We start from the raw sequence: 72089 nt of genomic DNA, 5'->3' as shown, positions 1-72089 counted from the left end.
TTTTTAACAATGGGTAGCATCTTTGCAATTTTTTTTTAATAAGAGAAAATCTCTAATGAAATACTGATGGTAAAAACTGTCACGGGCTAAACATTTGAAATTCTGATCCAAAACATCATTGAAAACTGATCTCTTTTTAAAGGGAATCTGTCACCCCTCCGGGCAATATCAGACCACTACTATGTCCATACAAGGTATAGAAAAGTCTCAGTGACTTCTTGCTTGCGCAATGCGAGGCTGCGTCAGCGTCACACAAGTGCGCAACCAAACAGGGCCGGAGGGAAATAAAGCGCGGCTACATGTGCGGGATGGGGGTCAGCGCAGGGAACGTCACAGGGCCTGTCACAGCGCCCTGTGATGTGACGGGGAGGGTGGGAATATGTTAATTTCCAAAAGAGTCGGCGAATTACGTGTATAATAAGCAGAGAGGAGGGGTTGGCTTGGTGTCCCCCGGACGCCAAGCCTCTGCAAAAAGGATTTTATTAAAGAAGATTTCTCAGCAATCAGACCTCTACTATGGGCCATACAGGTGAGTATAGATTTACTTTTCTAAACCCTGTATGCCCATAGTAGAGGTCTGATAACTCCAAAGTGGTGACAGAATCCCTTTAATACCTTGGACTGATGGGAGGAGTACTCAACCAAATATGCAGACAGTCACCACCTCCAATACATGGCATAAAGAAAGCAAAACAGGCCACGAATTGGCCAGTTTGTGTGCTAATTTTATAAGTATACTCTTTATAGGAGTGATGCAGTTCACATTTCTAATATTCATTGCTTGCATATTCTGTACCTCAGCATCTACAGAGGCTCTTGTATTCTTTGGTTTGTATATTATGCAGTCACAGTTTTATTTGTAATTTTTTGACTCAACAGTGTCAGGTTTAGAGCAGAATCCATGAGAAATCAGCTTCAAACTAATGAGTTGTCACTTGAGCTCTCATTAGAACAGCAAAGTGGAGGAACCATTGGAATGAACAGGAAAGTATTCAAGATGTTTTTCAAGAAACATTTTGAAACCTATATTAGCATTGAGGGGTATGTGCAGACGGTCCGGATTGGATGCGGTTTTGACACTGCATCTTTATGCAGCATCAAAACCACAGCAGCCAGATGTTACAGCGTAGTGGATCGGATTTCTAGAAATCCCATGCCCACTATGCGTTTTTGTGCACTTGCAGATCACCCGCGGAAACTGACATGACCGCAGCATGTCAATTTCTCTTGCGGAAACGCATGCGGATTTTCCCCATAGACTTGCATTAGATGAGGAAAATTAACATGCGTAAAAACCGCATGTGAGTTTCAATAGCGTTTCCGCAGCAGAAACGCACACAAAAAAACGCTAAATGATGATCAATAAAATTTGTTTAAAAAAAATCCCTGCAAATTTCAGCATGAAGACATGAAAAACGCATGCATAAAAAACGCATCAAAAAACGCATGCGGCAAAACCGCATGTAAAAAACGCACCAAAAAACGCAATTGACCTAATTTGCATATTAGGTGCAGAAATGGTGCAGAAAGTCGGCAGCGTCAAAACCGCAGCAAATCTGGACCGTGTGCATATACCCTGAAACACTTCAAAAAACTTTGTGTTAATCACACATTAATACATTCCTTTTGAATCTACTTCTGGCTTTGACTCAGAAAAATGCATCAGCTTCCACAAAAACTGAACCGTTTTTTGTCATTAGAAAATATTCGGCCCTTTTTGTTTGCAATTTTAAGTCTTTTTTTTCTTTTTTTGTCTTGAAGTATTCAACGTTTTCAGTCCAAATTCTTCAGGAAGGCATGTGTGGTTTGATAGATTGTAAGCAAAATTTTAAAAAATGTTCTTTGTTTTTTTCTTTGACATTTTTTTGCGACTTTTTAAAATGTCAAAAAATAAATTGTGCCGACTAGATTCAACCTGCTTCTCTCAATTTACTATGGAGAGAAGCCAAATGCATATAGCCGGCGTGTGACTAGTATGCAAATGGCATACATGTGGCCACGTGACTGCCTTCTCGCATGGGCAATTTTTCACACCATCCCAATACACCTGTGACGTAGAGTGCCTACAGACTTTTTGCCACACACGTGGATTGTGGACCCACTGTGCCACGGGCCAGGCTTACCTAGGAGGGGCATAGCTAAGCGTCTACCTGGATTTCACTAGAGCTCCTGATGGTTGAATTAGACTTGAGCTGCAGGTAGCTGACAGGTACCACTCCTAGGCGGTCCCCAATACTGCAGCTGCTGATCCCAGGGGTCATGATCACAGACACGGACTGGGCTCAGAGTCCCTGGCAAGACAAGATTCGGACACTGTACAGACAACTTGGGTTCTGGGCCACCACGCAGAACGGACACAGACTCGGAGTCACAGGCAAAACTGGATTCGGAACAATCTTGTTTGCCTTTTCCGGTATATAATAGACTAGTGCCATTAGAGACGCACATATTTTGACTACACGTTGGAAGCAGATTATGCATACCCCCTTGACTTGGTTGCCCTCCTTCACTCTCGATTTACCTCCCTTCCCTTGGCAGTTAAACAGTCAACAATCCTTAAGGACACTATTTCCGTATGGAAGGCAGTCAGAAAAAAATACAGCCTTTCTTTCAGGATTTCAAAGTACCTTCCTATGGAAAAAGCCAGAATTCCCCCAGGGTAATGAAAATAAACTATTTCTGAAATGGCGGCAGGCACGTGTAGACAACGCATCCCATCTTCTCCATTCAAGTGAGCAAAGATGGATGACATGTACCGAGTGTTTAGACAGATACAATCTACCTTCCCAACATTATTTCCAATATGAACAAATCAAACTATCCATTATGGCCAATTTAAAAGATGTGACCTTTGAGGTCTCCCAAAATGTCTTGGATGTCATTCCGTTGTACCCCTTCAATATCTGTCCTTTATTCTGTAATGAGATCCAATCTATTAGGAGTTCACCCAGATACTTTCTTCAAATATTGGAGACAACAGATGGAAGATGTGGAAATCTCTGATAAGATCAGGGCAGGCTGGAATTTACTAAGAAAACACATTTTAAATGAAACGTGGAGACAAACTCAATATAAAATCATGCATGGCGCCATTTATGCATTTAAGATACCTAAAAAAGATCTGCTTTCAAACAGGCTAACAGCTTGCCCTAAATGCCACCTTCCACTCTCCGACCTCATGCACGGCCTATGGTCATGCCCAGCTTCAGTTTCATATTGGGGACAAGTATCAGCTATGATCAACACCATATGGGGTCCGGGGTATACTCTTTCCCCTTATCTAGTCTTGTTACATTTTTGGAACAACACAGAGAACCCAGAGGGGAAGAGGGGAAACCCTCCGAAATTGCTCCACACCCTACTTATCCTGGCAAAAAAACAATTACTTAAATATTGGCTAGACCCCAACACACCCCCCCCCCCATTGAAGAGTTATCAGCTCAAATGAAACATTTTATGGGAATAGCGCAACAAGACGCCCTCAGCAATAAGGAAACGCAAGCTGGCAAATTTCTTCCGAAATGGAAACAGTTTATTGTAAATTGCTGCTCATTAAATGAAAAAAAGAAAATGGTGGACCCCTTCACTTCCACAGAGTGGTACATTCTGGAAGATCTTGGGGATAGTCTAGGTCCATTACGCCTAAATTAAGGGGGAGGAGGGGGAGAGAGTGGGATGGAGGGATCATTTGGTGAAGGTCTATAATACTAATATAGGTGGTCTAATCTAACAAGATGGCTTCAATAAATCAGAGTATCAACTGGATTGCATGTTAATTAAACTGATGTAAGTTGCATTGTTATTAAGTTCTTATATTGTTTTGCTTTACCAATCAAACATGTGAGAATTATCACTCTATACCCTGTCTGCAAACAGGTATTTGATTATCACCTTAATTATGTTCCTTTTTGAAAATATAAAAAAAAAAACAAAAAACTGGATTCGGATACTGGAACAGGCTCTGACAGTACGGACTCTGGAATGCTAACCAGGACAGACACTGGTGCTGGTTCTACTACCGCCGGAACGGTTATAGGTTCAGGTACCGCGGGAGCGGCTTCAGGTATCCCTGATGCGGCTTCAGGCTCAGGTACCAAAGGAGCGATGTTAGGCTCCGTACCACAGGTGCTGTGTCAGGGTTTAGGTACCGCCAGAGCGGTTTCAGGCTCAGGTACGGCAGGTTCGGCTTCAGGGTTCAGGTACTGTAGGTGTGGCTTCAGGGTTCAGGTCCCGCAGGTGCGGCTTCAGGGTTCAGGTTTACACAACACGGGATATAGGAAAAAGGTTCAGACTCGTACAATACAGGATACAGGAACCTAGCAACTCACTAGTTGCACAACACTACTAAATAGAGAACGTTGCTCATGCACCGCCCTACTGGAAAACTTACCTAATATACTTGATGCCACCCAGCTATTGACTGGGGGCATTTAGAAAATGTGCGCTCTGCCCTTTTATGAAACGGGAAGCGTGCGCACTATGCACCCTGCTGGGAGACCTGCGCGGCATGCGCAAGCCTAGGGGAACTACGGCAGGGAACGAGGACACTGCCACGTGGCGGGAGTGGTGACTATGTCGGCGTCCCTACCGGGAGGAGGGAGACGAAACATGCAGGGATTAGCGTTACCCTTGTTGTTACTAATAATTTTGTAGTCTAAATTTTAGCTTTGTTCTTAAGACTTTCAATGGAGTGTACTCATTTTTGCAACATGATCTTGAATGAATTTGGAAGGAAAATTACTTTTTTGAAAAATATCAAATCTTGTTTGCCATCAATGGCCCACATCTGGAAGTATTTTGCGATATGGTATCCCATAGAAAATGTTGTAGGTATACTTTAACTGTGAGAGACAGGATCTAAAAATAAAAACCAGAAAATCACATAGTATGATATTAAAATAATTAAATTACATTTTATTGCAAGAAAACCTACCAATCAGCAAGAATTCTGGCTCTCAGACCTGTTAGTTTTTCTTTAAGAAGCTCTCCCACGCTGCGCTCATTACCTGTATTAATTGCACCTGTTTGAACTCGTTACCTGTAAAAAAGACAACTGTCTAGACACTCAATCTGTCACACTCCAACCTCTCCACCATGGCCAAGACCAAAGAGCTGTCTAAGGACACCAGGGACAAAATTGTAGAAAAAATGTACAAGACAGACAGCACTCAAGGGTATGTAAAAACACTGTTCTTTATTGCTTCATATTCCGTGACCCGTAGAAGCGCAAGTAGGCGCGAAACGGCCGTTGTCCGACAGGTGTACCTCTCATTCCCTTGCTTGCCGTTTTTATATGAAGCAATAAAGAAGAGTGTTTTCACATACCGGTGAGTGCTGTCTGTCTTGTACATTTTTTCAATTGATGGAACTGTTTTCTTTAGACAAGCACCCGGTGTATGTGGAGAGGTGTGTGCTCTGCAGTCTGGGGAGTGTTGACAGCACAACTGTGCAGTGGTGCCGGCTTTTTTTCTGAATGAATTGACAGGACAAAATTATAGACCAGCACAAGGCTGGGATGGGTTACAGGACAATAGGCAAGCTGCTTGTTGAGAAGGCAACAACTGTTGGCGCAATTATTAGAAAATGGAAGAAACACAAGATGACTCTCAATCTTCTTCGGTCTGGGGTTCCATGCATGTTCTCGCCTCGTGGGGTAAGGATGATTCTGAGAAAGGTCAGCAATCAGCCCAGAACTACACAGAAGGACCTGGTCAATGACCCGAAGAGAGCTGGGACCACAATCTCAAACATTACCGTTAGTAACACACTACGTCGTCATGGATTAATATCCTGCAGGACACGCAAGGTCCCCCTGCTCTCGCCAGCACATGTCCAGGCCCGTTTGAAGTTCACCAATGACCATCTGGATAATCCAGCATGAGAGAAGGTCATGAGGTCAGATAAGACCAAAATAGAACTTTTTGGTATCAACTCCACTTGCCGTGTTTAGAGGAAGAAGAAGGATGAGTACAACCCCAAGAACACCTTCCCAAGCATGGTGGAGCAAACATCATACTTTGGGTTGGCTTTTCTGCAAAGGGGACAGGACGACTGACACCATATTGAAGGGAGGATGGATGGGGTCATGTATCGCAAGATTTTGGCCAACAACCTCCTTCCCTCAGTAAGAGCATTGAAGATGGGTCATGGCTGGGTCTTTCAGCATGACAATGACCCGAAACACACAGCCAGGGCAACTAAGGAGTGGCTCCGTAACAAGCATTTCAAGGTTCTTGAGTGGCCTAGCCAGTCTCCAAACCTGAACCCAATAGAAAATCTTTGGAGGGAGCTGAAACTCATTGTTTGCCAGCAACAGCCCCGAAACCTTAAAGATCTGGAGAAAATCTGTATGGAGGAGCGGGGAACAATCCCTGCTGCAGTGTGTGCAAACTTGGTCAAGAACTACAGGAAACCTCTGACCTCTGTAATTGCAAACAAAGATTTCTGTATCAAATATTAAATTCTTTTTTTTCTATTGTATTAAATACTTATTTCATGCAATAAAATGGAAATTAATTATGAAAAAATCATTCAATGTGATTTTCTGAATTTTTTTTAAAGATTCTGTCTCTCACAGTTGAAGTGTACCTACGATAAATATTACAGACCTCTCCATTCTTTGTAGGTGGTGTGACAAAGTCACTGGCAGAGTGTCGGAGGAGAGATATGTTTCACTGAGGCTGTTAGCTTCAGTGATGATGGTATGTACTGAGAAGGTTAATCAGACATATTTAAATGGGCCAGTTTTTTGTGAATGGCTATAGTGCGGGCGGGAGGCCATTCACGATATCTCCACCCCAGAGTGTGGTCTGGGGTTTAAATACTCAGCCTGCTGAGGCATTCAGTGTTCAGTGAGTCTGGAAAAAGTACCTCCAGACATGTTTGTGTTGAGCTGACCTGAACAATGTAGAGTTGCTAAACTCTGAGCAGGCGGATCCCTGTTACCACAAGGACTGTGCTTCGTGTTGCCATTTTGTCTTGGTTTTCCCTGTTTTGCCCAGCGGGCTGTGTTTTCTTTTAAGAACTTAATGTTGGTTTATGCTGCACTTTAATAAACCAACACGAAATATAAAGAGACAGCGTATCTGTGTCTACCTCTGTGTGCAGCTGAGTGAGCGCTCTACCACCGTGGGAACACTTGCAAAATCGGCAGCATATCAAATACTTATTTTCCGAACAGTATATATACATACACACACATATGTATATACTGTATATACAGTGCTCAGTATAAATGAGCACACCCCCTTTGAAATGTAAGATTTTAACCAGTATCTCACTGGACACAATTTTTAAAATTTTGACAACACTGAGTTTAATAAAAAAAAATGTAACTTATAACATGAAAGTAAGGTTAATAATATTTCTTTGTGAAGGTTTTCTTTGTTAAAGGGGCTGTCTGATCAAAACCGATAAGTCTGCAGTCACTCTGTGTGACTGCAGACTTATGAATCCCCCCAGCAAATGCTCTGTGTGCTGCGGGGATTCGCCGGTTTCAGACCTGGTAACGGAGGGTAAGTATGAGTTATACATATCCCCGGAAAGTGGGCACCACCTCACTCCCCATACACTTGTATAGAGCGAGGACGCGCCCCATCAAGTGACACAGACGGACAGTGGGTGTGGCAGACTAGAGGGTGTGGCCGGCTAGAGGGCACGGCCTCTCAATATAAGTAAGTAAGAAGAGCTGAGGCTCTAGTGGTAGGATCAAATCAAAGACCTGTTTAATTATGGTTTGTAAATTGGTCCAGAACAGAGTTATCAGGGAGCAGTCCCAGAATATGTGAAAAATAGATCCTCTCAACAAGGCATATCTGGAGAAATAGTTGGATCTAGTTTAGGTTGAAACTCCGGCGTGTGATACCAGAAATGGAGGATCTTATATTGGTTCTCTTTGAAAGTAAAACAGGATGCTGTAATAGCTGTTCTTGACCAATCAAGTCTCCAGTCAGCATCACTCAAAGTTTTACCCAAATAACTTTCCCACTTGACCATATATGGATGTCTAGTCAAAAAATTATCATAGTTGTTTTGCATAATATTACATACATCAGAGACTAGACCTTTCCTTGAAGGGCCGATTCTACAGAGTTTTTTAAAAGGTGTTGGAATAGAGACCTGTAGGCTATGAAATAGGAATGAGGCAAAATGCCTAATCTTAAAGCGGTTGTCCGGTCAAAACCGATAAGTCTGCAGTCACTCTGTGTGACTGCAGAATTATGAATCCCCCAGCGCACGCACTGCGCACTGTGGGGATTTGCCGGTTTGAGACCCGGGACCGGAGGGTAAGTATGTTTTATACATACCCTTGGCCAGTGGGCGTGGTCTCCCTCCATACACTAGTATTGAGCCGCGGCCGGCCAGTGGGCATGGCCGACTAAAGACTGCGCCTACTTATACATACCCTCCGCCACCGGGTCTGAAATTGGCGAATCCCTGCACCACACAATGCGTGCGCTCCTGGATCATACATCTGCAGCCACACAGAGTGACTGCAGACTTATCGGTTTTGACCAGACATCCCCTTTAATGTACTGGAATAGCAAGGGCACATGAACAGATAATTTAGATTTCATCTCATCATGTGGGAGCAAAGTCCTTGTTATATAGTTATATCTGCAAAATTAAACAGACCAGTGTTGGCCCATGTACCTGTTAATGAAGGAGTCAAGGTTCTGGGAAATTTGGGTGGAATGGGAAAAATGAAAGGAGGAGTTTGTAGATGATAGTTAGAATGAGTTGTGGATAATTTTTTAGAACAAGTCCTCTAAATGTCTCTAGGGAGATTCATTGGGCCTGGGAGTTCATTTGAAGAGGGATTATATGAACCGTTTCGTATCAGAGAGTTAGGTTGTGCAGGAGCAAGCCAAAGTTTTTCAATTGTCATCCATTTCGTATAGGCGTGTTTAGATGACCATGCTGGGATTTTGCGTAAATGAGTAGCGCAATAATAATGGATAAAATGAGGGGTACCCAAACCTCCCGTATTTTTGTTCAGCAGGATTGACTTAGAAATTCTGTGGCGTTTTCCTGACGATATGAACTTCAAAGTGGCTGCTTGGTGTGACCTTAAAGGGAATCTGGCACTTATCTGACCTCTAATTTGTACATACAGGTGATAGAAATGCAAATCTATACCTACCTGTATGCCTCATATTAGAGGACTTGTTGCTGTGAACTGTCTTTTTATTTTTACAAGTTTCTGATGCTTGCAGGCCCGGGGACTGGAAGAAATCCACGCCTCCTGTGTGAATTGCAATGTTTCCCCCCTCCCCTGCACGTCACAGTGCCTGGATTTGGCTGCTGCAACTGAACATCACAGGACACTGTGACATGTAGGGGAGGGGGGAAACATTGTAATTCACACAGTAGGCGGGATTTCTTCCAGTCCCCGGGCCTGCAAGCATTAGAAACTTGTAGGAATAAAAAGACATTTCACAGCAAGAAGACCTCTAATATGAGGTAAGTATAGATTTACATTTCTATCACCTGTATTCCCATAGTAGAGGTCAGATAAGTGCCAGGGGGTGAGAGATTCCCTTTACTTCTCTGAGTGGGACATGTTAACCAGGATTCAAACAAATATAATAATTTTGAAAGAATGGTTATTTTTATTGCTGAAATATGGCCAAATAGAGATAGGGGTGGTGACATCCATCTCGTCGAGAAGGAACAGATTTCTTTATTGAGTGATGGAAAGTTATTCTTATAGAGAGTTGAAAATGTGGATGTGAGATTAATTCCCAAATTTTTGAGAGTGGTGTCTTTCCAATGGTATTTGAAGTTAATACAGAGGAGATTCAATTGAGGATCTGGAGTATTTATTGGGAGCATTTCCGTTTTAGCTGTGTTTGTTTTGTAGCCTGACAGGGCACCAAATTATGATAGAATGGAGTATAGATTAGGGAGAGAAAGGTGAGGATTAGTGAGAGTTAGGAGAATGGCATCCGCAAAGAGAGAGAGTTTGAATTCTCTATCCTTTCCCGACCTCCTTTGATATCTGGGCTTGATATAATAGCTGCAGCAAGGGGTTCAATGCATAAGACAAAGAGCAATGGGCACCCCTGTCTAGTACCATTCTTTATAGATAACTATGGGGAAGCCTAATTGTTGCAGAGGGTTTGGAGTACAGACTTTTAATACCCCTTAAAAAGGGGCCTTTTATGCCATAAGCTTCAAGAGTTTTAAGCATAAATGGCCAACTGAGGCAATCAACACCTATTCAGCATCTAAGCTTAAAAGGAGGTTAGGTTCTTTGGATTTTTGGACTATATCTATAAGATCAATTGCTCTTCTGGTATTATCACCTCCTTGTCTAAATGGGATAAAACCTACCTGATCTTTGTGGATCAGAGAGGGTAAGTAGAGGTTCATATAAACTGCAAGTAGTTTAGTAAATATTTTAATGTCTGAGTTGAGTTGGGCTGTAGGCCTGTAGTTCTTACAATCTAGTCTATCTTTATCTGGCTTAAGAATTCCAGTTATGTAGGAGTGTAGCATGTATTCAGAAACAGAAAATCCCTTTAGGAAGGAATTAAAAAGGGGTGTCAGACTGGGTAGTAGTTCATCTTGGAAGGTTTCTGTAAGATCAGTAGGGTAAATTGTCTGGCCCCGGTGTTTTACTAATTGGCAGGTGGTCTATTATATCTTTGATCTCTTTCTCTGTGATGTGAGTATTTAAAGATGTAATTGCCTCTGGAGAAAGAGTGCGTAGGTGGCATGAGTCCAGAAAGGAACTAATGAGATTATTCCTTATGGGAAGACTAGACAGGGAAAGGTTAGAGAGTGATTAAAGTTGTGAGAAATATTAGTGGAAAATATCTGCCATCTCTTTTGGATCATACGTTTTTTGATTATTTTCGTTACATAAAGCATAGGGGAGAGACTGTTCCATATGATGAGTTAGCTAACAATGTGTGGAGTTTGTTGGCTTTTTCATAGTGCCAGTGTAAAGAAGAAGTTTATCCACTCTTTTTAATGCCATGTTTTTTAGCTGTGCCCTAACATCTACGAGTTTTTAAGAGTCTGTTTAGAAGGTGTGGAGAGCATTTTTGTTTCCATAAGTTTTAGCTTAGTGGTCAGGGCATGTTTTATTTTATAATCTTTTTTAGGGTGGTGTCCGGCAGCAGCAGCTGACCCCAGGGGTTAGGTTAGCTGACACTGATTAGGGCTCCGTTCAGACTTAGTAGGTACAGTTCAGGATCACTGACATGGAGACACAGATAGGGAAAAGTTCAGATAGTGGCTGCATCGGGACTTGGGGAGCAGAACTAACCGCACCAGGACCAGGAACTTTGAGGACAGGACTGGTCGCACCAGGACCTGGGGACAATGTTTAGGCACTGGCTGCTCTGGGTCCAGGGGATGAGGTTCAGGCACTGGCCGCTCTGGGACCAGGGGACCAGGGTTCAGACACGGATCGCTCTGGGACCAGGGGGCGAGTGTTAAGGCATTGGTCACTCCAGGGCCAGAGGACTGTGGACACAGGACTGGCCACACTGAGACCAGGGGTTCACGGACACAGAACTGGCCACACCGGGACCAGGGATACAGTTTCATTACACTGGCCGCACCAGGGCCAGGGGACCTCACAACTCACTAGCAGTAAACCTTACTGACTAATGACTCTACACGTTGCTTGGCGACTCCCTAGGGGAGAGGGAGTCTTTTATACATGATGACTCTCAGTAATAAGCAGAGAGCCATCCAGCAGGTGAACTCATTATTCTGACATGCCAGCAGAAGGGGACCACGCCGCGGGGCCAGAGCAGTGAGCATGCCAATGTCCCTACATTGAGGTGGAAAGGAAACCATGCAGAGGACCTGACAATGGTGTTACAGGGGCGTAGTTCTTCCTTAATGTAAGAAAGTTTAATTAAGTCTCCAATTACAAGAACGGGTAAAAATTGAGGAATCTTTAATTGAGATCTCTATTGGGACATGTCATGGAACCCACCTCTGCTCCTGTCAGGACACGTAACAGAGAAGTAGTATAGTATTATATTATAAGATGCACCGGACCACAAGACACCTAGGGGAGGAGAATAGAAAAAAAATGTAAGCAAAACATTTGGTCATGATGCACTGTTATGGGGGAGGGGGGAGTTCTGCTGCTGACACTGTTATAGGGTATAATATGCTCCTATCCTGGTTTATATGCCCCCCCCATCCTGATATACGTGGTCCCCATCCTGATATACATGGCCCCCATCTCCATCCTGGTATACATGGACCCCATGCTAATATACATGGCCCCCCATCCACATCCTGGTAAACATGGCCCCCCATCCCCATTCCGATATAAATGGCTCCCCTATCCCCATCCTGGTATACATGGCCCTCATCGTGGTATACATGGCACCTATCCCCACCCTGGTATACATGGGCCCTCCATCCTGTTATATATGGCTCCCCCCATCCTGTTATATATGGCCTCCTCACATTGCACACATAAAAAAATAAAGGATTCTACTGACCTTCCCTCTACTCCAGCAGCGTTTTGACCTAATGCCAGCAGCTAACATCAGCGTGTAAGCAGTGCATGATGTCACTGACATGCGCCCTCACACGCTGAGTTCAGCTGACGGAATATTCACTGCTCCCACACCCGGGACTATGAGCATGGGGCTTGGGGGAGCAGTGAATATTTATCTCCATTAACAGCGAGCACAGTATTAGCTGCAGCAGGTGGCTCCTGCCTCCTGTGACTCCCCCCCGCCACACCACCCACAGCTATAAGGTACCATACATCCGGACTATAAGACACTCCCCCACTTTCCTCCAAAATTTAGGAGGAAAAAAGTGAGTCTTATAATCCGAAAAATACGGTAACCTATGCGGGTATGGGTACCAGTAGGTGGTGAATAAAGAACAAAGGTCTGTCTTCAGGATGAATAATTCTACATAGGTCATAAAGGGAGTATCTGCGGATAAGCTTGCAAAACTCTCTGGAGATCATTTGGGATGAGGATGGGGGGGTCAATCATTTAGTGAGAGTCTGTCCCTGTTTTCTGAGAATATTACATTAAAATCTCCCCCGAGGATTATGGCAGAAGGCGGAAGGCATGTGGGCAATTTGCATATTTAATTTCCCAGAGGAGCACTGCATAGCTCATAAGCCTCCTTACACTGGCGTGCCAGGCATGTCACTCTCCTCAAGGAGAAACGTTACCCCTTAGATCCCTAATTTTTTTGGGAGACACTCCCTATGGATGCCAGCATAAAAACTACAACAAATAATGAAGACAGCAGTGATTAAAGTAAATATGATAGAGTGGAACAGATGTTTTATCAGTAATTGCACCAACTTGATGCACATCAGCATACATCATTTCACTGTCTGAAAAGCCAATTCAGTTGTACCTGCACAGTGTCCTTTCTCCAGCCGATACCCTGAGCCCAGATTCCATGGATTTCTAGCTCAGCAGATTCGACCAGTACCAAGAATTGTTCTAGTGTACTGTCAGAGAGGGGATTCGGTGTGACCGGCGGCTTTTTATGCCAATCAAACCAGGTTATCCACCACAAGCATAGAAAATCTTTCGTTTGTCAAAATTAATTGGGTATGGATCAGTGCTGACTCACTTATGGCACTGCCTGACTGTTCATTGATTGTCTTCTACACAGTTTTGCTGCTGCCAGTGCCTGTGTAGTAGTGATCAAGGAAGTAGCTTACCTCTGGTGCTAAAAAGGTTGAAGAGTATGTTCCCAACAGTTAGGTCTCTCTGGGCTGCAGTAAGGTCCAGTTAAGAGGTTAGTTGTGATAATCCAGCCCAGTAGAAGGAGAGGGAACCCAGTGCTATGGTTGAGCACAGGATGTGAATAAATGCTTTGTTCCTGATGTGTTTCCTTGTGGGCTATAGTATTAGTAACCAGCCACAAGATGCCACTGTCTAGAATACAGATGACAGGTGAAGTTTGCCAGTATCATTGCAGGCATTTAGGGCAGTGAGAGAGTTAACTGTTTGTGAGGACAGCCCATAGAGGGTGGGCACTTTAGGAAATCTCTGGTTAGTTTTCCAGAAGCAGGAAGTGATGAATCAGCAGTGTACAGTGCTTGAGAAGAGACAGGCTCCATATACTGGCTGCTAGGGTAAACGTTGGCCCCTTATCTTAGACAGTGGATCATCAAAGAGAATAATCCCTCCACAAGAGTCCCGTTAGCCGGCCTGGGAACTTCGAGAGAGTCATTGAGGACCCGGGGGCACATTCTGTCTCCAGGCTGCAGAAGTTAGGACTCAAGTCTAGGACGTGGGGAGAACTAGGATCCTGATATACTGTCACTGGTGAGGAAGATTCTCTAGGGCTAGAGAACAGAGCAACCGAGATGCTTCACCTAAATTGGGAACCAGGGCTGAAGTTGTGTCAAGTACCTGTGGGAAAGATGACAACGCATTGGGCCTTATCCTTTATATCTGCCTGTAAATATTGTAAATATTCCTACCTCCCAAGTAAAGTCCCAGTTATGGTTATGAACCTCGTGTCCTCTGAATTCATTGCTGCCCTGGTTCCAGAAGAGAAATGCCTGGAGACAGACGCAGCCAGGTGGTCAGAAGTAAGTGGAAACACCACATACACCGCAGCACATCAGAGGGAGGACACATCTTGTCTGTCATGTGTCAGAGCGAGTATTGGCAACTGCTCGCCCACGACTACCTCGCTGGGGCACCTTACACCTGTGGCCCATGCTCAGACTACTCCCTGTCCATCATGTCATTTGTACTGTAGCACAGTTCCAGGCTGCCATTGCTGGACCTACACTACCAGACATCTCCTTGCCTGCCCCACCCTAATTCTCTACTGTGTGGCTTCTGCCACATCTCCTGGCTGCACAGTCTTTTATATTGATAGAATGTATTGCTGATGTGAATTGTACTCTCTTAAGGGTACATACACATCAATCAGTTAAAAAAATAGGGCACATATTTGTAATGGCTTGTTGACAAGGCATTGCTTCTTCACTTTGAACACATCTAGCTTGCTCCTGCTTCCTAAAAAAAGGGATAACTTTTGGAAACTTGATAAAAAGCCTTTGTAATTGTTTACTATTTTTTAGAATAGCAAACATGTTGCGGATCCCAAAAAGGGGGATAATTTTTTTCACTACTAGGGAAGAAACCATTACATTTTCACTTTCAAAATTGCTGAGCACACTTGTTTTTGCTAAATAAAGAGATACGTTTTGGAGGCCTTGTGAAAACGCTTTCGCTTCTTCATTTAGGAAAAAAAAACCTCTTGAAACTCCACAGTTTTTTTGCACCACTTCACGTGAAAAAGCAACTGCATCTTTCATTTGCACCTCCTGTGAATAAACACCAGCAAGGCAGGCATCTCCCCCTCCACCCCCAAGGATAATTTTTGGACGGTTTCCACACTACAAGTCTAACAATTTAGTGTGTTATTAAATAGCTTATTTACCATTGGTTACTACTCGTTTTCACCACGCCATATGGGTTGAGGTCACTTGGACATTACTAATGTTGTGTTTGCATTAAAGAGCTCAACAGAGGTTCAGTACAGTACTAGGAGACCACATATTTTCAAGGCAATTAGAGGCTTTGTACTATTGTGATTTCAAGCTAACTTATTTGCTACAAATCAAATTTTTTGAGGAAAATTTGGTAAAGCCGGCAAATTCACATTCCAAACGGTTCGTTAATCTCTAATTGTCAGGTTACCGCATATAATCTCTGAGGTTTACATTATTACTCAGCCCACAGTGAAATCTTTCCTCTGTTTCTACTTTTACTATTATATTTGTTGCAGTTTTCAGTGGATACTGCCTAAAAGATTAAACAAAGGAGGTCAACCATTTAAATACAGATATTATTGAATGTCACATACATTTTTAGTGTGATAACCACTATTGAAGTGAGATATACTTTACCTTAACCACTTTTTTGGTCTCGGTTGAGTTACTAGCAGTTGATATCCTCATTTTGGCTTTCTGTTGTGAGTTTCTTCACACATGCCATTGATTTGTATAGACTGCCCTCTAATGTTCACCATGCTTTCTTCACAGGAGGTCCACTATCTATTTCTATCAATGTTGTTATTAACAAATCTCAAGCCAGGTGAATCCTTTCACCAACGCATCCTAACAGCAGATGAACTGATTCATCAGTTTTGACCTTTGCTTTCGAGAAATGAATAATGGGTGTAGTAAGTCATTTATACTGTAAGTGGTTTTTGTAGTGTGTACTGAGGAAACAATGGCTCCGCGACAAGCAAGAGCATGATAGGAACAGTTCAACGTGGCTTTATTTACAATCATCCAATACAATAGGGAAGCACATGTGCTCTTAACATTGCACGACTTTTCCAAAAATATAGATCTTTCCACCTTTCCTGGCATGCATGAGCTCATTTTTCCAGTACCAATGGTCTTACAACCACACGGTCGGTCCACAATTCAGGATCTATTACACTCTTAGCACCTGTTCCTGATTCATACATGAAGCTCACTTATACATGAAAATTGGTGCCCACTTGAATCACAGGATAGTCCGCTCATGAGACACCTGAAAGGAGGTCTCTTCGTCTCATTACCCCTTCCGGATGTTATATGGAGTAAAGAAAAACTGCATTATGGGAAGAGCACAGGCATGAGAAACAATAATTAAAGAGCATCTTTCATTAAGATCAACCCTCCCAAACTGAATATGGGCATCCAGGTCTTTTAAATGTGAATCCATCAACACCTTTATAGCTTCTATCTGTTGCTGCATTCCCAAGTAATTTTCATGTTAATTAATAGAAAAATGAGGTATTAACTGTTCTGGGCGTGTCAGATCACTTAAAGTGGTTGTCCAATGAAAACACATTATTACCTATTGGCTAAATAGATGATAACTTGCTGATCAGTGGGTATGTGAATTGTAGACTTGCCCTCTGGGTTGACAAATGTCCTCAGTTGATGCTTTCTCATGTTTTAGCCAACAGTTCAACAAGGTATTTACATAATCAATTGGGTGTGTCTTATTTTAGCGAGTTTCTCTATTTAAATCATGTCTGTAACAATGAATTTATAATATAATTTTTCTATAGCGCCAACATATTCTGCAGCACTTTACATTTTAGAGGGGACTTGTACAGACAATAAAAGACATTACAGAACAACAATAATCACATAAATCAACAGATACGAAGAGGAATGAGGGCTCTGCTTGCAAGCTCACAATTTCCGATTAAAGGCAGCTCTATGATTGTTGATTTTTGCTTTGATGCAAAATTTTTAATGTACCTGGAACTTTTTAAGCTTTCCTAATAAATTGGTGAAGTTATACACTGGTTGAAATAAGTATTGAACACGTCACCAATTTTTTCTTAGTAAATATATTTCTAAAGGTGCTATTGATATGAAATTCTCACCAGATGTTGGTAACAACCCATCCAACCCCCACAGGCAAAGAAATCAAACCATAGATATCCATAAATTAAGTTATTTGCAATAATGAGAAATGACAAAGGGAAAAAGTATTGAACACGCTTACTGAAATTTAATTAATACTTTGTACAAAAGCCTTTGTCGGTGATGACAGCTTCAAAACGCCTCCTGTATGGAGAAACTAGTCGCATACATTGCTCAGGTGTGATTTTGGCCCATTCTTCCACACAAACACTCTTCAAACCCTGAAGGTACTGTGGGCTCCGTCTATGAACTCTGAGCTTTAATTCCTTCCATAAATTTTCTATTGGATTCAGGTCAGGTGATTGGCTGGGCCATTCGAGCATTTTTATTTTCTTTCTCTGAAACCAATTGAGTTTCTATGGCTGTGTGTTTGGGATCATTGTCTTTCTGTAATGTCCACTCTCGTTTAATCTTCATCATCCTGATAGATGGCAGCAGATTTTTATCAAGAATGTCTCCGTGCATTTGTCCATTCACCCTTCCTTCTAGTATATGAAGTTTGCCAGTGCCGTATGCTGAAAAACAGCCCCACACCATGATGTTCCTGCCTCCGAACATCACTGTTGGTATGGTGTTTTTGGGGGTGATGTGCAGTGCCTTTTGGCCTCTAAACATGGTGTGTATAATGGCATCCAAAGAGTTCAATTTTGGTCTCATCTGACCAGATTATATTCTCCCAGAATGTCACAGGCTTGTCTACATGTTAAGCAAAAATTTAAATGCGCTGGAACATGCTTTTAGTTCAGCAATGGAGTCTTGTGTGGAGGGCGTGCATATAGTAAATGGAGGTTGAGTACATTACTTATTGTTTTCTTTGAAACAATGTACCTCCTGATTCCATGTCTTTCTGTAGCTCTCCACAGGAGGTATTTGGCTCTAAGACAACTCTTCTGATAAAGCTTTTCACTCCTCTATATGAAATCTTGTGGTGGGCACCTGGTCGTGGACGGTTTATGGTGATATTATGTTCTTCCTACTTCCGGATTATGGCCCCAAGTGCTCACTGAAACCTTCAGTAGCTTAGAAATTCATCTGTAACCAATGCCATTAATATGTTTTGCAATAAGGTTGCGAAGGTCTGGAGACAGCTCACTGGTTTTACCCATCATGAGATGTTTCTTATGTGGCACCTTTTTATAGGCCATCAGTTGAACCAGATGATATTTTTCACTAAGTGGCAGGATTGCGTTCTCTGTTAGATAGATGACTTACCATGGCTTTTTGCACCTCTTTCTTCAGGTGTTCAATACTTTTTCCCAGTGTCATTTCTCATCATTACACATAATTTATGGACATCTATAGTTTGATTTCTTTGACTGTGTGGATTGGATGGGTTACTACTGACATCTGGTGAGAATTTCATGGCAATAGCACTTTTAGAAATACACTGCTCAAAAAAATAAAGGGAACACTCAAATAACACATCCTAGATCTGAATGAATGAAATATTCTCATTAAATACTTTGTTCTATACAAAGTTGAATGTGCTGACAACAAAATCACACAAAAATCATCAATGGAAATCAAATTTATTAACCAATGGAGACCTGGATTTGGAGTCACCCCCAAAATTAAAGTGGAAAAACACACTACAGTCTGATCCAACTTTGATGTAATGTCCTTAAAACAAGTCAAAATGAGGCTCAGTATTGTGTGTGGCCTCCACGTGCCTCTATGACCTCCCTACAACACCTGGGCATGCTCCTGATGAGGTTGTGGATGGTCTCCTGTGGGATCTCCTCCCAGACCTGGACTAAAGCATCCACCAACTCCTGGACAGTCTGTGGTGCAACGTGACGTTGGTGGATGGAGCGAGACATGATATCCCAGATGTGCTCAATCGGATTCAGGTCTGGGGTGCCAGTCCATAGCTTCAATGCCTTCATCTTGCAGGAACTGCTGACACACTCCAGCCACATGAGATCTGGCATTGTCCTTCATTAGGAGGAACCCAGGGCCAACCGCACCAGCATATGGTCTCACAAGGGGTCTGAGGATCTCATCTCAATACCTAATGGCAGTCAGGCTACCTCTGGCGAGCACATGGTGGGCTGTGCGGCCCTCCAAAGAAATGCCACCCCACACCATTACTGACCCACTGCCAAACCGGTCATGCTGAAGGATGTTGCAGGCAGATCGCTCTCCACGGCGTCTCCAGACTCTGTCACATGTGCTCAGTGTGAACCCGCTTTCATCTGGGAAGAGCACAGGACGCCAGTGGTGACTTTGCCAATCCTGGTGTTCTGTGGCAAATGCCAAGCGTCCTGCACGGTGTTGGGCTGTGAGCACAACCCCCATCTGTGGACGACAGGCCCACGTACCACCCTCAAGGAGTCGGCTTCTAACCGTTTGTGAAGACACATGCACATTTGTGGCCTGCTGGAGGTAATTTTGCAGGGCTCTAGCAGTGCTCCTCCTGTTCCTCCTTGCACAAAGGCGGAGGTAGCAGTTCTGCTGCTGGGTTGTTGCCCTCCTACGGCCCCCTCCACATCTCCTGGTGTACTGGCCTGTCTCCTGGTAGCGCCTCCAGCCTCTGGACACTATGCTGACAGACACAGCAAACCTTCTTGCCACAGCTCGCATTGATGTGCCATCCTGGATGAGCTGCATTACCTGAGCAACTTCTGTGGGTTGTAGAGTCCGTCTCATGCTACCACGAGTGTAAAAGCACAACCAACATTCAAAAGTGACCAAAACATCAGCCAGAAAGCATTGGTACTGAGATGTGGTCTGTGGTCCCCACCTACAGAACCACTCCTTTATTGAGGGTGTCTTGATAATTGCCAATAATTTCCATCTATTGTCTATTCCATTTGCACAACAGCATGAGAAACTGATTGTCAATCAGTGTTGCTTCCTAAGTGGACAGTTTGATTTCACAGAAATTTGATTTACGTGGGAGTTATATTCTGTTGTTTAAGTGTTCCCTTTATTTTTTTGAGCAGTGTACATTTACTTAGAAAATTGGTGACGTGTTCAACACTTATTTCACAGCTGTATATCCAAATGGCTGGATCATTTCATTGAGACCCTCGGGTCTCCTGGCCTTATACCTCGATGGACTGCTAGCTTCCTAAGCTTGCCGCTACCTTCTCGCTGTGGGGGTCTGCCAGAAACAGGGGATGGTGGAGAGGGGGCACTGGTAGAGGTAGTTGGCTCTTGAAGTCCCAAAGCTACAGTTGTTCTATCCCAAGCGAGCAGAAGGGTGAGACTGTGTAATGTTTTACCATCTTGGGTAGTAGCTAGGACTGTTCTGTTTATTGTCCGTTTTGTGGTTCTAATAAAGTATTGCCATGCTGTTTTACCCTCACCCTGTGTTGTCTGAGAAGTATTAGGCTCACAGAAGACCCCATATCGTCACACTAATTATTTGGGTAAGTAAAAGTAGAAGATATAAAAGGTGTCCATAAATTTACATATCAAAGACCTGCATGTCCATATATGTGGTTTTCAGGGGCGGAGGGGATTGAATTTATTAATAGATTCCCTATAAAAATGGAAACCAGGTTGGTGGTGATCTCCATCATACAAAGTTATACTATCAATAGTAAAAGATTATTGTACAGCTAAGTGCTTTTAGGTACCTGCTCCCCCATACCACCCTCTACAGGCTGTGAAGGACCTGAGAAAATGCAACAGTGAAACAGTGGCATCCATATCCAAGGATATGCTAGCACATGTATGGACAGAACTGGGCTGGCGCCTAGCCATCAGCTGGGTCACCAGTGGAAATCACTTTGAGCATGTTAATGAATTTATTATTTTCTTGGTTAAGAATACTGAGGCTAAAATTATGCACCATGCTCTTTGAATCATTCTATATGACATATTTGGATGTGCAGCATGAAATCCATAATAATGGTGCTCCTTTGGCGAGGCCCAACATTTAAGTGCCCCCCCCCTCTGATTGACAACCCTGACTTCATCGAAGGGCACAGATACTTCTTTTTTATTTAAGAGGGAGGGTGCACTTAAGAGTCTTTTGCCTGAAAAAGTCGACAGGTAAGCAAAGGTCTAAAAAGACATTGCGTGCACGTACCATATAGTATATTTTCTCTGAACCACTGGAACGTTTCAGAGAAACTATACCTGACTGCAACCGTGGCGCCAGGCTCTGATTCATGCTGCCCACGGTTTGAGAAGCATGAATCAGATGACAGATTCCAATGAGGTCATTGTTAAGCAACTTGCCAGTTATAACATTAGAGTGATTAATAAACTCAGACAAGGAACTTAAGATCAGAGTTTATTAAAAGACAATTTTACAGCAGTTATGTCTTACCAAAACTAATACAAAGTTCATCGGGCAACTGAGTAAAAGGATTCCACCGTCATCGAACGCCATAGTCAATACCAGAAGAAGCAAGAAAATGGCAAGACAGGGCCCAGACTGAGTAGTTTGAAAGTAGAATTGCGTATGATTTTTGATGCAGTTTGTACTTGCAGTTTAGCCAAAGTCCAGAGTAACTCCAATGGTAAGGAAAGTTCTAAAGAGGACAATGATCTAGGTCTCCCATTTTTCATCCAAAATGGCTCAACATGCAGCAAAATCCACACGGGATTCCAGCCCAACAGTAAAAAAGTGCTTTGTTGGTCTTGTTCAAGCATACAATTTCTAAACTATTCAGAATAAACGGTGACAGACCAGAACCAGGTTCCCCTTGACGCATCCCTTTATTGTATATATTTTATACTTAACTAAATGATCGATTCATTGGTTCATAGCAGATAGGATAAGGGAACAAGTTACGTGGGACAATATTAAAAACATAAGCCAAATACATTTGAAAATGTATGGATCATTCATAGTCATACAGAAAAAGTTGAACCGCGTTGGTGGATGTGGATTATAACATGATCTAAAATCAGTGTTTCCCAAACTCCGGTCCTCACGGCCCCCCAACAGGTTACATTTTCAGGATTTCCATAGTATTGCACAGGTAAGAGAACTCCTGATGCCTTTATACTTCTACCACCTGGGCAATACTAAAGCAAATCCTGAAAACATGACCTGTTGGGGGCCGTGAGGATTGGAGTTTGGGAAGCACTGCTCTAAATTAACAATGGAATTTACCATCACGAGCTGCCCCTTCGATTAGGACAATTCAACCGTGGGCAACGGCAAGGTCTCATGCTCCGGATAGATTCCAAACTGCAGAAAATCTGGTGAGCTTGTTAATTTAAGTTCTTCTAACACCAAAGACAATACGCTCAGGAGTATATTGCACCCAGACCTCCCCTTCATAGTCCGTGACCTCCCATGGCTTTACAGGTTTTAATAAACTCAAGTACATCTGAAAAGAGTTAACAATCAATATATCATTGCCTGGACTACATGAACAAAAAGATCTGTAAAAGGTCTGCCTGTGTTACATATAGTAAATGTACCAGGTTATATAGAATATAGTTTTCACATTTTGGTACAGCAAGATAAATAAGATTTCCAACATCAATTACATGTCTCAAAAGGATGAATAAAAAGGAGCGGGAAAGTCTATAATCCCATGATGGACCTTACAAAGTAAGAGGATCGAACACACTGAGTGCATTCCATAGTAATGTATCGAAAAGAGTAAAAATGAAAAAAAAAAAAAACCACACCATAAATGCAAAAAAACACTAATTTAAATTGGTCAATGTAAGAGCAAAAGTTAAGAAATTTGACCTCATTCACGTGTGGCCAACCTCCGAGCTGTATGGAGCCAATAGCACCCAAGGATGGGCGGGGGATTGTGCCAATTCTCCAAACAGACTATCATGGAGGTATACTCACCCAGCAGCATCAATTGTAGACAGGAATATATATGGAGTCTCCATAGTAAACAGCTACAGGGAACATGTGGCCACGAATAGCCTTAGGTTTCCTTCACAAGAGTGGAAAAAAAACGCAGTATGAACATGAGAACATGCTGTGCTTTTTCAAAATGGAAGGATGCTTTTACCCTATCCAATGAGGTGTCCACAGATTTCATCCTCCAAATTCTGCCACTGAAGCTTAGAATCAGACTTGTGTCATAGTGGAAAAAAAAAAAGTGTAGATATATTAAAATGTAGAAAGATTGGAGACCCTGCATGAGCAGGATTGTGGGTGTTGGCGGAGTGACCTAATATAGACTTAAGAGGATTCATTACTTTCCAGCCTTCAAGTCGCAGCTTGGCCTTCCAGAGTTTCCCTTTAAATAAACATAAGGCATGAATAATAAATATATATATATATATATATATATATATACACACACACACACATATTTACATTTTTCCTATCAGTTCATCAGGACTGATCTTGTGTCGAGTTAATGAACTCCGGTTCCCAAGTAAAGAAGGTCACAAGCCAAAATTCTTTACATGTCTGCAAAGGGCAGAAAGTACCAACGCCACCGATTATTGGTAAAAGTCCATCACCCGACCGACAGCAGCTGATTACATGAAGGTCCCCAGAGTCCAGAATGTGAACGCCACATAAGCAGCTTCTGTAACAGAGTCACCCGGGAGCAGAGCTCTTCTTCTCCAGTAATCAGGACATGCACCTCACACACAGGTTTAGGGATCAGCTAGATTATTCATCTTTCTATTTGCAGAAAAATAGCCAAAATTCCTACACATCACAAAATCCATGCAATATATGCGAAGAAAAAAACCAAAACAATTCCAAATAAAACTGGCTTGCACATCATTCCATATATAATAATGGGGGTTAGAACATTTTCCATAGACAAGGTGAATTAGGGAGGCTCTTGTGGATATTTTCTTACACTATTAAATCCAGGTGTAGTTTGATGTCATTTTGGCATCTCAGAACAGGACCTCTGAAGTGTCAGGGGATCCCATCACCTTCTGCATGAAACTCCATAATCCCATAAAATCTACTGGGAGGGTAAAATTATAAATCTGGGATTTTCATCTTTTACTTAATGCGAACATGTTCCCTGGAGATTGGCAGTAGCAATGGTAGACAATATTCTCCCTATACAGATTAAGCTCCTTCAGGCAAGTAAAGAGGTGTTACTAATGAGAAAAGGATGAATACTGGAGGCCAAATAGTGGCATCAAATGAGACTGGGGGAGGGGGACTCTAATCCGTAAAAAAAAAAAAAAAAAAAATTGTATTTAACGAGGACGTGTCTGCTCTCATGACAGGTCTATTTGACTAAATGCTCCAGAAACCTTATAGTATGTGGAATACAGGCATTTAGCAAAACAGACCTGTCCAGAGAGGTGACAGCTTTAGCGGCATAGTCTGCAAAATGTAGGAGTATTTCACATCTTACTTTTATGCTTTGGCAAATTATTGCTGTCAAAACCCACATCAGTATGCTGTAATCTAGTGAGGGACAGCTAGTACCTGCTCTGGTCAACAGAAAGTCTTAGGCCATGGCCCCACTATCAGTATTCAGTCAGTATTTTTTCTCAGGAGTGGGAGCCAAAACCAGGTGAGGAACAATCAGAGAAAAGGTATAATAGAAACAAGTCACCAATTCTGCATTTATCACCCACTCCTGGAAAAAAATACTGACCGAATACTGATAGTGGGGCCGTGGCCCTTCTCCGTTTATAAACCAGACTACCCCCATCTTGTTTTCAGTTCTTTGTGTCAGTAGTCCATATAAGTAAATTAAAGGGGTATTACCATCTCCAAGATCCTATCCCAATATGTAGTAGGTGTAATAATATTAGCAAATACCTCCAATTAGAAATGTAGTATAGTGTTTCTGATTTGATATATCTCTTTCCTCATGTGCAGGCATTCCAGGACCTTAGGTATGCATGGTTAAATCCACTGATATAGTGACGGTTATCTAGCTGCCAGTGGTCGTAACCGTGGATACCCAAGGTCCCGCAATACCTGCACATGAAGTAAGTGACATAGAAATGTGAATCAAAAATACTATACTACATTTCTAATTGGAGGCATTTGCTAATATTATTATACCTACTACATATTGGGATAGGATTACCCCTTTAAGCTGGTATTACCTTATTAAATGGTGCCTCTCTCTGGAAATGTTTGGTGTACTCAGTTAGGTCATGTGATCTCAGTGTGACCCCACCTAGGAATTACAAGGCTTTTAGTGTTCTGATAGAGTTCACCATCTCAGTCAATAGAACGTCCTGTACAGAAATGAAACTGCATGGAATGTACCTCTGCAGTTATCCACAGGAGAGAATCTAATATCAAACATAATGATGATTACTGCACTTCTCTTGTCAGTTAGGGAGGTTGAATTGTGATCTACATTCTGACTGTATACTTAATAGATTATCGAAGATACTAGAGTAGAAATAATAAACTAATGTACCATCTCAGCAGGCAGAGATGGGACTGGCTGACTGGTTCCAGCTGGTCATGCGAGTTTGTACTGATACATCAGAGATCCTCAACCTGTGGCTCAGCGGCCCATATGTGGCTCGTGGCTATGTGCACTAGCACCAGATCTAGTAGACACCCATGAAGGGCAGGTCTTCAGGTGGTGACTTGAGTAGCCCTGTACAGAAGAACAGATCTGGAGGTGCTTATACCAGCCTTGGGGTTGGAGATAGTATCATCCTACCAGATAGAGAGGGGGCTTGAAGCTGGATGCTATAGGACTGCGAGAGGGATGGATCAGAGAATACAAAATGGGGGCAAGGTGGGATCCCACAGATGCAAGTATTCTGCCTTGGTGCGATTTCTGATGTCAACCGTTATGGGGGCTCTGGGTTCGGCTCATGACTCTAAGAAAACTTGGGGGACTACTAGCAAAGAGGAATAAAGCCTGGAATCAAAATGGAGTCTAAAAGGATAAAACCACATGTGAGGATTGGGAACATACCCAGTAAAAGAAATGATGGGAAAAGGAGATGTTGTTAGTAAAGTAAGGATAGTGCGACGCCTCAGCTTTCGAGTGGGCTGTTAGCGAAGTGTACAGTGCTATTCCAACAGTCAAAACAATGAAAATCTCAAAATCACCAACTAGGTAATGGGGGTACGATGGGGTTGTTTGGATTCAGTACACGATTATGGCTTTTGTGAACAGACCTAGAAATCACAAAATTCTCTTGAAATTTTCCAGATCATTTTCAACCTTGAACTTGAGTCTATACCGGCTCATTTACAGATAAGAGCAAAGATGAGGTATATACAAAATAAGTTATCAAGAAAGCAGAGATAAGCATAGTAAACGCTTATGAAAGAGGATAAGGAACGTTCTGCTGAGGGGAGAATTAGCCTGTACACAGGAACTGACATTTCTGGGGTCTTCTGTGTGTGTTGTACCCAGCAGATGAGCAGTTACACCTTCTATAATTGGGAGAACTTTGTTGGAGTGTTACAAGTTGGGTACATTTAGAGCCTGACTGCTACCATTTTACTAATAGTCAATGACGCAGAATTTTAATACTATAATGGGAAAAGGAAATGCATCTTCTGCACATGAACATTCCTTAAAGTGCCATTTCTTTTACTTGAAACCATTATCATTTATTTTTCTAACAAAGAATTGGTAACCATGCATAATATAGTGGGCTCATCATAGGTCTACGCCATTACCCTCTACACCAGGGCTGTGGAGTCGGTAAGCCAAACCTCCAACTCCCTCATACATGGCTCATGTTTAAGTGATGAATTTACTGTAACACAGATTCATCTCCGCTAAAAGTCTAGACCCTTAGCTCAGGAATAGGACATTTCATAACTTTCCCAAATTCTTATGAAAAATTTTATTCCGACTCCACCAAAATGGACACAGACTCCACGAAAGACATTAAAAGCACCTCAAAAGAATTAGGAATAAGTCATCAGTATTACCTGGAAATCTATATATTATACCCATACAGTAGCCACCAATGACAAGTTTCGCATTGGTTTTTCTCATGGACCCTGGAGTCAATGTGAAATAAGTGGTGCCCAGTCTCCTCGCATGACATATTACTGAGTCAGTCTCCACCAGACCTAACTGGGAAGATTTACTGAAAGTAATGTGCCAGCAATCTGGTGCAATGTTCCTCGCTGAACAATGTTGTGGAACTTAAAATGCAACACTGTGCACCAAAGACTTGGTCAAAGCCGTTCAGAGGTCCCAGAGTTGGCCATGCTGTCTAGGTGAGTTTACTGTAATGCCACCCACTGTAACACTAAGGCTTTTTTCTGCCATTATCTTATTGCATGGCTGCATTTAACAATTCAATACAAAGTTTTGTAAAGTTAACCAAGCCTGATTATTCTGTAGAGCAGCTTCCCTATATAATACTTTTTTTCTTGGGGCTAATGATAAATTCATAAAATTCAAGCGTTCGGAGGAGGATACAATTTCAACACCGCTAATTTACATGCAGCTCCTATTAAATATTTAAGACTTCCATAAAATGCAGGTTCTCTATATGTACATCACATATATGCATGTTAATTATTACATTCTCTGCCTCCATTAAACATGTGCAATTACCATTATGGGGTAATTAAACCAGCATTAATATTCCTTAGGCATAGTCAGCACATTCGATTAAAAAACACCCAAAATGCCCTTCTCAAAAAGGTTTAACAAAATTAAATAAAAAATTGGGTGGTGTGACCCCGCAATAAGTATTTTGGTTAAAAAGGGTAGACCACCACCCTTTTGCAGGTGCCTCTAACAATTAGCTGTAGTCCATTGGCAACAGAGTAGCAAATGTTAAATTTTTTTCTGCAGCGCCATGACAGGGGTAATTATAGAGGTCATATACACTTTTGCACAGATTTTGTTTGTTTGCTTCTTAAATGCAGAGTTCAGAAACGTTCCAAATCCCACTAAAATTATACTACCATTTTGTAGCCACTGAGTGCTATGCAAAAATGTTACAAATACATTAGAGCTCCTGATCACTCCCTGCGCCCACCTCCTTTCTGGGTTAGAGATGGAAACAGGAAAGGGACGTACACCCATGTCCACAATTTGGAGAGAAGAAAGCCTCTGAGGGCAGAGAAAAATACTACAGAAAAAAACACATGAAGAAATTTGCAGGATAGAAGCTGTGCTGATATAGGAATTAAAGAGGTTGTCTACTACTTTATCATTAATGGCCTCTTCCTAGAAGTCATCAATGCCTGATCGGTCTAGGTACGACACCCACGCAGATCAGCTTTTCTCGGTGGCTGCTGGTCATAACAGCTCAATTACAGAGCTGCTCTGTCTTCTGATATTGATTTGAATACCCTGCCGCAGCCACTATCAGAAGACGGAGCAGTTCCATAATTAAGTAGTTCCAGCAGCAGCAGCCACTGAGAACTGCTGGGTGTTGGACCTCGACCAAACATTGATGACCTATCCTAACAATAGGTCATCAATAATATAGCAGTGGACAACCTTTCATGAAACCTCAGCACCTTGCATTTACCCAGCCTATATTACAGGAAGAGGTAATCCCAAGAGAAAAAAACTTAAGCTTCAGCCAGGCTACAAACTGCACATTAGGGGAGTAACATGAGTGAAGGAATGGAAATTGCAAACTGAAAGTTAGTGCAGTTCTAGTAACTATGTAACTGCTAATATAGGTTTAAGAATCCATCCCCCCCCCCAAAAAAAAAAAAGTCTAAGTACTCAGTGCTCAATACACACACATGCAGGGTCCGCTAGATGTACAAACACCTAAAGGACAGCGCAGAGCAGCTTTTTGCTATGTAAGCTGATAGAACCATGATGTAGGGGATAAAACAACAACTACTGCAAATGTTTCAATAAAACACTGATTGTCCTGTAATGATAATCTCCTGTTTGTACCATCAGTCTCATGCCTGTTAGGTCTGGTGGGGCCATGGTTGGACTAACTGGGAAGATTTAGTAGAAGTAATGCGCCAGCAATCTGGTCCAATGGTCCTCGCTGAACAACGTTGTGCGACTTGGCAGATTTCTGTCACTATGCAGTGTACACAGAAAGCTGCAATCAGCAGTGTGGGTGGGTTACAGAGGGCTCAGCATTCATAGTCGGTTTTCTCGCTGCAGCGGTATCATAACTGCTGCACTCAGTAAACTAAGTGACATTGCTGAAAACAGGGTCTCTGCCCCTACATCATCCTGCTGTTATATCACATAACAAACCTGCTGACAGATTCCCTTTAAGGCGAGGTTCCTAAAAAAGTGAAACCCCATGTGCACTTTTATAGACTATCATTTCCTGGATTAAGTTTTTGAACACTGATTTTCTAAATCAAGCAACCATTCTAAAAGCATGGAGGCGCCATATTCAACACCTTGTATTTTATAGGACTAAGAAAAACTCTCAAAAAGACTGACCATATGACTCTGAAGTGCATACGTTCATAGTTTTTAGCATTAAGTGCTCCGGAACCCGCCTGATAACCACCACGTGCATGTACCACAATGGATCAGGGGACTGGAGAATTAGTTTTTTGGGTGGGAAAAAGGTAATAAACATTCTGTTGTCAAACTATTCACCTATAGCCAGGTGGAAAAAGAGGTCTGACAGCACTTCATGCCTCCATACATAGTTATATGTATTACAGGGCGCATCTTTACACTTCTTTTTCACTCCAACTTACTTAACATTAAAATAATGGCATGAGCCATTAATATATCTTGTGGTTTATGACCCCTCTTTACCCCCTCCCCCCAAGATACTTCAAAATTATCAAGAAAAAAAACAAACACACCATAATCTATATCTGACTTATAAAATATTAGAAGCCAGTTTTTCGGTAACATCTTGCAGCAGTGAGTTGCCAGTCTATGGGGACAGCTGTTATAGACAAGCAGTGAAGAAGATCCACAGACTTACAAGTTAAGATAATACTACACTTTAAATAAAAAGTGACTTTTAGATACCACTTCTAGAAATTCTCATTTCAGTACTCCTGACAGTGAAAACAGGTTTTGGCTAAAGCAGCTATTTTGCTCGCCCTAAAGGCTTTTAATGCCTAACTAGTCAAACTAGCAGTGCAGGAATGCTAATCCCATATGTTGTAGGTAAAACCCAGAAATTAAACAGGTGAAAAATCAATTAAAAAAGGGTGCAATGAAAGTATTAGCGCACAGCCCAGTGCCATGATTTCGCCATCGTAGTTTAAGTCCTTTTATTAAAGGCTACGTGCTACTACATTTCATAGCGTGGGAGCTTTTTTTTTTGCAGGAGGATTTCTAGGTACACAGGACACTATTCATTTTACCAATCAATGTACTGGAAAACAGGATTGGCAGCAACAAAAATATTGTGTTTTGATTTTTTTATTCCCCACTTTTATGGATTTTACCAAAATGGGTTAATTTTATATTTTGATAGAATGGACTTTTTATGGACACAGCCCGTTGAGGATGTGAACCTCAGCTGACTGCTTGTACTACATACTGAAATACTAGAAATCACGGTCTATGAAAAACAGTTTGTATTCTGAGAAATGTCAAATCAGGCTCCCGGCTGCCATAACCCATCAGGACCTCACAATTAAGGGGTGTTCCTGTTTTGCATCTTTCAAAACCTGTTTTGTCTGACACTCCCTTATAAAGCTGCAGGTTCAGTGCCCAGTGGGCATTCCCTATGCACCTCCTACACAGAAGACAAGACGTATTAGAAACGTTGTTCATTGCTTTTGGCTCCATTTTCCTGTCCCTCTGGCAAAGTCTTGGACAGCCATTTTAAAAGCAACTGTCCAGTTCGTATTCTCAAAACAGTTATTCAACTCTGTACCTACAAGGAAAATTACCTGAAATTTAATTTTAGTACATTTTGCTTTTTGACAGCATTTTACCTTTTCACTAGGGCAGAACTATGATCTATGACTACATTTTAGCTACAGTGACTTAAGGGAATCTGAGGTAGTCTGAGACACGCCCTCTGTCTCATCATTGGTTCAGGCTTCTGCTATCCCTCCTGCTGCAGCGCTGCCCCTTCTGATTGGCTGCTGTGTATGAAGACAAGTCATCACATGATCACTAGTAAGCTAGAGATTGGAGAGCAGATTTCCTGTATAACAAAAAGGCAGAATGGTTATAGGATACAAAAAACAAAACTGTCTCATGCATTAAGAGGAATGGGCCTCAGTAAGGGGGAAGTCTGGAGGGGTTGCTTTAAAGAAGAAACATTGCTCATAATAATCCAGTAGACAAACAAACCCATCAGATATCTATACTGAGGCCGTATCTGTCGCGTTTAGTGGAGGTTGAGAAAATTATATTATAATAACAGATACTCCATGGCAGGCAGACTACAGTCACGTTTTTAGGATTTTGCTACATATTGTATTACTAAAGGCAGTGGTTTATGTAACAAAAGTAAAAGCCACTTTCAGCCAAGGCATAATCCTTTTATAATGCACACTGAAGAAAGTCCCAAAGTGCAGCTTTATCGGTCAAGGAAATTTATTGTACTACAAGGTGTAGCTTTTCGAACAAATGGCATGCACGAAAGGGAACCTGACGTGAGATTCCTGCTGCGAAAACAAATTGCAGCCAGGTATATATATTTTTCTCCTAAACGTTCTGGCATTTTAAGAGGAAATACAGTTCGAAGAGCTGGCCGGAGACTACACTAGTCTATGATCCCCGGCCGGCTACTCCCAGCACCGCTCCAGGTGTCTGACAAGCCTCTACCATAGTGAGAGACCTGTCAATTACCTGCAGAGGCACTGGGAAGAGCCGGCCAAGGGCGGTATTGAAATAGTCTTGTCTCTACTGCGGTCCCCGGTCAGCTAGTCTTGCCATGTTCGCTCTAAAATGCCAGACCACTTCAGAGAACAATATACCTGGCTTCAATTGTGCAGTCAGCCTCCGATTCATGCTGCCCGCTCATTGGTTGGGCAGCATGAATCATGTGACGGTTCACTTTAAAAGGAGCGTGCAAGGCAAGTGTGAAACGCTCAGTTATGTCTAGTGTTTGACCTGTGGGGGGTGGCGCAAGCATGGTATCATGTGTATTCGGCACAGCTTCCCTCCATTAGACATAACACTGCACAACCTTTTGCCCTAGATGTTCCTACAAGATGAGGATATGAATTTACTCCATAAAACAAGATGCATGGTCAATGATAAAAAGGATATTATAACTTCCCTTTAACAAAACCAGACCTGAGTGAGCCATCGGTAAAGACTGGCAGGGATGGCAGCTCAATTTGTGTAAAAAAAAAAAAGTACCTTACAGATACCACTTAAAAATGGAGGCTTAAAAACAGTGGCATGGATAAAAACCATCAGATAACCCTGTGCCAGACGGTACAGCTAGGGTTTGGGTAAAAACTATTGAGTAACCCTATACCAGATATTACTGATAGGGTTACAGTTCCTAAAAGTAAAAAAATAAAGCCACATTACACACCATGTAAGAGATCCCGCTCTGGAAAGAAGGAGCAGTTCACATTGCTCCCCTCACCCCTTCATCCATTACCTAAGAACACTGGTTTCCATTGCACAATCACCAAACCAACACAATACCAAACGGTCAACAACTGGGATAAAAAATAAAAAAGATAAAAAAACAACCATAATCTCCATCACACAGCCACAACCCACAGACTCTCAGATCACATTGAAAGGAGGTGGAAAGCCTTCTAAGTCTTGAGTAAGGAAGGATGATCCCCTGATCACTTCGGTCCTGTGGGTCCCACAGAGCGGGTCACGTCTTCTGCCCATCGCATGCACAGCCATCCACCGGAGGAGGCGCATCATCCATCCAGCGGCTTCCCTAAGTAGACCAGCGTCACTTCTGTGTTCCCGTACACCGCAGAAACTGCTGGAAATAGACTGGTCTTTGGAAGTCCCCTAAAAGCCACACCTAAAAACTCATAGCCACGCTCGAAGGCCAAGGTCTTGTCTTCCATGTCCAAGATTACTCTGATCCTTTCACCTATCTGCAATAGAAAAAACAAAAAACACAAGCTGAGCACAGGAGACACGACAACTAATACAGGGGAACATCAACGAAGTCAGTGTCTGCAGCGACTGTGGATTTGGTGCCTTATAAAGGGACTGAGCACAGAAAGACTGTTCAAACCAAGCTTAAGCGCTCAGTGCTTCATGGCAGGGTCAAATAAACATACACCTTCCCACCTGCATGTTTTCCCCTCTATCGCCACCCTTTTCTGGCTCTATGAAGCAAGAGCTTTTAAAGAAGAAGGAGGGGAGGTGGAGATAGGAGACAACAAGCAGGTCAGAATGTGTATTTAAAAGCATTGCCCCTCCATGAAGCTAAACTTTGCTTGAAAACTTTTTCGCTGACAGTCCCTTTAAAAAGGGACTGTCAGCAGGTTTTTGCTATATAATCTAACAGTTGCATAATATAGAACAAGAAAGCCTGATTCCAGGGATGTATCACTTACTGAGCTGCTTGGTGCAGTTTTGCAATCGCTGTTTTCTCTGTTGTAGATGTAGTAGTGGTCATAATACTGAGCTCCGGATAACCCTGCCCACACCAGATTGGCAGCTTCCTGGACACATTGTCAGCAATCTGTCAATCAGTGGTGATAGAGTTACAGATTAGCCTGACTGGCTTGCACGTGAGACCTAGTCCTGTAGTGATAATCTACTGCTGATAAAACACAAATATTAGTTTCAATACAACACACAGCCTAGTAAGTGACACATCCTTGTAATCAGGCTCATTTACCCTATATTATGCTGCGCTCAGATTAAACAGAAAAAATCCTGCTGACAGATTCTTTTAAAAGTGACAAGCTCAGCTGATGTCAAGAGGCAGAATAGTCAGCAGCAGCAGCAGTCTGACTGCTCAGAGTCGGTAGAGATAGGCGCAGGCATACCCGGTAGATAGCAGCAAAAAATAAAATGTTCCTGGATAACCCCTTTAAGCATATATGGGTTCCCTTTTCAGCAGACTGCTTAGGGAATATGTAAAGCGTAAAGCTTACTTTGTACTTACTTGATATTTGGGTGCATTGTTGCACTGTGGAAAACTTCCATTGACTTCTCCATTGTGCAGTAGGTTATTATCAACTAGGTTCCAGCCCCAACTCTGGTCATCACTACCAAGGAGCGCCACATAGCCCTGACACTGCATGGGAGCCCGTTTTGTTGCAATGCCAATGACCGCCACTGTACCAAGTGGCCCTTCCCACCATACTTCCCAGGCATGGCGTCCCTCACTGAAGCCAATTTTGGTGCGTGCCCCATCTGTGCTCTGAGCGATTGGATTGCGATGAAGAGTAAAACCATTCTTCTTAATATATACATTCCTGGAGCAGTCATTGGAGCTGAAGCCATGCTGGAAGGCTCGCATCTGTGGGGAGAGAGATACTGATACTCAGACTAATCCAAGATTTTTTTTTGGCAATTATAACTAACAGTACAGCAGAGCAGAATTTTGTCACATTACAAATACAGCTGCAGCTCTCCTCTTAGTTCTTTCACCTCAGCTGCAGAGCTGTGCCCAACTAAAACATCTTAAACTTACATCTCTTAGGCAGCCAGCATGGGGGGGTAGCACAGCAGAACTTTGTTTTATTACAAATCTATCTACAGTTGTAACTCTCCTCTCACATTGCTGTCAGTTCAGTTGTACTCCCCTCACCAGCCGCCTGTGAGAAGGAAGCTGAAGTAGTTTTAGTTGTAGTTCCCCACCTCTGCAGTGAAATCATGACAGCAGCCATTACACATCACAGCCCTTTTTCATTTTCAGACTCTCTGGGAGATCTGTGTCCAGCCCATAGACTTTTACAGGTCATTTACATAATAAAAACATGGATTTCTCAGGAATAAGACATCGGATTTCAGATATCAAGATATAATTTTATTCAGCTTCCTATGCCCTGCATGCCATGGTAGGATTAGGGGATAGACAACATTGACAGAGTCACTTTAAAAAAGGGATTGTCCAAAACTTAGATATTGATGACCTATCCAATAAGATTGGTGGGGGTCCAACACCCAGAAAACCCACTGCTTAGATGATATCGGCTCCTTTAGCAGTGGTGTGTAAGCAATGTATGGAGTGAATGGAGAGACTATAGCCCTATGCTGAGGTCACTAGATGGACAGAGCTGCAGTGTTCAGCTAGGTCATCAATATTTGCGGCCCCCAGTGATCAGGCACAGCTGCTCTGGTGTTCCCGCCGGTCCTCATTTACAGGCTGTCAGTGATGACATGAGGCCATTGATTGCTTGCAGCAGTCACGTACAGCATATCATCGCAGGCAGCCTGTGAAAGACTGGTGAGGGAAACCGCAGAGCATCTGTGCTAGATCAGCGGGAGTCTGGAGAAATGAGAACAGTTCCCTCAATTCCTGCTTCTCTCCCTCTACACTTAGGCTGTGTGCCCACGTAGCGTTTTTCAAGCGTTTTTGATGCGGAATTTCCGCAGCGGAAACGCTTGTAAAACGCTTGGTAACCCGCACCCCATGGTCCCCAATGGGATTCCGCAAGTTCTATGCACATGCTGCGGATTTTTCCGCAGCGTTTATGCTGCGTTCAAAAATCCGCAGCATGTCATTTAATTTTGCGTTTCCGCAAGCAGAATTGCCTTTGTCCAATGCATAAAAAACGCAAGGCAATTCCGCATGTGGAAAACGCGTGATAAACGCGCGAAAAATGCGCGATAAACGCGTGCGGAATTCCGCATGCGTTTTTCCGGGAGAGGACTTGCATTTATGCAGCAGAAATTTTCTGCTTCATAAATGCAACGTGGGCACATAGCCTTAGACAAGCTCTTTAAGGATAGCTAATCTACATTTGCTTGCAGTTAAGTTAAGGGGAAGCCTTCAACAGAAAGTGCCTCATTGCCTAACTCAGCAGTTTGTCTTACATGAATCCCCGCCCCACACCATTTTAATCTGTTTTAAAAATAAAATTTAAATCTTGCAATTTTTACACTGGATATTGAGGCTTTTTTTTATCATTCTTTTGACTTCCCGTTTCAGAAAGCCAGAGTATTTACATTAGCTACAATGGTCAGACCCTGACCCTCTTATCGCGTAGCATCTAATGAGCGTGTGCACGGGTCACTGACAACACACCAATCACAATGGGCGACATGAGCTGAGAATAGTGGCGTTACCCATCACTGTAATCCTGACTGCTGATCAGAAGCCTGTTGTAAACTCTTCCTGAAAGGACAGAGAATACAAGTCTAGAATCTCTTCACTGGCCACTGAAAATTGCAAGATTACTAGTTTTGGTTCTCGATAAAGATCATGATATTGAAGGGGGGGGGGAAAAAAAAAAAAAAAGGAAAAAGCCTTTTATTGTTAAAGGGAATCTGTCACCAGGTTTTCGCTGCCCCATCTGATAGCAGCATAATGTAGGGGGAGAGAGCCTGATTCCAGCAACGTGTCACTTACTGGGCTGCTTGATGTACTTTTGATAAAATTGATTTTATCTGCTACAGATTAGTAGTAATTCTGTGAATGCTGAGCTCTGCATCACCCGCCCCCACCACTGATCATACATGGGCAGAAAGTTGCCAATCAGTGGTGGGGGCGGGGTAATCCTCAGCTCATGAACATGGAGGACTACCTGGCAGCAGGTTTTACTAGTCCTCTAGTGATAATCTCCTGCTGATAATAACAGTGATTTTATCAAAACTACACCAAGCAGCCCAGTAACAGACATTACTGGAGTCAGGGTCTCTGTATCATGCTGCTATCAGATTAGGTGGCAGAAGCCTGGTGACAGATTCCGTTTAAAAATGTGTTTGTTAACACAAAAACCTGATTTAAAGCACCACTCCGTTTTTTTGGTTTCAGTGCTGGAGGGCGCTTAATCTAAGGTTCCCGATCTTCTACTTACCATGCCACCTTCACAGATTAGCACCACTCCATGAGTAGCATTACGCCCATGAAAGACCCAGGGCCTTCATGGTCAGACACAGCAGGGGCACATTTATAAGATCTCAGCACAGGAACATTTTATTTAAACACATCCAATTGTGGAAGTTATTATGCCAAGATCTATTGATTAAAATGAAATTTTGTTCGTGGGAAAACCCCTTTAAAAAAAAAAAGAGAAGAGCCCATTGGAAGGGAAACAGCTGAATTTTGAACTATAAAAACCCAATAAACAAGCAACAAAGAGGATAAAGGTATGCATGGCTGAAAACCCAAATGTCTCCCAAATACTGTACAAGGTCTAAGTGAGGTATTTGGTCAGTATTTTACCTTAGTATTTGTAAGCTAAAAGCAGGAGTGGAACAAATACTGAACGTGTGAACATGGCCTAATAGAATGCCACATTTAATAGAACGTTGATCAGCACATTGTGGGAATGAATTAAAACATAACCTTTAATCACAAAAACATTAAAAAGTATAAATTCACACAATAAAATTACCTGTGAGAGACAGATGTTCAATCCATATGAACAGACAAAAATAAAATCAAGCATCGTCACTAATGTTAAGTGAAAACTATTTTAGCAAAAACTGACAGGTCGGCTCACACTTGTTCAACCATTAATGACAAATGTGAAATAGTAAGAAATTGACCATTGGGTGAGATAGTTCTATGTCCAAGGGATGTGGTCCTAATGCAGACTTCAATCTAAAAATGGGCATTCCTATCTCCAATATCCTATCCCAATATGTAGTAGGAATAATAATAAATACCTCCAATTAGAAATTTAATATAGTTCTCCTGATTTATTATGTCTGTCCTCATGTGCAGACATTGCAGGACCTTAGGTATCCATGGTTATGACCACTGATATAGTGACAGCTAGCTAGTTTCTAGTGGTCGTAACGGATACCTAAGGTCCAGCAATGCCTGCACATGAGGAAAGAGACAAAGTGAATCAGAAAAACTACACTACATTACTAATTGGAGATAAATAAGAATATTCCTACTACATATTGGCATAGGATCTTGGAGATGGGAACACCCCTTTAAGCACAGATTTTTTTTCTCCGTCACTTTCGGATTGGGGCACCCAATATGCAAATTTCACCTTCAACAAGAGGGTGGTATCAGATTCTTCACTGGGTGGTTTTGCCCAATCATTAGAAGGTAGCGTCAGAGGGAGCAAGTGTGTAAGAACAAAACAAGCATTTTCAGTGTGATCTGGCGGGATTTAAAGGGGGCTATCCACCAATAGGACAAACCCTTCTCAATCTCAATGTTTGCCCCTGTGAAAATAAGAAAGCGCTTACTCTCCTCCAGTGTTGGGGCTCACGTGCCGTTAGGACATGTGAGCCCTGCGTGCCCAATCAGAGCTGTTGACTAATACGTCCGAAGACTGGCACAGGGACATCGAGATGGTGCGAGTGCAGCTGCCACCTCCTAGATTACGTATACGTCTGAAGGAGAAGACAGTAACGCCAGTGGTGATTGGGCAAAAGGCTCACGTCAATCATTTGAGCCCCGACCTGAGAGAAGAGTATAAGCGCTTTTCTATTTTCATGGTGGCAAACATTCAGATTGAAAAGGGTTTGTCCTTGACTACGCTGAGAACGCCTTACTCCTGCCACTTCTTGACAATGCAGCATCAGGAGAGGAGATCTGCAGAGAGGGGCATCGGACCCATGCGTGTCACATACAGAGCCATGGACCTACTACAGGTATGGAGACACTATCATCTCACGATTGGTCCAAAGTGTTGCGTGTGATAGACGCTGCCCCCCTGATGCTCCTCAGACCCGTTTTATAGGCTTTAAAGCCGAGCTGTCACCAGGTCAGAAGTGTCTGCTCTCTGCCCATATTCCTGCTGTAGAGATCCAGAGTTGGACATTTTTATTTAGTGCAAGTTGTCATAGCGTTCACAAAGGGGGGCGTGGCTCTAACAATGCAAAGCAAACTAAAGCCACACCCCCAGAGAATCCTACCACACACTTGGTAAAGAACAATTCACACTAAATAAAAAGGCCCATAACACTGGAGCATTATTGGGATTAAGAAAAACAAAACAAAACTGATTGCTCAGGGGAGCAGCGGGAATTACAGAAGAGCAGAGGCCGGACCCTCCTCACCCGGTGACCGGTACTTCTTAAAAGAGGTTCAGCACAGCGGACACGAGCAGATGACGTCAGACCCCCACACACCTGTTACTTGCTGGACGGTCAGGTGTTGTGCCTAGGTCTTACATGTTAAAATAGGACATGACAGTTGTGCAGGCGTCCCAGCAGGACTGTAATGTCAGCATCCCATGCAGAGGGGAACCGTACAATAAGGGGCCTGATGTCCTGCAAACAGGCTCCAGATCACACTGGGTAGCAGGGAATGAATGGAGGCCACGCTGGAAATATGCAGACAGTGCAGCCACCAATCAGCTGGCCGCTTACATCTCCCCACCCGCCTCAGAATATAAAAGCTGCTACGTGATTGGCTGGGAGGCGCCCTGGGGCTCCGCTCACCTTCGCCTTGTACGTGGGCAGGTTGCACAGCACGTCGGTGCGCAGCGCCTCCTCGCTGACCGTCCGCAGGCACAGGCTCCGCCACACTTCGTTATTCTCGTCCCCGTGCAGGCAGCGATGCCAGTGTTTACAGACAAGGCCGCAGCTCCGGAGGTCTGGCAGGTCAAGGTAAGAGAAGACCAGCTCCAGCACCCGGCCGGGTAATCTCCCCGAGCACGCGGCGGGAGGTGGTGGAGGAGGCGGCGGCACAGCGGGAGCTGCAGAGGGAGCGGCGGCGGCCGCAGCCATTCCCTCCGTATTTCCCGGTTACCGGCGATTCAGACCCCGCCGCCCTCCCTCATCACCCAGCGCCAAGCAACATCCTGCTGCATCACGTAATCACTAGCCAATCAGCGCCGGCGGAGACAAAAATAAATAGAAGGCGAGCCAATCACGTGTGAGATGACCGCGGGCTCCAGTAGTCTTCCTGTTCTGTCTCCGCCCTGCAGTCCTACACCAATCACAGGTCGATCCTGCCTCCTTATGACAGTGCGGGGTCCAATCACAGCGAGAAGCTCAGCGGCGCATGCGCCATACGTGATAGCCACGCCCTACGCCCGTGAGTGACATCACTGTAGCCAATCAGAGCGCGGCTTTGTACTTCTGCTGGAATACTATGGCCAATCGTTTGTGGTCGCTCTGATGTGCGTGAGGCAGACGCCGCGGACTGTGAAGAGCTAGGTGCGTGGTGCGAGCCAGCTGTCACCCGCGCACGGGGCAGCAGTGCATGCTGGGACTTGCCTCGTCCGGTAAAGTGTCCGTGTGCTGCACCTTGTGTTACTCAGGAGTGATGAAGCTCCGGTGTGTAGTGTATGTATAGAGGGGGAGCTCCACAGCGATCACATGGCAGGCCCGGGGGCAGAGGGGAGAGATGCGGAGCACTCGGTGACCTCCTGAGCAGTACCTACTGTCATCACTGAGCTCTTTTATTTTTAAAGGGGTTGTCCACTACTGAACAACCCCTTTATTAATGACCCCAGGGTGCTGCATACGTCAGCCGGAGGCTCTGTAGGGTTACATTGTAAGTGAACACTCAGACGGCCATATACCTGGGACGAGGATCGGCCTGCAATGCACGGACTGGCCAGCGGCCCTCCCTACCTGAACATTGCTGTCAGGAGAGCCGCCGGCCAGTCCATGCATTGCAGGCCGATCCTCATCCCAGGTATATGGCTGTCAGACTCTGCCCTAATAGCGACTTCTGGCTCACGCGTAGAGCCCTGTGTGATCCGGATAGTCACCTGACTCACAAGAAGATGGTGGTCGGGGGTATATTATTACACCGACACTACATATACAGTCACTCATGTGTAGCCCACAAAAGCGTTAAAGGGGGCTGTGATAACAAAGTCTGCCGCAGAGCCTGTGCTGCTCCTGTGGGAAGAGGTTATTTGCCCTCTCCTTAAAGAAGTTGCCCACTATTACATTGATGATCTATCCTCAGGATAGGTCGTCAATGTCCAGTACCCCCGCCGATCAGCTGATAGCAGTGTCAGCGGCTGCCGGCTGGAAGTACTCACTTTCAGAGCTGGCCACTGCAGGGTACTGCACATCCACCTCCTGTTAATTTGAACATGAGGCGGATGTGCAGTACCAAGCTCCGGCCACTACAAGTAGAGCAGCTCAGCAAGTGGGTACTTCTGGCTGACAACAATATCAGCTGAACTTGGGAGATGCCGGGTGTCGGACCCCGACCGATCAGACATTGATGACCTATCCTAAGGATAGGCCATCAAGGATAAAGTAGTGCACAACCTCTTTAAAGAGGACCTTTCACCAGTTAAGCATGAAAAACTGGGCACATCCTGGAATAGCGGCTGCAGAACTGAATACAGCAATTGTAATTTCTCTCCATTGCTGAGATATTAGCTTGTAATGTTTAGGTTATAATTTATGCTATAGTTCTACTGGGCGATACCAGATATTTGTCTGTAGGGGAGTGTTCTCCTTCTCCTGCATGATGTTGATCAATTATAAGCAGGCAGCAACACACGGGAAAAAAGAAAACGTCCTCCTCACTGATCTCTGCAGCTTCTGGGTAGAGATATAGCCGAGCGGAGCTTTGTATTATTAAAAACTCTTCCTGATCTCGTCTCACAGTGCTGTCAGGTCTTGCCCTCCCCCCACACTGTTTGTCGTAACATGAGATCTGGAAGTGTTTGTAATGACACATAACTCAGCTTTGCTATATCACAGCTCTGTAATCTGAGGTTAGAGTCTGCATCATTGCCCGCATACACGGTAATCTGCCTCCAACAGCAGCGAGTGGAGTTGAGCTCCGCTAGCTGCTGGTAACGTTTTAAATGCTGCTTTCAATCTCTGTCAGCAGCATTTGCGATGCGTAGCATGCCGTTCCCCTCATACAACATGATTGCGGAGCGCTGATGGGTTCCTGTGGCAGCAGGGTCTGCTGAAGTCCCCTCTGCTTGCTTGCTATTATGGTACTTTTGTGAAGACCAGCTTATGGCAGCGCTTCATGAGAAACTTTGTTTTTTCACTATATACTGCAATACTATGGTATTACTATGGTAAAGTATAAGCAACAGGTTAATCGCAGAATCAAGTCCCCAAAGGGGACTAAAAAATAATATATTTTTAAGAATATAGAAAAAGATAAATATAAAAATTAGATTCACCCCCCCCCCCCTTCTTTTTCAAATAAAGACATAGGTTTATTTTTTATGTATGTCGTACCGATGTGTCTGTAAAAGTCTGATCTATCAAAATGTAAAATTAATTAACCCAATTGGGAAATGCTGTAGAGAAAAGATAAATCGAACACCAGAATTTTTTTTTTTTTTGGATGCTGGAACACTAGAAAAAAAAATGCAATACCCTAAAATTATATCAATAAAAACATCAGCTCGCCGCACAAAAAACAAGCCCTCAGACAGCTCCATTGATGGATAAATTTCCAGGTCTCGGAATATGGTGATATAAGCGAATTGTAATTTTTTCTTTTAAAACGTAATATTTTTTACAAAGTTGTAAAAAGTATTGTGATCAGGTGTTGGTAAGTATGGCTGCTTTTTTTTTTTTTTTTTTTTTTTTTTTTACCATTCACTGTACTCCTGTCTCTGAAGATAAAGAGCCTGATGAAAACTCTTACTGAAAGTTCAGGAAGTAGGAGTCTAAAATAGCCCCAGTGGCCAGTGTGAAAATTGCAGGATTAATCATTTAATCATTTTGTATTTTATTAAAGATTATTTGGAAAAAAAAACAAATAAACCTTATTAAACAATAGATAACTTTCTAATGTCAGCTTCCCTTGAAATGAAGATTGAGGTTGCGAGATTTAGACGCCAGCTAACCTGTGCTCTATATAACAGAAACTTTTCTCCTGGTTGAAAATGCGTGAAAATTTTTATGTTATCGTTACATGGTATTTACTTTGTAAACTTTTATTATCTTTTCTTAGCTGCAAGTGGAATAATGGCTGCGAAGTGGGATTCTGGTCATGAAAACCCTGTGCTGAGTCTAGCCATCAGCAAGGAGAGAGTGATTGCTTCTGGGGCCGAGAGTGGGGAAATTACAATCTGGAGTGAACAAGGAATTCCCATCAGCAAAGTGCGTCTGAAGGGTGATGAAGATGTGACGGGTTTAGCGTTTTCCCCGGTTTCTTTCTCCAAGATTTATGCGGCTCATGGGGAGACGATCACCGTGCTGGACGCTAGAACGTTGGGAGAACCAGTGGAGACCTTCACCATCAACAAAGAAGAGATCAACTGTATTTGTGTCAATGAGACCGACAGCCTCCTAGCGGCCGCTGATGACTCTGGTACCGTGAAAGTCCTGGACCTGCAGAGTAAGAAGGTCTGCAGAACCCTGCAGAGACATACTAATATATGCTCCGCAGTCACCTTTAGACCCCACCGGCCACAAAGCCTTGTCTCGTGTGGGCTGGACATGCAGGTGAGGTATTATCCGGATTGGTGTTTGACATTTGAGTCCCAATTATTTCCTGAAGACGTGACAGTTGATCTGTGTTTAGAGCATACAAGTCAAACTTTGGCCCGTGGGCCAAATCTGTCCCACAGGGTGGTTTTATTTGACTCGCGACACCAAAACCACCACCCCTATGTGGGGCTATTATTCTGTATGACGGACTATGGGGGGGCCTATTATTCTGTATGGAGGACTATGGGGGGCCCATTATTCTGTATGGAGGACTATGTGCGACCCATTATTCTGTATGGAGGACTATGTGCGACCCATTATTCTGTATGGAGGACTATGTGCGACCCATTATTCTGTATGGAGGACTGTGTGAGGCCCACTATGCTGTATGGAGGACTATGTGGGGCCCACTATACTGTATGGAGGACTGTGTGGGGCCCACTACACTGCATACTGGTTGGCCCGCGACTTTGTCCAAGTTTTTCATTTGACCCTCTGTGTTTGAGTTTGACATCCCTGGTTTAGAGGTATTCTAGCTTCAGCAAAGCTGATTTGTTGTCTAATGAAAAGTTAATGTCTTACAGACATTAGTTCCTTACATGATGCAGATGCTGCTGCCAATTTATACAACACCACAACAGCTCTCGATTCAGTCGCCCCCCTCACGCATACCAAGGTCACACAATCAACAGACAACCCTGGCACACCAGCCTAACTAAAGAACTGCGATGGGTCTCCAGGGTTGCTGAACGTAGATGGAAAAGGTCCCACTCCCATGAGCACTTCATCGCATTCAAACAGTCCCTCACTACCTTCAAGTCCACACTCACTGCAGCAAAACAAACATACTTTGCATCTCTCATATCCTCCCTGTCTCACAACCCTAAACAACTATTCAACACCTTCAATTCTCTCCTCCGTCCCCCAGTGCCTCCTCCCTCTCCTCTTATTTTAGCAGAAGACTTTGCTTCATTCTTAAAGCAGAAGATTGACACCATCAGACAGTTTTTGCCTAAAGCCCCCACTGCCCCTCCCCACACCTACTCAACCCTCCTCCTCCAAAACTACATTCTCCACCATTTCTGAAGATCAACTTTCCTCCTTACTCTCCAAATCACACCTCACCACCTGTAAACTTGACCCAATCCCGTCCCCAGTCCCTCAAGCTCGCTGCCTTGGGGTAACCCTGGACTCGGAACTCTCCTTCAAACCACATATCCCGTCCCCAGTCCCTCAAGCTCGCTGCCTTGGGGTAACCCTGGACTCGGAACTCTCCTTCAAGCCACATATCCAAGCCCTTTCCACTTCCTGCCAACTCCAACTCAAAAATATCTCCCGGATCCGCACATTCCTAAACCATGAATCTGCAGAAACACTAGTGCATGCCCTCATCATCTCCCGCCTTGACTACTGCAACCTCCTGCTCTGTGGCCTCCCCTCTAACACTCTCGCACCCCTCCAATCTATCCTAAACTTTGCTGCTCGACTAATCAACCTGTCCCCCCGCTATTCCCCGGCCTCTCCTCTCTGTCAATCTCTTCACTGGCTCCCCATTGCTCAGAGACTCCAGTTCAAAACCCTAACCATGGCATACAAAGCCATTCACAACCTGTCTCCTTCATATATGTCCGACCTAGTCTCCCGTTACATACCTGCACGCAACCTCCGATCCGCACAAGATCTCCTTCTCTACTCCCCTCTTATTTCCTCCTCCCACAACCGTATACAAGATTTCTCCTGTGCATCCCCCCTACTCTGGAACTCTCTACCCCAATATATCAGACTCTCGCCTACCGTGGAAACCTTCAAAAGGAACCTGAAGACCCACCTCTTCCGACAAGCTTACAACCTGCAGTAACCACCGCTCCACCATACCGCTGCACTACCAGCTCTACCCCCACCTACTGTATCCTCACCCATTCCCTGTAGATTGTGAACCCTCGCGGACAGGGTCCTCGCTCCTCCTGTACCAGTCGCTGTCACATTGTGTTCAAGATTATTGTAATTGTTCTTGTATTATACCCCTTTTTCACATGTAAAGCGCCATGGAATAAATGGCGCTATAATAATTATACATTCATTTTCTAATATTGTTTCTGAACCTGACTCACTATTTTCAACATCTCTACATGCAGTCACTCAATAGCAATGCTTCTGAATAAAAATCTGTTCTGCTCATGTGAGGGGCACCGAGAGACGCAGTACTTGACACCTGTATTGTACCTGTGCGGTATTGATGCAGATGTCAAAGCGCCGGTGTGTTGTTCTAGTCTGCAGAGTTCAGTTGTAAATGGTTTTCTGGCGTTGGACTATGGAACCTACAACAATTTTTTTTAAGGCGGTTATCCTCTTATATTTTCCAAAGACTGACAGCGGTAGTGATTTTTTTTTTTTTTAAGGCCTTTACAAAAGGAATAATATTGCTTTAATGTTAAGGGGAGGCTGTAAACGCAGAATGACTGTTCAAACCAAGCACGAGCAATCTGTGCACCCTTGATGTGGCCACCTTCTCACCTACTTGTTTTCCATCTATCTCTGCTTGATTGACAGCTCTGGATTTATTGAAAGCAGAGGAGCTGGGACAATGGCAAACAAGTTGGAGGGAAGGTGCCCTGAACGGCTCACTGAGCACATGTGCTTTGATCAGTCATTTTGTGCTGGCAGGCTGCATTTAATTCATAACTTTACAGGACTGTCATGGTGAAAATATTCCTCCTAACCAAGGGTCAATAGGTATTGCTTCACCCTATAATTGACTTCCAAGACTCTCAATCATGAACTTTGGAGCAAAATGCTGACCTGCGGAGATCATATAGCCGCTATATTACCATTGTAAAAGAAGGTGCTGTGTACGGCTGAGGAAATCGGCACTTTCTGCACGTCTGTGATGACGTATTATCCAAAAAGGGATTGGCATTACTGTTGCCCCTAACAAAGTTACTTCAGCAGTCAGTAAACTGATGTGACACGGGAGGCCAAAATGTTGATCCATGAATTTATTTACCAGGATTTTCTTCTTTGCATGGCACTTTATGGCCGGCATATCGTATCCTTGTGACATTTGAGAATGTGTTGGTGATAAATGAAGATTAAGTTCTCTTTGAGTTGATGTTTGATATTCTTCAGAGTGGGATCTGCTCTGTTCAGTTCGTGGTGAAGGGAAGAATAACTAGAAATAATTCATGTCTTGTACTGTCCTCTGTAGGTGATGCTCTGGAACGTTCAGAAAGCTAGACCCCTATGGCTAACCAACCTGCAACACTTGGCGCAAGATGAAGAAGATCTGGATCTCCATCAGTCTCCCGGTCAGCTCTTTAATCCACCGCTGGCTCATTCACTTTCCGTATCCAACTGCGGCAACGTGTTCTGCTGCGGGGCTGAGGACGGCAAAATCCGATCATTTCGAATAACCGGAACTCGTTTTGAGGAAGAGGGGTGTTTTAAGGCTCACACCCAAGGTGTCTCCCAAGTCAGTTTTGTAGGACAAGACCCTGGACAGACTTTGTTACTCTCTGGAGGCAATGATGGCAGAGTATGTCTCTGGAATCTGAAAAAAGAGACTGCACAACCTCAGAAACCACAAAAACCTCACCACTCCAAAAAGTCTGCAACCAAGGTGAAAGTAAAACAAATGGCCGAGGCGTCTACAAGAGTTAGCTCTAGTCTCTGCATTGAACACGGTGAAAAAGTGAACTGGATTCTTGGAGCTGAACTCCAGGGATCAAAAGTGGTTCTGGTTGCAGACCCTAGCAATGCCATATCCGTGTATCCGCTTGGGGAGCTCTAGCTTGCTGGGGCTGCACCTCTATGAGGGGTTATCCAGCACCTCTTGCTTCTGCATCAAGAGAGACGCCGGTGTCCCATCAATAGCCCGTTGCCAGGTTTTGTGCATGTGTTCTTTGTGGCTAATAGGAAAGGTGCTGAGATCTGCTTGTACCTGTCCGGCAGTTGCCAACGCCACATCTGCAGCACCTCTCACCTACCAATACAGAAGAGGCACCGGATAATCCCATGAAGGTTTATCAGCAACAGACATACGCACCCAAGTTACATCTATTCCTGTCTGCGACACGCCAGTGCCTTATAAAATGTTTTACTTTTTCTGCACAAGGACAGTAGTCCGTGATTATAACGACGTTCTATCTCCTGCACAATAGACTCAAGTTGTGCTCCAGTAATGTGCAATGTTAATAATTCCAGCACAGGCCCCTGTTCATTAAGACTGACGATGTACATGCAAGCCTTTGAGGGGGACGTGATGGGGTCAGATGCACCAAATTCATTGAGTCATACGCCACCTAATAAATCTGGTTCATCTTCTTAGTGATGTACGTTTCACCAGAAATGTTACCTCCAATCAGGGACTGGAGTAACAATTCTGGCGTATGTTACGCCACTAAGGTACTGTAACTTTTGATGAATTCGGCGGACGCCACCACATGCCCTCACTCCTATTGCTCCAACCATATTGATGGAGCTGGCCGGGACTAGTTGTTTTTCAAAGTAGTTTTAATCCTGAAAACTGTGGGGTACACTGATGAATTGGCACCGTAGTGTCCAATATTTTGAGTCACAGATACCTGCAGTAGTAATGTTGGAGACCCATCGGTGGGCACATGTTTTCAAAGCTGTCACAGTTTGACAGATCCCTGTGGCTTGACACTTTGGATATGGTGTGTGACATGGTGGAATTCTTAACTTTTCCTGATCCTGAAGCACGACTTGTGATTGTGCCGGGGCCGGTACTTATCATTATGCTACAGGCTGCTGCTTCACATGTTGCAGGATCGAGCTTCAGGCATTTATCATTTTCTAAGTTAATAAAATGTGGAGTAAAACAACTTAAAGGGATTATTCAATATGTTACATTAGTTTAAAAATGGGCCCCTGGTCCTGAAAAACACACTACATTGTCACTATTCCTCATCCTTCAGGAGCATCAGGTGATCCCCCGCATGACCCCAGCCAATCAGTGGCCACAATTCAGCTGATGCAGAATAAAGAGCCTTTGACTCAGGTGGAATGTGACCGCTGCAGACAATCAGTAGCTGTTAATGAACTGCAGCATTCACCTGATACCTCCTGCCATAAGAGGATGTCGGGAAACAGGCGTGGGGGACACCAGCAGAATGGAGAAGCAGCACCTACAAGTAGTTTTGTGTTGTTTTTTTTTCCCTTTAAAAAGTTATCAACTGCTTTTACATTGATGCCCCATCTGTAGGATAGGGCATCAATGTCTGATCGGCCGGGGTCCCGCACCCCGTGCCCCCACTGATCTTCTGATATCGGTACCGGCGGCGGCTGTCGTCTGGAAGAGCTTACTTTTGGAACTTGGCCGTCTAGGTGTAGTGGCCACCGAGGATGAAAAGGAGGCGGATGTGCAGTGCCCCACGGCAGACACTACAAGTAGACTGCCAAGCTCTGCAAGTAAGCACTTCCAGCTGCCAGCACCGATAACACCTAATCGGCTGGGGTGCCGTGTGTGGGACCCCAGCCGATCAGATATTGATGCCCTATCCTACGGATGAGGCATCAATGTATAAGTAACGGACAACTTATTTAAGGCTTCATTCCCACAATGAGCATTTGGTGAGTTTTTGATGTTGCAGATTTTCTGCACCTTTTGGGTTCCTTGTATTTGTATTTGTTATCACTTTTTTTCACTGTGTATTTGAGTGCGTCTTTATCGCGTTTTTGTCTCTTGCTGATGTTTTAATTAAATTATGTTTCTGATACTTTCTGGTATTTGGCTTTGACAAAACTGCAGACCACATGTGGTTTTACTGTGTTTCTGCAGCAGAAACTTGCTAAAAAATGCATGTGTGTTTTTTACCTGCAGATTTTTCGCAGTGAATACAATCTTATGAGGAAAATCCGTACAGAAAACTCCGTGTTCCCGCAAGAAAAATAGTCATGTTGCGGATTTGAAACGTGCACTGCAGGACAGTTAACTCCAAGACAAGATAAAAAGCACAGTGGGCGCGAGATCTCTATAAATCCCATCCACTTGGCTGTAACTGTAAGATGCTGCATTTTTTGTACAGTGAAAATACACGGCATCAAAAACTTATTGTGGGAATGAACCTAAAACTAACATGGGTCCATTTTAAACTAATAAAGTAATGGACCCAATTAAGCTGCCGGTGTTTGAATCGCTCTTGTGTGCATGATTTGCGACTGTTTGACAACTTTATTACATGTGAGGAATGTCTATTTCTTACACATTCCTCACATGAAATAAAGCCGTCAAACAGTCGCAAATCATGAGTGATTTAAACATATCACCAAGCAGCTGTAAATACTCGGCGAAAGGGTTAACAGAACATACTCGCTCAACACTAATTATTACATATAAGGGGGAGTTACCAGTGTGAGACAAGTAACTAACACAAAAAGGAAAAATTAACTTTTTCTTCTTGCAAACACAATTTTTGCTTCTCTCTCAGCTCTGCTGTATTACAACCCTGTCTGCCTGTTAGATGGAAGCTGAAGCTGAGAGGAACCTGCAGATGTGTCAGGTATAATCACACACAGCTCTGCAGTGAGATCAGGAGAGCAGAGAGCGGCCATCACACATCACGCTGGTAACTCCCCCTTTCATGTACAATAATCTCTGGAGGCAGTTATCTTCCAGGCAGCGTCCTCCCCATAGCCTGGAAGTGATAAAAGATGATTTATCAACAACAAGATATCTGATATGAGACACACAGGTATCACTCTAATCAGCAGTCTATAACCTGTATGCCCATATTAATAGTTTAGACAGATAAAATGTGGTGACAGATTCGCTTTAACGCATATATAAAAGTTGTTTGTGCACTATGCTCTTTAATTATAGAAAATATACATGGGGATTATTTTAGCAAACAAAACATATACTACTATTATTTCACATAAGTTATGGATATCTATGGTTTGGTTTCTTTGCCTGTGTGGATTGGATGGGTTGTTACCAACATCTGGTGAGAATTTCATATCAATAGCACCTTTAGAAATATATTTACTTACAAAATTGGTGACATGTTCAATACTTATTTCACCCGCTGTATATTTTATGTGACATCTGCATATTTGCAAAGTTTTAACCCCTTAACGACATATGACGTACATTTACATTATATTTCGTATTCCTGTCTTTGATGCTTGCTCACAAGCCAAGACCGCGTTGTTCCTGGCAGACACAGCCATCACGTGCCTTTAACAGCCTCAGTGGAGTGAAGCTCCAACCGCGGCTGTTAACATGTTAAATCTCTGAGAACAGCATTTAACACGCTTGGGGGGAGGGGAGAGGCACGTCATGCTATGCCCCCATCGGCGTTCCCGTAGCATGATCATGGGGTGCCAATGCGTTGCCATGACAGGCAAGGGTCTGCTGCTATTCTGTGAAAGCCAGCATTTATTTGGCGTTCATAGGAGACCATCATTTTCTCTACACATAGCACATGCAATCAGACGATTGCAGTTTAAGTCCCCTAAGGGGACTATTAAATACAGTAAAAAATGTAAAAAAAAAAAATTAAAATATGAAAAAATATAAAAACACAAATTCAAATCATCCCCCTTTTGCTCCATTTAAAAATAAAACAAAAAGAATAAACACATATTTGATATCTCCGCATTCGTACAAGTCTATCAAAACATCTACTATATAATTGTCTTATCCCGTCTGTCTGTCTGTCTGTCCAGGAAATCCCGCGTCGCTCATTGGTCCGCTAGCGGCCAATCAGTGCCGCGGGATTTCAGAAAAAAGATGGCGGCCGTTAGCGGCTCATCTGCGGGACGGAGCTCAGCGGCGTTGCAGCCGGGAGATGAGCGCCGCGAGGCGCTCCTCTCCCGGCCGGTACCGGCAGAAGGACCCCGACCGCCGGACCCATCTGCGGGACGCAGATGCAGCCGGTAGATGAGCGGCGCGAGGCGCTCATCTCCCGGCCGGTAGCAGCGGAAGGACCGCCGGCGCCGCTGACCTCCATGCGGAAGGGAGGACCGGGGAGCGGCGCTGCGGGTCGGGATACTTCTGCTGCCAGCGCCCGCTCATGTCCCGGGTTCTCGCAGCGGAAGTATCCGCACAGGCAGCGCCGCTGCCTGGTCCTCACCAAGACGATTCGATGATTGGTCGCGGTCTTCGGACCCGACCAATCACTGATCTTAGCGCAAAAGTTAAATACCGCTGTGCTGATTGGTCGTGGACGCTGCCCGCGACCAATCACCGATTTGGGCGCCAAATTTAAATATCGGCCGCGACCAATCAGAACAGCGGTGTTTAAATCTGGAGCCAAGATCGGTGATTGGTTGCGGACGATATTTAAATTTGGCGCCCAAATCGGTGATTGGTCGCGGGCAGCGTCCGCGACCAATCAGCACAGTAGTGGTTAACTTTAGCCGCAAGATCAGTGATTGGCCGCGGGCACATTTAAATAGCGGCCGCGAACAATTGGATGTCAGCGGCGCTGATGTCCCCACAGTATCCGCATGGTGTTACAAACGTCCGGACATTTGTGTTAAAAATCGCTGGCGCTGCCCGCGACCAATCACCGATTTGGGCGCCAAATTTAAATATCGGCCGCGACCAATCACCGATCTTGGCTCCACATTTAAACACCGCTGTTCTGATTGGTCGCGGCCGATATTTAAATTTGGCGCCCCAAACCGGACCTTTGTAACACCATGCGGATACTGTGGGGACATCAGCGGCTAGGGTGTGAAGGGAGGACCGGGGAGCGGCGCTGCGGGTCGGGATACTTCTGCTGCGAGCGCCCGCTCATGTACCGGGTTCTCGGAGTGGAAGTACCCGCACAGGCAGCGGCGCTCCCCGGTCCTCACTAATACGATTCCGCTCCCCGCTCCTCACCAATACGATTCGCTGATTGGTCGCGCTCTGCGCACGCGACCAATCACCGATCTTGCCGCCACATTTAAACAACGCTCTGCTGATTGGTCGTGGACGCTGGCCGAGATCAATCAGCAGTATTGGCGCCAAATTTAAACCTCACTCTGCTGATTGGTCGCAACCACCGGCCGCGACCAATCTGCGTTTGTTGTGCCAAATTTAAACAACGCTCTGCTGATTGGTCACGGTCGCCGACTCCGCGACCAATCAGCAGTATTGGGGCCAAATTTAAACCCCGCTCTGCTGATTGGTCGCGGCCGCCAGCCGCCAACAATTAGCGAGATTGGCGCCAAATTTAAACAACGCTCTGCTGATTGGTCACGGCCGTCAGCCGCGACTAATCAGCGATTTTGGCGCCAAATTTAAACAACGCTCTGCTGATTGGACGCGGTCGCCGGCCTCGACCAATCAGTGATTTTGGCGCCAAATTTAAACCCCCGCTCTGCATCGCTCTGCTGATTGGTCGGGGGCTGCGACCAGTCAGCAGTATTGGCGCCAAATTTAAACACCGCTCTGCTGATTGGTCGCGGCAGCCAGCCGCCAACAATTAGCGAGATTGGCGCCAAATTTAAACAACGCTCTGCTGATTGGTCACGGCCGTCAGCCGCGACTAATCAGCGATTTTGGCGCCAAATTTAAACAACGCTCTGCTGATTGGACGCGGTCGCCGGCCTCGACCAATCAGTGATTTTGGCGCCAAATTTAAACCCCCGCTCTGCATCGCTCTGCTGATTGGTCGGGGGCTGCGACCAGTCAGCAGTATTGGCGCCAAATTTAAACACCGCTCTGCTGATTGGTCGCGGCAGCCAGCCGCCAACAATTAGCGAGATTGGCGCCAAATTTAAACAACACTCTGCTGATTGGTCACGGCCGGGGGCTGCGACCAGTCAGCAGTATTGGCGCCAAATTTAAACACCGCTCTGCTTATTGGTCGCGGTCGCGACTAATCAGCGATTTTGGTGCCAAATTTAAACACGCTCTCCAGTCCTCACTAACACGGTTTGCTGATTGGTCGCGGCCGCCGCCCGCGACCAATCACCGATATTGCCGCCAAATTTAAACACCGCTTTGCTGATTGGTCGCGTTCGGCCGCATACCTATTCTAGAATGCCCGATGCATTAGAATCGGGCCACCATCTAGTAAAATAAATTAATCCGATCAGTAAACAGCGTAACGAGAAAAAAAATCTAACAGCCCGAATTACGGTTTTTTTTGGGTGCAATAAGAAGCAATCAAAACATTTTATCTACCCAAAATTGTATCCCTAAGGCTATGTGCCCACGATGCAGAAATGAAGCAGAAAATTTCTGCAGCATTTCTGCATCTCCCTGGCAGAAAAAACGCATGCAAATTGTGCATGCATTTTTCCTGCAGAATACATGCGGATCCACATGCGGGTTCACATGCGTTTCCGCATGCAGATTGACAAGCGCTTTCCAGGCGATAGCATCACTTGGAAAGTGCTTGACAACTAGGTCACACTGTATAAATCCATGCAAACAGCATGGATTTATACAGTGTGAACCGTAAAAATTAAAACAAATAAAGCTATACTCACCCCCGAGGCCCCGGCGTGGCTGCAGCGCTCGTTCCTGTCTGGTTCCCGGCTGCCGGCATATCGCGAGACAGAGCGGTGAAGAGCCTGCGGTCACATGACTGTGACGTCACCGAAGGTCCTCAAGCGATGCCGGCATTCAGAGAGAAGACGCCGGACAGGTGATTATAAACTTTATTTGTTATTTTATTCTTTTTTTACAGGTACAATGGTACCCAGGTCTGGATGAGAGTCTCCTCTCCTCCAGAACTGGGTACCATCCGCACATAGAGACGCATAGAAGCCGCTTGTACAAATGTAGAGTCGCGGTTTCTGTGTGTCTCAATGCAAGTCAATGGCGGGAGTTCCGCTGCGCTTCCGCAAAATTAAATGACATGCTGCAGATTTTTGTACGCAGCATAAACGCTGCGGAAAAATCCGCAGCATGTGCATAGAACATGCGGAATCCCCTTGGGGACCATGGGGGGCGGATTACCATGCGTTTTAGAAGCGTTTCCGCTGCGGAAATTCCGCAGCATAAACGCTTGAAAAACGCTACGTGGGCACACAGCCTTAAAACGTCAGCTCAGGGTGCAAAAAATTAGCCCTCACACAGCCCCATATCCCAAAAATTGAAAGTGTTATGGGTTTTGGAAAATGGCGACACAAGCAAAAAAATAATATTTTACACATTTCTGAATTTTTTTTTTGCTAGCTGCATAATCGTGTTGACCGGGAGAATCATATTGCCAGGTCAGTTTTACCATATAGTGAATATAGTTAAAAAAAAAGAAAAACATTGTGAAATGTCATATTTTTTTTTGCAATTTAAACGGACTTGGATTTTTTCCCCTGCTTTCCAGCGCATCACATGATAAAATGAACAGTGTCATTCAAAATTACAACTTGTCCTGAAAAAAACAAGCCCTCATTTGGTTATGTGGACGGAAAAATAAAAAAAAAGTTATGGCTCTTGGAAGAAGGGAGGAAAGAAAATGGAAAGTGGCGTGAAGGGGTTAATGTACTTCCTATATTAAGATTAAATAAATTTTTTGCACTGCAGTAAATGATGTACTTTCCAAAGCCTTGTCTCTTCTTCATTTGCAGGTGGCAGATCATTCTGGTGTCTTGGCTGCACAAATCTTCTCTGCTTCCATATTTCTTCTGCAGTCTGGGCAGCCAATCTTTAATTCTTTCCTCTTCAGCTGCTCAATAGTCCCGTCTTGTAGTGACACTAAGTTTTTTGCTTATAGGGATAATTTTGTGCATACAAATAAAATCTAATTTATTTTGTGATGGCAGTATATAATGTATGTATTTTTTTTATTATGTTATGAAGAAACGCATCTGGTGAATCGGAAGACTGTTCTCATCTCTTATGGGTGACCCTAATGTCATTTTATTTCCAGGGGTAATGATGTTTTAAAAAAAACATAAAAATCCTTGTGGCTCTTAGAGTAAAAAATAAAATACAGTGGGTACGGAAAGTATTCAGACCCCTTTAAATTTTTCACTCTTTGTTTCATTGCACCCATTTGGTAAATTCTAAAAAGTTCATTTTTTTCTCATTAATGTACACTCTGCACCCCATCTTGACTGAAAAAAAAAACAGAAATGTAGACATTTTTGCAAATTTATTTAAAAAGAAAAACTGAAATATCACATGGTCATAAGTATTCAGACCCTTTGCTCAGTATTGAGTAGAAGCCCCCTTTTGAACTAGTACAGCCATGAGTCTTCTTGGGAATGATGCAACAAGTTTTTCACACCTGGATTTGGGGATTCTCTGCCATTCTTCCTTTCAGATCCTCTCCAGTTCTGTCAGATTGGATGGTGAATGTTGGTCGACAGCCATTTTCAGGTCTCTCCCGAGATGCTCAATTGGGTTTAGGTCAGGGCTCTGGCTGGGCCAGTCAAGAATGGTCACAGAGTTGTTCTGAAGCCACTCCTTTGTTATTTTAGCTGTGTGCTTAGGGTCATTGTCTTGTTGGAAGGTGAACCTTCGGCCAAGTTTGAGGTCCAGAGCACTCTGGAAGAGGTTTCACCCAGGATATCTCTGTACTTGGCCGCATTCATGTTTCCTTCGATTGCAACCAGTCGTCCTGTCCCTGCAGGTGAAAAACACCTCCATAGCATGATGCTGCCACCACCATGTTTCACTGTTGGGATTGTATTGGGCAGGTGATGAACAGTGCCTGGTTTTCTCCACACATACCGCTTAAAACTTTTTGGTGTCTCATCAGACCAGAGAATCTTATTTCTCATAGTCTGGGAGTCCTTCATGTGATTTTGAGCAAACTCTATGCGGGCTTTCATATGTCTTGCACTGAGGAGAGGCTTCCGTTAGGCCACTCTGCCTTAAAGGCCCGACTGGTGGATTGATGCAGTGATAGTTGACTTTGTGGAACTTTCTCCCATCTCCCTACTGCATTGCTGGAGCTCAGCCACAATGATCTTGGGGTTCTTCTTTACCTCTCTCACCAAGGCTCTTCTCCCATGATTGCTCAGATGGGCTGGATGGCCAGGTCTAGGAAGACTTCTGGTGATCCCAAACTTCTTCCATTTAAGGATTATGGAGGTCACTGTGCTCTTAGGAACCCTGAGTACTGCAGAAATTCATTTTGTAACCTTGGCCAGATCTGTGCCTTGCCACAATTCTGTCTCTGAGCTCCTTGGGCAGTTCCTTTGAGCTCATGATTCTCATTTGGTCTGACATGCACTGTGAGCTGTGAGGTTTTATATAGACAGGTGTGTGCCTTTGCAAATCAAGTCCTCTCAGTTTAATTAAACACAGCTGGACTCCAATGAAGGAGTATAACCATCTCAAGGAGGATCACAAGGAAATGGACAGCATGTGGCTTAAATATGAGTGTCTGAGCAAAGGGTCTGAATACTTATGACCATGTGATATTTCAGTTTTTATTTTTTAATAAATTTGCAAAAAGTTCTACATTTCTGTTTTTTTAGTCAAGATTGGGTGCAGAGTGTACTTTAATGAGAAAAAAATGAACTTTGTTTCATTGCAGCCATTTGGTAAATTCTAAAAAGAGTGAAAAATTTAAAGGGGTCTGAATACTTTCCGCACCCACTGTATATAATGTATTTTTCAAACTACATTATGCACGTTTCTTTAAGACGCAAACAGCTTTGCTACATACACCCATGCACACTATGCATCTACGTCGTTAGAACCAACAGGACCATGTTTTGAAGTTCCTTCCAAGCAAATTACTTATCACATAACCTAGAAGGATCTTCAGATGGCCAGGATCCACAGCATCCATGCAGGTCCTGCTAGCTTCCTCTCCTGCTCTGCACGGACCAGCGGGTGGCTGGTGGACAGAGAGCTGTGCTGCTGCGTAGTTGATACATTGATTGAGAAAGACACTGCCAGTGTTCTCTTCTGTTAAAGGAAGCTGCCCCCGGACGAAGACTCAATTTTTTTTTTTTAGGCAAGATTTATTTTGTGCTAAAAAGTGTATTTTTGGTCATTATTAGTTTTCCCTTGTAGTACAGTTACCAGGGCACATTTCCTGCAAAGTGAACGCTAAAGACAAAACCCGAAAATTCACAGAAGTCAGCCATGCAGAGGGAGGTGGAGATGGGTTGAGAATAGAGCCGAGGAGGCAGAGGTTTATGAAGTGCTTTGACACTTCCTCATCATGATCATCCTTCTACCCCACCGAAAATCAAGGCCTCTTCATACAAACCTTCCACAAATTAATGATTTCAGATCTCAATCAATAAATGAAGAAAAAAAACCTAAATATCTGAAAAGGAAAAAGAAGCATTAATATCTGTGGAAAAAAAACAACAGAATCTCATCTTTAGAGCAGCTGATGCAGGGGGAACAGTCATCCTCAACTGTACAGGATACCGTAAAGAAGATGTGAAAAAAATCCTATTAGATGAGAAATTCTACTGAAGAATTTGTAACAATCCATTCCCAGAAATGCAGTCTGCACTGAATTTGTAACAATCCATTCCCAGAAATGCAGTCTGCACTAAGAAAAACTCATAAATAATGCATGCAACAGCAGAATATTCTATAAAACTTAAGAGTAGTGTTGAGCGATACCTTCCGATATCGGGAAATATTGGATCGGACCGATACCCAAAAAATATCGGATATCGCCGATTCCGATACCGGAAACCAATGCACGTCAATGGGACACAAATATCGGAATGAAAATAAACCCTTTCTTTCCTTGTAGGTTAATTCTACATGAAGGAAAACAACTAAGAATAATGTAGAATGTATTACATGAAAAGCCGGCAATTCAGCTGCGGCATACACCGGTACCCGACAATTTAGAAAAGTAAGAATAGAGCATCACACACAGATTAGATAAATAGAAACATGTCAGTCACATATATAAGTACAGTGACAGTGTTGCTTACTGCACTTGTTATTTAGTGTTAAAGGATTTATTAAAAAAATAATAGTGTTTTCATGCACTGTCTCTTTAGAAAAGCCGGCCGGCAATTCAGCATCGGTACTCGACAATTTAGAATAGAAAGAATAGAGCATCACACATAGATTAGATACATAGGAACATGTCAGGCATGCTTGTGCTCTGCAGTGTCTCTGAAGGATGACAAGCTGGATGGCAGCATTCAGCTGCGATCCAGCCTGTCATCTCAATGCCATCCCAGCATGGGAGAATTCTCCTGCTCAAGCGCTGAGCGCAGGAGAATTCTCCCACGCTGTCAGTGACGTGCATGAGGTGAGCTGAGTTCATTGGGCATGAGCTCACCTCATGCACGTCACTGACAGCGTGGGAAAATTCTCCTGCGCTCAGCGCTTCAGGAGAATTCTCTCACGCTCACTGCAAGCACAGGAGAATTTTCCAACGCTGTCAGTGACGGGCATGAGGGGAGCTGAGTTCATTGGACATGACCTCGGCTCATCTTTATGCCGTCACAGCCAGACACTGAGGAGCGCAAGCATGCCTGCTATTCTCAGTGTCTGCAGCATGGCAAGCTGGATGGCAGCTTTCGGCTGCGATCCAGCCTGTCATGTGAATGTAGCAGAGCTGGAGCCGTTGTGGGAACCATGGAAAGGTAAGGATGATGTTGCTTTATTATTTTACTTTTATTGCAGAAGACATTGTCTTCAGCTGGAATGGGCGTGATGGTAAGTATGGTTTAATTTAGAACAATAAAGAATTGTGTGTTTATTTCAATTAAAGGACTTTATTCTGGGTGCTTGTGTTTTGTTTTTTTAACTTTGACTATGGGGTTAGTAATGGGGGTGTCTTATAGACGCCTCTCCATTACTAACCTGGGCTTGATGTCAGCTGGAATTATAAGCTGACATCAACCTCAGCCCTATTACCCCACTGCCACCGCTACAGGGCAGTGGGAAGAGCGAGGCTAAGTGCTAGAACTGGCGCATCCTATGGATGCGCCATTTATGGGGCGGCTGATGGCTGGTGTTTCTAGCCTTGGAGGGGGCCAATATTCATGGCACCCTTCCTGGGCTATTAATATCAGCCCCCAGCTGTCTGCCTAGCCTTTGCTAGCTATTAAAATAGGGGGGACCCCACATCATTTTTTTGGGGTCCCCCACTTTAATAGCTAGTAAAGGCTAGGTATTTAGCTGGGGGCTGATATTAGTAGCCTAGGAAGCTCCGTGGGTGTTACCCCCCCCCCCTTCCCAGGCTTCAAACATCTGCCCCAGCCATCTGCTTAACCTCCGCTAGAGACTAAAGTTACAGGGAACCACATGCCAATTTTTTTTTTAATAAATCCTTTATTTTAACAGTAAATGATAAGTACAGTAATCAACACTATCACTGTACTTCTTATATACAGTACAGACCAAAAGTTTGGGAACACCTCATTTAAAGATTTTTCTGTATTTTCATGACTATGAAAATTGTACATTCACACTGGAGGCATCAAAACTATGAAATAACACATGTGGAATTATATACTTAACAAAAAAGTGTGAAACAGCTGAAAATATGTCTTATATTCTAGGTTCTTCAAAGTAGCCACCTTTTGCTTTGATGACTGCTTTGCACACTCTTGGCATTCTCTTGATGAGCTTCAAGAGGTAGTCACCGGAAATGGTTTTCATTTCACAGATGTGCCCTGTCAGGTTTCACACTTTTTTGTTAAGTATATAATTCCACATGTGTTAATTCATAGTTTTGATGCCTTCAGTGTGAATGTACAATTTTCATAGTCATGAAAATGCAGAAAAATCTTTAAATGAGAAGGTGTGTCCAAACTTTTGGTCTGTACTGTATGTGACTGACATGTTCTATGTATCTAATCTATGTGTGATGCTCTATTCTTTCTATTCTAAATTGTCAGGTACCGATGCTGAATTGCCGGCCGGCTTTTTTAAAGAGACGGTGCATGAAAACACTATTATTTTTTTTTAATAAATCCTTTAACACTAAATGACAAGTACAGTAAGCTGAGCGCTGCCATGCAGCTTGTCATCCTTCAGAGACACTGCAGAGCGCAGGCATTATGGGAACTTCCAATTCCGGTATTCGATATTCTAAAAGTATCGGAACTGAGTATTGGAACTCCGATACCACGAATATCGGTCGATACCCAATATTTCAGTATCGGAATGCTCAGCACTACTTAAGAGTCTAATTATTCCTTATCGGTCAAGTACATAAAAATCCAACTTATCCATATGGAAGAGCTATTGTATCGAACATGAACTCAGCAACATGTAATCTCTCCCAGCTTTTGGATCTTCATTTCCAGGAATATGTTACTTGCCTCCCAACTTATTGTTAAGATTCTATGAACTTATAAAGAAACTTCGAGAGCTCGATTGGGAAGATCGATTTTTCTGTCACCCATGACGGCACAATGAGAGAGGGGATCCGTCCTTCAAGGACAAGAAACCTTCAAACTAAAAAGGGTGGCACCTCTCTCCGCCTCAGTGGTTTCCTGTCCTTGATGGGGGATCTTCTAGCTCATCGGCTGCGACAGCGGCAAGAACACTTGCCGGGGCCGGTCAGTTGTGGCAGGGCATAGTCTCTGCTGCGGCCAGCCCTGTGCGTGCTGGAAGCGCCACGGAGGGTGCCCGATCTGGATCTCCTCGCGTGCCGGTGGAAGTTTGTGGCACCCACACAGCATGGTGGCTGGCAACCCGCTTCCTGAATGTGACATCGCGGGGCGCGACTAGAAGTGACGAATCCTGAAGTCGCGCCCCGATGACGTGCCTCAGAACCTCTGAATCCCGGCACCGGCCGGTAATCTCCCTGGCACAATGGTACTTAAGGGTAGATCACCGGCTAGGCAGGGGCACAGTGCACTTCAGAATGGCTTGACAGCAGCCATCCCCACCGCATCAGCAGCAAGAGCAGCAGACCATGCTGCAGCTGGATCTGCAGGAGGATACAAAGCAGCTGCTGGTGCAGCCCTTAAGCCAGAAGCGCACCCAGGAGTAGTGTCCACCCCAGTGTAGGAGCGGTGGGTGTTCTGGGACACGCAGCACCAAGGAGTCAAGATCCAGCCGGCATAGCTCAAGCAGGACTGACGATTAGACGGTCTCCCGAGGAGAAGTGTCGGATACCGTCCTGCCTCCCGTTCTGGTACCCCACTTTTATCTGCTGAGTGAGCTATGTGAAAGTCGACGTATTAATGTAGACTTTGTCTCTCTCTCCCTCTCCTTTCTTTCTCCTTCCTCTGTGTCAAGATGTCCCTAGAAAGTGCACAGGGAAATCCAAATACAGGGTGTGTGCCCTGTGTGAATGAGGTCTAGCTAAGGACTGGCCAAAAAAGTTATTTCAGCTGTGTATTGAAGAAATAATTTCGGAGGGAACTCCGAACTTTGTTTCGAATTTAAAAACCCTTAATAGGACTGAGATCGAGAAATCACTAAAATCCTTTTCTCACCCAAAAGAAGTTTCCCAGACACGTAGATCAAAAACTCCACCCACCTTCTCAGACTCAGGATCTGATGAAGGAATGCTGGATGACTCTACAGACTCTTACTCGTCAGATAGCGAGTCAGGCACGGGTCACTGTTTTCCCCTGGAGAGTGTTGATAACTTAGTTAAAGCCGTCAGATTCACAATGGGGGTGGTTGACCAGAAGGCAAAAAAATCGGTCCAAGACAAAAAAACATAGTTTTCCCGATCAATGATAAGGTGCAAGGGCTCATCAAGAAAGAGTGGGATAGATCGGAAAAGAAGGGTAACCTTCCATCCTCCTTCCAAAGAAAATATCCATTTGCTGAGGAAGCCACTGCATCCTGGAATAAAGCCCCAAAGCTGGAGGTTGCAGTTTCCAAAGCTTCTAAAAGATCTTCTCTCCCTTTTGAAGATACAGGGATGTTGAAGGACCCGAGGGACCGAAAGGTAGATGCCTTCCTTAAGGGTACCTGGGAATCATCGTTAGGGGCGTTAAAAACAGCCATTGCCGCAACCTACAGTGGTGGCCAAAAGTATTGGCACCCCTGCAATTCTGTCAGATAATACTCAGTTTCTTCCTGAAAATGATTGCCATCACAAATTCTTTGGTATTATTATCTTTATTTAATTTGTCTTCAATGAAAAAAACACAAAAAGAATTGTCCTAAAGCCAAATTGGATGCAATTCCACACCAAACCTAAAAAAGGGGGTGGACAAAAGTATTGGCACTGTTTGAAAAATCATGTGATGCTTCTCTAATTCATGTAATTAACAGCATTTGTAACTTAGCTGTGGCACCTAACAGGTGTTGGCAATAACTAAATCACACTTGCAGCCAGCTAACATGGATTAAAGTTGACTCAACCTCTTTCCTGTGTCCATCTGTGTACCGCATTGAGCATGGAGAAAAGAAGAAGACCAGAGAACTGTCTGAGGACTTGAGAAACCAAATTGTGAGGAAGCATGAGCAATCTCAAGGCTACAAGTCCATCTCCAAAGACCTGAATGTTCCTGTGTCTTCCGTGCGCAGTGTCATCAAGAAGTTTAAAGCCCATGGCACTGTGGCTAACCTCCCTAGATGTGGACGGAAAAAAAAAATTGACGAGAGATTTCAACGCAAGATTGTGCAGCTGGTGGATAAAGAACCTCGACTAACATCCAAACAAGTTCAGGCTGCCCTGCAGTCCGAGGGTACAACACTGTCAACCCGTACTATCTGTCGGCGTCTGAATGAAAAGGGACTGTATGGTAGGATACCCAGGAAGACCCCACTTCTTACCCCGAGACATAAAAAAGCTAGGCTGGAGTTTGCCAAAACTTACCTGAGAAAGCCTAAAACGTTTTGGAAGAATGTTCTCTGGTCAGATAAGACAAAACTAGAGCTTTTTGGGAAAAAGCATTAACATAGAGTGTACAGGAAAAAAAAAGAGGCATTCAAAGAAAAGAACACGGTCCCTACAGTCAAACATGGCGGAGGTTCCCTGATGTTTTGGGGTTGCTTTGCTGCCTCGGGCACTGGACTGCTTGACCGTGTGCATGGCATTATGAAGTCTGAAGACTACCAACAAATTTTGCAGCATAATGTAGGACCCAGTGTGAGAAAGCTGGGTCTCCCTCAGAGGTCATGGGTCTTCCAGCAGGACAATGACCCAAAACACACTTCCAAAAGCACTATAAAATGGTTTGAGAGAAAGCACTGGAGACTTCTAAGGTGGCCAGCAATGAATTCAGACCTGAATCCCATAGAACACCTGTGGAGAGAGCTCAAAATGGCAGTTTGGAGAAGCCACCCTTCAAATATCAGGGACCTGGAGCAGTTTGCCAAAGAAGAATGGTCTACAATTCCAGCAGAGCATTGTAAGAAACTCATTGATGGTTACCGGAAGCGGTTGTTCGCAGTTATTTTGGCTAAAGGTTGTGCAACCAAGTATTAGGCTGAGGGTGCCAATACTTTTGTCTGGCCCATTTTTGGAGTTTTGTGTGAAATGATCAATGATTTGATTTTTGCTTCATTCTCTTTTGTGTTTTTTCCTTGCAAGCAAATTAAATGAAGATAATAATACCAAAGAATTTGTGATTGCAATCATTTTCAGGAAGAAACTGAGTATTATCTGACAGAATTGCAGGGGTGCCAATACTTTTGGCCACCACTGTATACTGCTAGATCTCTCATGGTTTGGCTAGACATGTTAGAAGACCAGGTTAAAAACAACACGTCACAGGATTCCATTCTGGCCTCTCTTCCAGTACTGAAAGGAGCCGCTGCCTTCCTGTCTGATGCCTCTGCAGATTCCGCCAGATTAGTGGCTAGATCTGCGGCCAGATCTGCATCCCTGTCTAATGCCGGCTGTAGAGCAGTCTGGCTAAAATGTTGCCATGGGGGTATGCAGATGAAAGGAAAATGTTCTCTTCCGTGTGAAGGAGATTTCCTTTTCGGTACCACTCTTGACACAATTCTTGAAAAGGCAGGGGACAACAAGAAGGAATTTCCCAAATCTTCCTTCTCGTCTTTCAAGCAGTCCTTTCGGTGAAAGATATTTACCCGCAGAAGAACATCCACGGAACAACCTAGATGGGAGGATCGTTCCAGAAAGGGGAAAGGTTTTCTGTTCGGCGGACCCTCCCAAGAAAGTCGAAAATCTCCAAAATTACTCTTTATCCCAGGGAGGCTCTCTCTCTTCCTTCCAGCCTGGGAAAGGATCTCTTCCAACAACTTAATCCTCAGATTGATAAAATCAGGGTTGAAGCAGGAAATCCTGAGAAACCCGCCAGAGAGATTCATCCTGACTGCTATAAGATCTTCTCCGCCAGAACAACAGGCGTTGGAGAAAGAGGTATTAAACCTAAGAAAGAACGTGTTACAGGAAGTATCACCACAAGAGGAAAGGAGAGGATTCTATTCCCCCTTGTTTCTTGTGAAAAAAAACAGACAACACATACAGGATGATAATCAACCTGAAGGGCCTGAACAAATTCTTGGATATTTCATCATTCAAGATGGAAACAATAAGATCAACGATAAGTTTATTATTTCCTGGTTGCTACAGGGCAGTGCTGGACCTGAGAGATGCATATTATCATGTGCCAATCCATTGCGACTTTCAGAGATACCTCAGAGTGGCTTCAGCTGTACAGGGATTGATCAGACACTTTCAATACAGAGCCCTTCCCTTCAGCCTAGCGGTGGCGTCCCGCATTTTCACAAAGCTTATAGCGGAGGTTACGGCTCATCTCAGGGAGGAAGACAGATTGATCATCCCACACTTGGATGACTTCCTAATAGTGGGAAAAACTTACGATCATTGCCTAGCTCAAGTGGATCGGGTGTGCGCCATCTTAAGAAACTTAGGATGGTGTTTAAACCTGGAAAAATCGAAATTGATTCCACAGACAACTCAGATCTTTTTAGGCCCTCTGCTGGGGTCTCTCACCTCCTGCATTCCAGCAGTAAGCTGGGCCCAATTTCACGCAAGAGAGTTACAATGGGACGTCCTAAAGAACAAAGTCATCCTCCAGGGTCATCTGGAGGGCAGATTGACACTCCCTCACAATGTAATACGTTCACTACATTGCTGGTTGAGGGTGGACACGGTCCAGGCAGGCGTCCCCTGGGTTCCCATTTTTACCAGAGTAATTACTTCAGATGCCAGCCCCAGGGTGTGGGGGTCGCACCTAGACAACCACCTGATATAGGGGACTTGGTCAGAGGTGGAGAGTCTGGAGTCCTCAACCATGTGGGAACTACGGGCAGTAGAGAATGCACTGATCAGTTTTTTACCCATTTTACAAGGACATCACGTAAAAGTACTGTCCGACAATCAGGTCACAGTAGCATATGTGAATTACCAGGGGGGAACTCGCTCGAAATCCCTTATGCGGATAGCGGGGAGAATATTTTCTCTAGTGGAAGGGAAAGTTCTCTCCTTAAACTCTCTTCATATCAGAGGAGAGGACAACACGAAAGCAGACTTTTTGAGTCGCAGGCCACTATTGCAGGGAGAATGGACTCTAAATCATTCAGTCTTCCGTCAACTAGTTACCATTTGGGGGTCTCCAGAGGTCGACCTATTTGCGACCCGTCAGAACAGCAAATTAAAAAAGTTCTGTTCTCTGAATCCCACAGAAAATCCTCTGGTAGTAGATGCCTTCCAGTGCAGATGGGATTTCAGGCTGGCTTATGCTTTTCCCCCAACATGTATTCTTCCAGAGATCCCCGACCTTCTTGCTCAAGGTCCTATATCAAGGTCCATCCTCAGGGGAAAGGACTGCACTTAGCAGCCTGGAACTGGAGAGGTCATAACTGGGGATTCTCATCAAATCTAGTTACTACTCTTCTAGGAAGTAGAAAACCAATCGCTACTAATATTTACTGTAGACCCTGGAGGAAATTCTTATCATCTACGGGATCCTCCCTGGAAATTTTAGAATTTCTTCAGAAAGGGCTGGAAAAAGGCCTAGTGGTTAGCACCCTAAAGGTCCAAATTTCTGCCCCAGGGGCCTTGTATAATTATAATCTAGCCGGTAACAGATGGATATTTAGAATTGTGAAGGCATGCAGTAGAGCCAGACCAGCCCCTATAATAGAGTTCCCTTCTTGGGATTTGAACTTAGTGCTAAACACATTGACAGACTCTGCCTTTGAGCCCCTTAGCTCATGGTCCATAAAGTTACTTACCCTTAGGCTATGTGCCCACAATGCAGAAATGAAGCAGAAAATTTCTGCAGCGTTTCTGCATGGTCTTGGCAGTCAAAAACACTTGCAGATTTTACACGCGTTTTTACATGCGGATTTGACTTGCGTTTTTCAAGTCCATTGGGACCTCAAATCCACATACAGGAACACACAAATAATGGACGTGCTGCGGATTTTTCCACAAGGAAAATCTGCTGTGGAAAAATCCGCAGCATGGGCACAGAACATGCTGATTTTCATTGGGGATCATGGGGCACGGATTACCAAGCGTTTTTAAAGCGTTTCTGCTGCGGAAATTCCGCTTCAAAAATGCTTGAAAAACGCATTGTGGGCACATAGCCTTAAACCAATACTTCTCGTGGCCTTGACATCAGCACGGGGGGTTGGTGAGTTACAGGTCCTGTCTGCAGATCCACCTTTACCTTAATTCTAGAGGATAGAGTAGTTTTGAGACCAAATCTTGCTTTCTTAGCTAAAATTATCCAAATTCCACGTCTCAGGAAATAGCCCTACCATCCTTCTGTCCTAAACCTAAAAATAGCAAGGAGGAAAAATTCCATACCTTGGATGTTAGGAGATGCCTTACACACTATTTAGCATCCACAAGCTCATGGAGGAAGGATAGGGCTCTATTTGTCTCCTTTCAGGGCTCCTGAAAAGGGACAAAGGTCTTAAAAGACACTCTGTCAAGGTGCATCAGGGAAGCCATCAGGATGGCCAATACGGGGTTAGGCAGAAATCCTCCTGACAACCTGAAGGCCCACTCTACAAGAGCCATGACAGCATCCTGGGCAGTAAGAGCGGACGTGCCCATTGAACAAATATGTAAGGTGGCCACTTGGTCATCTCCGTCTACTTTCTTTAATCACTATAGCCTCGACCTTTCCGCCTCCTCTGATCTCACGTTTGGGAGAAGGGTTCTGCAGGCTGTGGTCCCTCCCTTACATACTTAATTCTCTGTAATACTCTCGTTGTGCCGTCATGGGTGACAGAAAAACACGTATATTACTTACCGGTCATGTGTTTTTTCGGAACCCATGATGGCATCTTTTATATTCCCTCCCTGTTACTATGGTGATCACCTAACTTTTTTTTATCTTGAAGGTTTCCTGTCCTTGAAGGGCGGATTCCCTCTCTCGTTGTGCCGTCATGGGTTCCGAAAAAACACATTACCGGTAAGTAATATACGTGTATCTCCTTCTAACCATGGACATAACCACGCTATATACCAATGTACGCAACATAGGACTACAATGTATACAAGAAGTCATTTAACCCCTTTATGAAGTGGGGCGTATTAGTACGCACCAAGTCATAATCCCTTGTTTATCGCGGGCTCCGGTCACATGTCAGCTGATTTATACAGCTGACATGTGCCTGCAACAGCGGCGCGTGGAATCGCGATCCACCCGCGGCTGTTAACCAGTGAAATGACGCTGTCAATCTCTGACAGCGGCATTTAACATTGCCGCGCCGGAAGCGCGTCATTGGCTCCGCCCATCGGTGACCCCGTCACATGACGGCGGGTCACTGATGGGTTGGCTTGACAACCCAGTGTCTGCAGCAGACCCCTGTGGTTGTTATGTCCAGATTTCTATGAGCGCCGCCTCGCGGTTAGCGCTCATAGCAAGTGAGCACATCTGCTGCGTACAGGTGATCTGCTTGTTGCCTGAATGTAGCAGAGACGATCAGGCAAGTGCTGCGTCTAGTTTTTAAAAATATTAAAAAAATATAAAAGTTTAAATCTCCCCCCTTTCATCCCATTCAAAATACAACAATTAAAAAAAAACCCACATACACATATTTGGTATCGCTGCGTTCAAAATCGCCCGATCTATCAATATAAAAAAATAATCCCATCGGTAAATGGCGCAACGAGACAAAAATTCTAAACACCAGAATTACTTTTTTTTGGTCGCCGCAACATTGCAATAAAATGTACTAACAGGCGATCAAAACATCGGATTTACCCTAAAATTGTATCAATAAAAACGTTAGGTTGGCACGCAAAAAATAGGCCATCACCCGGCCCCAGATCGCGAAAAATGGGTCTCGGAAAAAGGCGCCTTTTTTTTTTTTTAGCAAACTTTGGATTTTTTTTTACCGCTTAAATAAAAAAAGAACCTATGCATGATTAGTGTCTACAAACTAGTAATAACCTGGAGAATAATAATGGCAGGTCAGTTTTAGAATTCAGTGAACGTGGTAAATAAAAAAAAAAATGCAGAATTGCATTTTTTTTGCAATTTCACTGCACTTGGAATTTTTTTCCTGTTTTCCAGTACACAATATATTAAAACCAGTGATGTCGTTCAAAAATAAAACTCGTCCCGCAAAAAATAAACCCTCACATGGCCATATCGACCAAAAAATAAAAAAGTTATGGCTCTGGGAACAATGAGAGCAAAAAATGAAAACGTAAAAATGGAAAATGCTTTGGTCATTAACCGGTTAACAAGATCTTTAAAGTACCAGTACTGCAACTGCAATTTTCTTAGTGATAGCCTCAAATTAAATCTGGAGAACAACTATTTTTCCTACAACAATTACATCTACCATCAGCTCCTTGGTGCCACAATGGGTACCAAGGTTGCACCAGATTTTGTAAACCCTTTTTATGGGGGTTTTGAACAAAAATATATTATGACAACCAAACACAAACAAAAAATCACATTCTACCGCAGATACATCGATGATCTGTTCTTCCTATGGAATGAGGACAACACAAGCGCAATTGAATTTTGCGAAGAGATAAATGACAACTAGTAAGGAATTCAACTCAAAACCAACATTTAAAAATAATCTATTGAATTCCTAGATATATTGATCTGCCCAAAAGAACACACCATCACAACAAAGACTTTTTTTTAAAGTGCGGATGTCACTTGTTACTTACACTACACCAGTTATCAGCATAAAACATGGCTGTAAAACATCCCATTTAGTCAATTTAAAAGAATATGAAGAAATTGCACGGATACAGAGACCTACAAAGAACAGACCACAATCCTAAAAAAATGCTATAGAGAAAAGGATTACCTCCCCACAACTGATGACCCATGCCTTGGAAAGAGCAACACCGATCAGTCAGAATGAATGTCTTCTAACAAAACATAAAAATAAGAATACATATAACCGATTCCAACTAAATCTTATCACCACCTACAACAACTCGCATGCTGGGATCCTCAAACAAAGCGTCATTAGGGGGCAGAGGCTGTGTCCGTGACCTTCGTTTCAGGGGCTGGGCTAATCCCTGCTCTGTCACTGTGCGATGTGCATAATGACAGTGCCCTCTCTCGTGCATAATGACAGTGCCCTCAGTAGTAACAAGACGGCAATACAGCACACTGTCAGTGTGCGTTATATAAGAATATCCAGCATGCAGAGACAAGCGTCACTCATGTAAGTGACGTCAGTTTCAGCGGCAGCGCTTGTTTCTGCATGCTGAGTAATCCTCTTACAACACACACTGACAGTGCGCTCTGTTGCCTGCTCGTTACTACTGATCTGGGCTGGCGACAGAGCGCACTGTCCTTGTGCGCATCATACAATGATAAAGCAGGGATTAGCCCAGCCTCTGAACCGAAGGCCACTTCCTGTCAGGGAGTGGGCAGAGGATGCGGTCACTGATGATGCTTTGTTTGAGTATCCCAGCATTCAATGGGATTCTCAATTGAATCATCATCAAAAAGGACATAGAGAAAAAAAAATGAAAAGCAGTTAGGCAGTGTAGTTAGGAAAGGATAGGGAATTTTTATTACAGTATACTAGAAAAATAGTTTAGACTGTGGCATTAAATAGGAATTCAGGATAAAAATTAATTTGTATTTCAGATCAGCCCTTTAGGTAAAGACAGATCCAACATCAAAAGCAAATTTCTGAAGCACAGCGTATCCAGACACTGCCGACTTTTTTAACCAAACCATCCCAACCCCATTTCCATCAATCATGCCAATATACCAAATACAGACTGAACAAATTTGAATGGTTAAAAAGAAGAGAGATTTTTCTGGATGTACGAATTGGAAACCATCTGCCCCGTATGGACTGAACGAAAAGAAAGAAGCAATACCATGGTAAATGGAAAATAAACGTCATCTACTGGGCAAAAGATGAATTACAACGAACCTGATATTTGCATCATGTATTAATTAGCAAAGGACATTACTATACTAATCATTGCAATGTATTTTTTTATCATATATGTTTTATTACCCACTAATTTGAATTATTTAAATATTTTATATTTCACCATTTAAACTATTTTATACAATGATACCTGAACTATACATTGTGCCAGTAAATGAGGAAAAAAAACACATGATCATCACATGTGTATTTCAATCTGCTCCTGCTTAAAACCCACACAATACACCAGATCTATATAATAACCTGATGAAGGCTCAAGTTCGGAGCTGAAAACCGGTTTGTGAATTTTCAGAATCTTCTTATAAAGGAATCCCGTCTGCAATTGGTAAGAGACTTCTTTACTTGGCGGACAGCGCACCACTGCACCCGCAGACCAGCTCTTCATTGAAAAGAAGGGCGGCTATATTGGTTACTGATTATTTTTATTGAAATGTCAGAAATGTATTTTTGTACCTTTTGAATTGTTTGCTTATTATTCTCATTTTAACAGATGAAAATAATTGAGATGAGAAAATTTATGTTTTTTTTCCATTTAGTTGCCCAATAATTCTGCGCACATAGATATTCTCCTAAGAAACACAAAACCTCACTTTCATGTTGTTAAATATTCAGGGTTAATAATCATTTGGATTGACTGACAGCACTGTAGTTCTTCAATGGTAAAATTAATCATCGAAAATACAAATAGCCTAATAATTGTGCACACACTGTATATACATCACATAGAATACACTGAATATACTTTTCCAGTACCCTATATGGTAAAATCAATGGTGTCCCTCCACATAGAAATGCATATCATTGTTTATATGATGTTTGTGGTCATCTTTCCAATTGCTTATGATAGGGTTAGGCCCTCTCCGATCTAAAAGCCTCCATATACATTAGATTGCTGTTGAGTGAACGCTGCTTTGGCCGATTGTTTCGCTGACAGCCATCTCAGTTGACTCTCCCATACATAAGAGCACTCATTTCGCTGAGCTCTCCTGTGTTCTCTGTGAAAAAGCTGCCGAAAGACACATCGGTTGGTGGCTCATCAATGAATGATTGATCATTGTGGTTAAACATCATGAATGAAAATGTAACAAATCAACTCTAAGTGGGCTTCCACATATGACTTGGGCCAGCGTCTAATAGTTTCCTGGTTTTCACCCTTTAGCCCCCCTATATAAGCATCTGTTGATAACTGCAGGGGCCCCTGGGTTGTATCTGTGGAAAAGTTGCTGTCCATTGGTCGGAGCTGAGGATTACATTTTACAAATTGGTTGGTACAAGAAAATTGGGGACAAGGACAAAATTAGATTCATATAAACCGTTGGGGGAAGCTGAGTCAAAG

At 43.7% G+C, this 72089-nt stretch overlaps 2 protein-coding genes across 6 annotated transcripts; one reads left to right on the top strand and one right to left on the bottom strand.

Moving 5' to 3' along the window:
- Positions 1 to 21643: 21643 nt before the first annotated feature.
- On the bottom strand, positions 21644 to 40067 carry FBXO45 (F-box protein 45). The gene is made up of 3 exons (XM_073674360.1): positions 39658 to 40067; positions 34244 to 34600; positions 21644 to 33218 (listed from the first exon to the last, which is right to left on the bottom strand). Exons 1-3 carry the CDS (start codon positions 39943 to 39945, stop codon positions 33033 to 33035), a joined length of 831 nt encoding a protein of 276 aa, XP_073530461.1. The 5' UTR covers positions 39946 to 40067; the 3' UTR covers positions 21644 to 33032.
- WDR53 (WD repeat domain 53) lies at positions 39642 to 51854 on the top strand. 5 transcript variants are annotated; one of them, XR_012318357.1, is made up of 4 exons: positions 40300 to 40445; positions 43115 to 43608; positions 46799 to 48777; positions 48820 to 51515. XR_012318357.1 is itself a non-coding variant. In XM_073674359.1 (3 exons), exons 2-3 carry the CDS (start codon positions 43129 to 43131, stop codon positions 47378 to 47380), a joined length of 1062 nt encoding a protein of 353 aa, XP_073530460.1. In that variant the 5' UTR covers positions 39642 to 39825; positions 43115 to 43128; the 3' UTR covers positions 47381 to 51854. The 5 variants fall into 5 exon arrangements, 4 of the variants coding, with proteins under 4 accessions (XP_073530460.1, XP_073530458.1, XP_073530457.1 ...); XM_073674359.1 differs by lacking the exon at positions 40300 to 40445 and adding an exon at positions 39642 to 39825 and having other exon boundaries at positions 46799 to 51854; XM_073674357.1 differs by having other exon boundaries at positions 40258 to 40377; positions 46799 to 51512.
- Positions 51855 to 72089: the final 20235 nt, after the last annotated feature.

This window comes from Phyllobates terribilis, unplaced genomic scaffold, assembly GCF_046119375.1.
Source record: "Phyllobates terribilis strain yellow unplaced genomic scaffold, ASM4611937v1 Scaffold_3__8_contigs__length_932513732, whole genome shotgun sequence".
Classification (NCBI taxonomy): domain Eukaryota; kingdom Metazoa; phylum Chordata; class Amphibia; order Anura; family Dendrobatidae; genus Phyllobates; species Phyllobates terribilis.
The sequence above is the reverse complement of the archived record's forward strand: the minus strand, read 5'-3'. Positions and strand labels throughout refer to the sequence as shown.

Excerpts from the sequence above, each read along its gene's own strand:
- FBXO45 (XM_073674360.1), bottom strand. The coding sequence starts at position 39,945 with ATGGCTGCGGCCGCCGCCGCTCCCTCTGCAGCTCCCGCTGTGCCGCCG. Across the intron at positions 34,601-39,657 it reads TGCCCACGTACAAGGCGAAG|ATGCGAGCCTTCCAGCATGG; the intron begins GTGAGCGGAGCC and ends CTCTCCCCACAG. Across the intron at positions 33,219-34,243 it reads ACAATGCACCCAAATATCAA|ATAGGTGAAAGGATCAGAGT; the intron begins GTAAGTACAAAG and ends TTTCTATTGCAG.
- WDR53 (XM_073674356.1), top strand. The coding sequence starts at position 40,424 with ATGCTGGGACTTGCCTCGTCCG. Across the intron at positions 40,446-43,114 it reads GCTGGGACTTGCCTCGTCCG|CTGCAAGTGGAATAATGGCT; the intron begins GTAAAGTGTCCG and ends ATCTTTTCTTAG. Across the intron at positions 43,609-46,798 it reads CGTGTGGGCTGGACATGCAG|GTGATGCTCTGGAACGTTCA; the intron begins GTGAGGTATTAT and ends TGTCCTCTGTAG.